Source organism: Coregonus clupeaformis, unplaced genomic scaffold (genome assembly GCF_020615455.1).
Source record: "Coregonus clupeaformis isolate EN_2021a unplaced genomic scaffold, ASM2061545v1 scaf0185, whole genome shotgun sequence".
NCBI lineage: Eukaryota > Metazoa > Chordata > Actinopteri > Salmoniformes > Salmonidae > Coregonus > Coregonus clupeaformis.
This window is the reverse complement of record NW_025533640.1, coordinates 196,090-267,877: the sequence shown is the minus strand read 5'-3', so window position 1 is coordinate 267,877 and position 71,788 is coordinate 196,090. Positions and strand designations below refer to the sequence as shown.

Below are 71,788 nucleotides of genomic sequence, written 5' to 3'. Positions count from 1 at the left end.
TCATCTCATCACCACCACTATATAGCCCTGGACTGTTAGTTCATTATTGTGTGTAATTGTTAGCGTTGTGTCGTTGACTCTCTCTTTGTTATTCTCTTTCTCATTATTAAGTAAACCTTTACCTTGTTAATTCCTGCGTCTGTGTCCTGCCTCTTCGTATACTCAGTACTCGTCACAGAATTACACACCAATCACGAAAATGGATGCAGCAGGAGTTTCCTAGTGCCTCGACCAGCAGCTTGCCCAGTTGAACACCACCATGCAGGAAGTGCTCCAAACGCTGCATAATCTGCCCAGCGCTCCGGTTCCACCTCAGGGAGCGGCGAGTGCACCCAATCCACCTGTTCCCATGCTATCACCCACTTCTGAGGGAACCCTCGCCCTACCGGAGCGCTATGACGGTAAAACTACTAAATGTAGCGGCTTCCTGCGACAGGTTTCACTTTATCTGGCGCGTCAGCCTGGGACATATCCATCTGACCAAGCCAGGATAGCGCTGGTGAGTTCGCTACTTAAAGGAAGGCGCTGGATTGGGCCACGGCAGTCTGGGAAGAAGGGGAGGCAGTGGCGCTTCCCTACACCACCTTCCTTGCTCGGTTCAGGGCGGTGTTTGATCATCCCACGGAGGGAAAGGACGGGGGTGAGCGTCTCCTCCAGTTACAACAGAGAGAGGGGCCCGCGTCCGAGTACGCTCGGAGCTTTCGCACGGTGGCGGCATCTTCCGGCTGGAATGAGCGTGCTCTGTGCACGACCTTCAGGAAAGGCTTACGGGAGGACATTAAGACGGAACTCGCATGTCGGGACGACGAGATGGACCTTGATACCCTCATCACCACGTCCATCCATCTTGATGACATGTTGAGAGAGAGATGGCATCCCAACACCTCCCGGAGCCTCAACGCTCACCCCATCTGAGCTATGGAAGCCGTCCTGCCTCCGAGTCCTCACCCATGGAGGTGGGCAGCACCCCCTACATCACCACGGACCACAGATCTCCTGGCAGCTCCCTATCTAGGCGGTATGACTCCCGTAGCCGCTCCGTAAGTGTTACGTCATCTCCTATCACAAAACCATTTTTTTTAGTTCCCATAACGGTGACTGGTTATTCCTTCTCTTCCATTTCTACTGCAATGATAGATTCCTTATAGATAGGGAGCTGGTCTCTGAATGGGGGTTGCCCACCGTGCCACTGCCATCTCCGCTACACGTCACCTCGCTGGACAATAAACCCCTCGGATCAGGCACCATTATGCATGTCACTCTCCCCATCACCATCACCATTCCCACACTACCGGAGCACCACGAGGAGCTGTCATTCCACATTGTCACGTCACCCCTTCACCGGATCGTCTTGGGATTGCCCTGGCTCAGACTACACAACCCCACCATCAATTGGATCACCAAGAGGATCACAACCTGGTCCACCTCATGCCGGAAGACCTGCCTGCCGGTGGTTTGTTGTTCCACATCAGTGAAGAGTCCGGAGTCCGCCCTCCAGCCCAACATTCCACGTGAGTACGCAGATCTCTCCGATGTCTTCTCTTCATGAAAGGCTACGTGTCTCCCTCCTCACAGGCCCTGGGACTGCGCCATTGACCTGCTGGCGGGACAACACCCCCCGAAGAGTCGCATTTACCCACTTTCCATGGCAGAGACTGAGGCCATGGAGAAGTATGTGGCGGAGACCCTGAAACAAGGGTTCATCAGACTCTCTACCTCTCCTGCCTATGCCAGCTTCTTCTTCGTGGCCAAAAAAGACAGAGGACTGAGACCATGCATTGACTACAGGGGGCTGAACGCAGTCACCACCAAGTACTGGTACCCTCTCCCTCTGATTCCGTCGGCCACCGAGCAGCTACGAGGGGCCTGGTACTTTACAAAGTTGGACCTGAGGAGTGCCTACAACCTGATCCGAATCCGGGAAGGAGACGAGTGGAAGACTGCATTCAGCACTACCTCAGGCCACTATGAATACTGCATCATGCCCTACGGCCTCGCCAACGCACCTTCTGTGTTCCAGTCCTTCGTCAATGACGTGTTCCGAGACATGCTGAGTAGACAGGTGGTGGTGTACATCGACGATATCCTGATCTACTCGGCTACATTCGAGGAGCACGTCAGCGACGTCTGAGCTGTCCTATTCCGCTTCCGGGAACACAGCCTGTTGGTGAAGGGGGAGAAATGCGAATTCCACCAACAGGCCATCTCCTTCCTGGGATACAGGATCAGTCCTCGGGGGGTGTTCATGGAACGAGTGAAGACGGACGCCGTCAGGTCATGGCCAGTCCCCACCACCAATTTCTACCGGCGTTTCATAAGGTCCTTCAGCTCCATAGCCGCCCCGCTCACCTCTCTCCTTAAGGGTGGGCCTCAGAAGCTGGCCTGGAACCCTGAGGCTGACGCTGCCTTCAAGAGGCTGAAGGAGAGGTTCACCACAGTGCCCAGCCTAAAACACCCAGATCCATCTTGTCCTTTCATCCTGGAGGTGGACGCATCGGAGGAGGGCGTGGGTGCGGTCCTCTATCAGCGGCACGGTAAGCCAGAGAAAATGTATCCCTGTGCCTTTTTCTCTAAAAAGCTTACCCCCGCAGAGAGGAACTATGGAGTTGGAGACAGGGAGTGTTGGCGGTAGTCCTCGCTCTGGAGGAATGGAGACACTGGCTGGAGGGCGCAGTGCATCCATTCCGAATTCTTACTGACCACCGGAATTTGGAGCACATATGGGCAGCGAAATGGATTAACTCTCGTCAAGCCAGGTTGGCCCAATTTCTTACTCGCTTTCAATTCATTCTGTCTTACCGCCCAGGATCCCAGAATGTGAAAGCCAACGCACTCTCCAGGATGCACTATACCGGAGAGAGGAAGGATCTGGGGGATCATTGCACCTGTCGTTTTGGATGTGGACGAAGACATCCGCCTGGCGGCTCAGTAGGACCCAGCGCCTGCCAACGCCCCTCTGGGGCGCGTGTATGTACCCACCAGTGTCTGTGACCACCTGCTGATCTGGGCACACACCACTCTTACGGCAGGGCACTCTGGGATTACGCACACCCTGCATACTCTAGAACAAAAACACTGGTGGCCCACCTTGGCTTTTGATGTCTCTCGCTATGTCAACTCCTGTTCCGTATGTGCCCAAACGAAGACACCTTGGAACGCCCCAGCAGGCAAACTAGTTCCTCTACCAGTGCCTCAGCGACCTTGGTCACACCTGTCCATAGACTTTGTCACCGACCTTCCATGTTCTGACGGCTTCACCACAGTCCTGGTGGTCGTAGATCGGTTCTCAAAATCATGCTGTTTTTGCCACTAACTGGTCTTCCTTCTGCTCTCCAGGTTGCTGAGGTCCTGTTCCAACAGGTCTTCCGGCACTATGGACTTCCGGAGGACATCGTCTCTGACCGTGGCCCCCAATTCACCTCCAGAGTGTGGAAAGCTTTCCTGGAGAAGATCGGGGCCATGGCCAGCCTCACTTCCGGGTATAGGCCTCAGTCAAATGGGCAGGTGGAGCGCATGAACCAGGAGCTGGGGAGGTTTCTTCGTTGCCACTGTCAGGATCAGCAGGGTGAGGTTTCTTCCCTGGGCAGAATATACCCAGAACTCCCTTGTTCACTCCTCCACGGGGCTCACCCTGCCAGACCGATGCACCCGCTGTTGACGAGTGGTTCCGCAGGGCCGGACTGGTCTGGGACGCCGCCCATGTCCGTCTCCAGAGGGCCATTCGTCGGCAGAAGGACCAAGCTGACCGCCACCGCAGTGAGGCTCCCGTATTCCAGCCTGGTGATCGCGTCTGGCTGTCCACTCAAAACCTCCCTCTCCGCCTTCCCCGCAAGAAACTGAGCCCCCGGTTTGTGGGGCCGTTTAAGGTCCTCGGGTGGATTAATGAGGTGTCATACCGGCTGCTCCTTCCCCCTCACTACCGTGTCTCACCTACTTTTCATGTGTCTCTCCTCAGGTCGGTGGTTCCTGGTCCTCTAGCGGATGCCATCCCCCGGGGTACGCCCCCTCTGCCCCTGGACATTGACGGGAGTCTGGCGTATGCTGTGAGGGATCTGCTGGACTCAAGGTTCCGTGGGGGACGGCTCCGTTACCTGGTGGACTGGGAGGGGTATAGCCCTGAGGAGAGGAGCTGGGTTCCGGCTGGGGACATTCTGGACCCCAACCTAAGTCGGGACTTCCACTGTCGCCGCCCTGACCGGCCCACTCCTTGTCCTCCTGGCTGGTGACGTCCTGCGGCGGGAGCCGTGCATCCGGGGGGGTGGGGGTGGGGGGGGGGTGGGAGGTACTGTCACGTCTCCTCCCGTTGCTCCCGTCTGGCGCTCTGATTCGCCGGTCTACTGAGCCACAGGTCTGAGCGCACCACCTCGGCAAACACAGGAATGGAAACCCAACGCACCCTAATCACCTCCAGCGCACCTGCACCTCATCATCTCATCACCACCACTATATAGCCCTGGACTGTTAGTTCATTTTTGTGTGTAATTGTTAGCGTTGTGTCGTTGACTCTCTCTTTGTTATTCTCTTTCTCATTATTAAGTAAACCTTTGCCTTGTTAATTGCTGCGTCTGCGTCCTGCCTCTTCGTATACTCAGTACTCGTCACAGTAAGAGAATTCAACATCTTTGCTGATCTACGGTTTGTGGTGGGGACATGAGATGATTTGTCCAGAGTTGAGTTGATGGTACAATTAAAATCTCCAGCCAGCACTCCAAAGGAAACACAATGCTAATTGAACAGGATTATAATTTGTTGCCTTGGCCATGTGTTTTGGGTCATTGTCATGCTGGAATACCCATCCACTACCCATTTTCAATGTCCTGGCTGAGGGAAGGAGGTTCTCACCCAAGATTTGACGGTACATGGCCCCATCCATCGTCCCTTTGATGCGGTGAAGTTGTCCCATCCCCTTAGCAGAAAAACACCCCCAAAGCATAATGTTTCCACCTCCATGTTTGACGGTGGGGATGGTGTTCTTGGGGTCATAGGCAGCATTCCTCCTCCTCCAAACACGGCGAGTTGAGTTGATGCCAAAGAGCTCGATTTTGGTCTCATCTGACCACAACACTTTCACCCAGTTCTCCTCTGAATCATTCAGATGTTCATTGGCAAACTTCAGACGGGCCTGTATATGTGCTTTCTTGAGCAGGGGGACCTTGCGGGCGCTGCAGGATTTCAGTCCTTCACGGCGTAGTGTGTTACCAATTGTTTTCTTGATGACTATGGTCCCAGCTGCCTTGAGATCATTGACAAGATCCTCCCGTGTAGTTCTGGGCTGATTCCTCACCATTCTCATGATCATTGCAACTCCACGAGGTGAGATCTTGCATGGAGCCCCAGGCCGAGGGAGATTGACAGTTATTTTGTGTTTCTTCCATTTGTGAATAATTGCACCAATTGTTGTCAACTTCTCACCAAGCTGCTTGGCGATGGTCTTGTAGCCCATTCCAGCCTTGTGTAGGTCTACAATCTTGTCCCTGACATCCTTGGAGAGCTCTTTGGTCTTGGCCATGGTGGAGAGTTTGGAATATGATTGATTGATTGCTTCTGTGGACAGGTGTCTTTTATACAGGTAACAAGCTGAGATTAGGAGCACTCCCTTTAAGAGTGTGCTCCTAATCTCAGCTTGTTACCTGTATAAAAGACACCTGGGAGCCAGAAATCTTTCTGATTGAGAGGGGGTCAAATACTTATTTCCCTCATTAAAATGCAAATCAATTTATAACATTTTTGACATGAGTTTTTCTCTGAGGCTATTCCGCGGCTATTGCTCGAGTCCAGGTAAAAATGTCACAGGTAATGTTGCCTTTTGTAGCTGCCATGGCTTTTTTGACTAAAGCTAATGGGGTTTAACTTGAAGTGTAGGTAAGATTAAGAATTGGAAATGTTACTTGTCATGGCTGCTGCTTCAGCAAAAGCTAATGGGGATCCGAAGAAAAAAATAAACAAATACATACACCAGTTAATACTTGGTATTGGTATTTTGGTATTTTATTAGGATCCCCATTAGCTGTTGCAAAAGCAGCAGCTACTCTGCCTGGGGTCCACACAAAACATGAAATATGACATAATACAGAACATTAATAGACAAGAACAGCTCAAGGACGGAACTACATCTTTTTTTAAAAGGCACACGTAGCCTACATACACACAAACTATCTAGGTCAAATAGGGGAGAGGTGTTGTGCAGTGAGGTGTTGCTTTATCTGTTTTTTGAAACCAGGTTTGCTGTTTATTTGAGCAATATGAGATGAAACGGAGTTCCATGCAATAATGGCTCTATATAATAACTTCATCCAGAATAGAGATGCACGCAAACATGCTCACTGTCCATCACCAAGCAACCAAGTGGAGTTGTCAACCATACCCTAAACACAAACATTTCCAATTGATTTACTGAGCTGACCTTTTATATAATCTGTACTCTCAGGTGTATTAAGTGCTAAATAACATTCATAAACAACTCCTTTCCAGTGTGTGTGTGTGGGTGTGTGTGTGTGTGTTTGCGTGCCTGCCTATGTGTTGCACCACACATGTGCCGTGTCTGCACGCTCACATAAAAGGCTAATTTGCAGAGCAGTGTTCGCTTTGTGCTGTAAAAGCGGAGGCCTCTTCTCTCTTGGCAAGTCCTTTTAGCCTCCCTCAGATCAATGGCTAGATATTCATGCCAGAGAGACACAGGAAGGCAGGGAGGTGTTTGAAGGTTGGGCAGACGGGAGAGTTCACAAAGGGGAATCACTTTGATTTGCTATGCTCCACCTCCACTGCTCCCCCTCAGTAGAAATGTAACAAGGGAGCTCCTGGCAAAACATATCACTCATCATAATGAGGTGTTTATATAAGATAATTATTATTTTGATTTAGATTGGTTATTGCTGCGGAATAAATCAATAGGTTGTTGTAGAATTGCACAACAGTTGTATATCCTGGAAATGCAAACTAAGATAGTGAATGCCAAGGATTGGACTGAAAACCTTAATATACAGGCATCCCTCATCTATTGACTTAGTGATTCCGCTGTGTTTGTTTGTCTGTGAAGGTGTATGGCTGGTCATGTCTGAGATACATCAGTGTTGTATTAGAGACCCCCAGTCTGGTTGTGTGGTGGTTAGGCTGATGATAGAGGACCTAACCCTCTCCTATGGTGGAGAATATCAGGCTGTGTTACTTCAGGCTGCATTACTTCTGCTCATTTAGAGGCTATAGGGGTTATAGTTAGTGATGGGGGAAAAAATTGATTCCATTACATATCGCAATGTTATTATGGACACTATTATATTGATACTTTGACACCATGTATCGATTTGTAAAATAAATATATATATATATATATATATATATATATACAGTGGGGAGAACAAGTATTTGATACACTGCCGATTTTGCAGGTTTTCCTACTTACAAAGCATGTAGAGGTCTGTCATTTTTATCATAGGTACACTTCAACTGTGAGAGACGGAATCTAAAACAAAAATCCAGAAAATCACATTGTAGGATTTTTAAGTAATTAATTTGCATTTTATTGCACAGCATTAGTATTTGATACATCAGAAAAGCAGAACTTAATATTTGGTACAGAAACCTTTGTTTGCAATTACAGAGATCATACGTTTCCTGTAGGTCTTGACCAGGTTTGCACACACTGCAGCAGGGATTTTGGCCCACTCCTCCATACAAACCTTCTCCAGATCCTTCAGGTTTTGGGGCTGTCGCTGGGCAATACGGACTTTCAGCTCCCTCCAAAGATGTTCTATTGGGTTCAGGTCTGGAGACTGGCTAGGCCACTCCAGGACCTTGAGATGCTTCTTACGGAGCCACTCCTTAGTTGCCCTGGTTGTGTGTTTCGGGTCGTTGTCATGCTGGAAGACCCAGCCATGACCCATCTTCAATGCTCTTACTGAGGGAAGGAAGTTGTTGGCCAAGATCTCGCGATACATGGCCCCATCCATCCTCCCCTCAATACGGTGCAGCCGTCCTGTCCCCTTTGCAGAAAAGCATCCCCAAAGAATGATGTTTTCACCTCCATGCTTCACGGTTGGGATGGTGTTCTTGGGGTTGTACTCATCCTTCTTCTTCCTCCAAACACGGCGAGTGGAGTTTAGACCAAAAAGCTATATTTTTGTCTCATCAGACCACATGACCTTCTCCCATTCCTCCTCTGGATCATCCAGATGGTCATTGGCAAACTTCAGACGGGCCTGGACATGCGCTGGCTTGAGTAGGGGGACCTTGCGTGCGCTGCAGGATTTTAATCCATGACGGCGTAGTGTGTTACTAATGGTTTTCTTTGAGACTGTGGTCCCAGCTCTCTTCAGGTCATTGACCAGGTGCTGCCGTGTAGTTCTGGGCTGATCCCTCACCTTCCTCATGATCATTGATGCCCCACAAGGTGAGATCTTGCATGGAGCCCCAGACCGAGGGTGATTGGCCGTCATCTTGAACTTCTTCCATTTTCTAATAATTGCGCCAACAGTTCTCACCAAGCTGCTTGCCTATTGTTCTGTAGCCCATCCCAGCCTTGTGCAGGTCTACAATTTTATCCCTGATGTCCTTACACAGCTCTCTGGTCTTGGCCATTGTGGAGAGGTTGGAGTCTGTTTGATTGAGTGTGTGGACAGGTGTCTTTTATACAGGTAACGAGTTCAAACAGGTGCAGTTAATACAGGTAATGAGTGGAGAACAGGAGGGCTTCTTAAAGAAAAACTAACAGGTCTGTGAGAGCCGGAATTCTTACTGGTTGGTAGTTGATCAAATACTTATGTCATGCAATAAAATGCAAATTAATTACTTAAAAATCCTACAATGTGATTTTCTGGATTTTTGTTTTAGATTCCGTCTCTCACAGTTGAAGTGTACCTATGATAAAAATTACAGACCTCTTCAAGCTTTATAAGTAGGAAAACCTGCAAAATCGGCAGTGTATCAAATACTTGTTCTCCACACTGTATATATATATATATATATATATATATATATATATATATATATATATATATATATATATATATATTGTTTGCTAAGCTTTGTTAGCTAGTGCTAATCGGATGTACCTGTGCCAAAACTCTGGTATTTTTCATCCTATAGCTTGTTCTCTATCTTCTTTTTAAATAGTGAGCCACCATGTTTTCAGCACTTTTATTTGCATGACTGATCAAAACTCATTTTCTCATGGCTCTCAAATTGCAATAAAATCGCAGTATCGAATCGTAATACATATAGAATCGTGAGAATCGCAACACATATCAAATAAAGTCCAATGTATTTTTCACATGCGCCAAATACAACAGGTGTATACTTTACCGTGGAATGCTTACCTACGAGCCCTTTCCCAACAATGCAGAGTTAAAAAGTAAGAAAAATAAGAACATTGAAATAGCAATAACTTGGCTATGTACAAGCAGTACCGGTACCGAGTCAATGTGCAGGGGTCCAAGGCAGTTGAAGTAATTGAGGGAATATTTACATGTAGCACAGGAGGTTGGTGGCACCTTAATTGGGGAGGACGGGCTCGTGGTAATGGCTGGAGCGAATGAGTAGAATGGTATCAAATATATCCAACACATGGTTTCCATGTCCTTGATGCCATTCCATTTGCTCCGTTCCAGCCATTATTATGAGCCGTCATCCCCTCAGCAGCCTCTACTGACATATAGGTAGGGGTAAAAGTGACTAGGCAATCAGGATAGACAATAAACGGAGTAGCAGCAGCGTATGTGAAGAGTGTAAAAGAGTGTGAAAGTGTTTCTTTGTGTGTGTTTGTTTATGTGTGTGTGTGTGTGGCATTAATATACGTGTGTGTTTGGTGTGTGTGACTGTGAGCGTATGTAGTGTGTGTACAGTCGTGGTCAAAAGTTTTGAGAATGACACAAATATTACTTTTCACAAAGTCTATACTGCATATACTCCAGAATGTTATGAAGAGTGATCAGATGAATTGCAATTAATTGCAAAGTCCCTCTTTGCCATGAAAATGAACTTAATCCCCCAAAAACATTCCACTGCATTTCAGCCCTGCCACAAAAGGACCAGCTGACATCATGTCAGTGATTCTCTCGTTAACACAGGTGAGAGTGTGTAACGAGTGTCAGTGTAATGCGGTGGATCGAAGTCAGGCGCAGGACACAGAACTCAAAGAAACGTACTTTACTGAAAATGAGTAAAGAAAACAACACAGAAATACCTCCACACAGGAAGGAACTAACCCGCTCACCAACGACACACGAAACGAAAAAACAACCACGCACAAAACACATTGGGAGCCACTGGGTTAAATAGGGAAGGCGTGATTACCATAATGGGCAACAGGTGTGTGACATTAGACAACAGGTGCAACATAGAAACATAGAACATAGATCGGCAGTAGCTAGTATTCCGGTGACGACGAACGCCGCAGCCTGCACGAGCAAGGAGGAGGAGCAGCCTCGGCAGAATCCGTGACAGTGTGTTGACGAGGACAAGGCTGAAGATCACTCTCTCATGCTGATTGAGTTAGAATAACAGACTGGAAGCTTTAAAAGGAGGGTGGTGCTTGAAATCATTGTTCTTCCTCTGTTAACCATGGTTACCTGCAAGGAAACACGTGCCGTCATCATTGCTTTGCACAAAAAGGGCTTCACAGGCAAGGATATTGCTGCTAGTAAGATTGCACCTAAATCAACCATTTATTGGATCATCAAGGAGAGAGGTTCAATTGTTGTGAAGAAGGCTTCAGGCCGCCCAAGAAAGTCCAGCAAGCGCGAGGACAGTCTTCTAAAGTTGATTCAGCTGCTGGATCGGGGCACCACCAGTGCAGAGCTTGCTCAGGAATGGCAGCAGGCAGGTGTGAGTGCATCTGCACGCACAGTGAGGCGAAGACTTTTGGAGGATGGCCTGGTGTCAAGAAGGGCAGCGAGGAAGCCACTTCTCTCAAGGAAAAACAACAGGGACAGACTGATATTCTGCAAAAGGTACAGGGATTGGACTGCTGAGGACTGGGGTAAAGTCATTTTCTCTGATGAATCCCCTTTCCGATTGTTTGGGCCATCCGGAAAAAAGCTTGTCCGGAGAAGACAAGGTGAGCGCTACCATCAGTCCTGTGTCATGCCAACAGTAAAGCATCCTGAGACCATTCATGTGTGGGGTTGCTTCTCAGCCAAGGGAGTGGGCTCACTCACAATTTTGCCTAAGAACACAGCCATGAATAAAGAATAGTACCAACACATCCTCCAAGAGCAATTTCTCCCAACCATCCAAGAACAGTTTGGTGACAAACAATGCCTTTTCCAGCATGATGGAGCACCTTGCCATAAGGCAAAAGTGATAACTAAGTGGCTCGGGGAACAAAACATCGACATTTTGGGTCCATGGCCAGGAAACTCCCCAGACCTTAATCCCATTGAGAACTTGTGGTCAATCCTCAAGAGGCAGGTGGACAAACAAAACCCCACAAATTCTGACAAACTCCAAGCATTGATTATGCAAGAATGGGCTGCCATCAGTCAGGATGTGGCCCAGAAGTTAATTGACAGCATGCCAGGGCGGATTGCAGAGGTCTTGAAAAAGAAGGATCAACACTGCAAATATTGACTCGTTGCATGAACTTAATGTAGGACGCTGCCTTTGATACTGTGAACCATCAGATCCTCCTCTCCACCCTCTCCGAGTTGGCGCTGCTCACTCTTGGATTGCGTCCTACCTGACAGGTCGCTCCTACCAGGTGGCGTGGCGAGAATCTGTCTCCGCACCACGTGCTCTCAGCACTGGTGTCCACCAGGGCTCAGTTCTAGGCCCTCTCCTATTCTCGCTATACACCAAGTCACTTGGCTCTGTCATATCCTCACATGGTCTCTCCTATCATTGCTACGCAGACGACACACAATTCATTTTCTCCTTTCCCCCTTCTGATAACCAGGTGGCGAATCGCATCTCTGCATGTCTGGCAGACATATCAGTGTGGATGTCGGATCACCACCTCAAGCTGAACCTCGGCAAGACGGAGCTGCTCTTCCTCCTGGGGAAGGACTGCCCGCTCCATGATCTCGCCATCACGGTTGACAACTCCATTGTGTCCTCCTCCCAGAGTGCAAAGAACCTTGGCGTGACCCTGGACAACACCCTGTCGTTCTCCGCTAACATCAAAGCGGTGACCCGATCCTGCAGGTTCATGCTCTACAACATTCGCAGAGTACGACCCTACCTTACACAGAAAGCGGCACAGGTCCTAATCCAGGCACTTGTCATCTCCCGTCTGGATTACTGCAACTCGCTGTTGGCTGGGCTCCCTGCCTGTGCCATTAAACCCCTACAACTTATCCAGAACGCTGCAGCCCGTCTGGTGTTCAACCTTCCCAAGTTCTCTCATGTCACCCCGCTCCTCCGCACACTCCACTGGCTTCCAGTTGAGGCTCGCATCTACTACAAGACCATGGTGCTTGCCTACGGAGTTGTGAGGGGAACGGCACCTCCTTACCTTCAGACTCTGATCAGACCCTACACCCAAACGAGGGCACTACGTTCATCCACCTCTGGCCTGCTAGCTCCCCTACCTCTACGGAAGCACAGTTCCCGCTCAGCCCAGTCAAAGCTATTCGCTGCTCTGGCACCCCAGTGGTGGAACAAGCTCCCCCACGACGCCAGGACAACGGAGTCACTAACCACATTCCGGAGACACTTGAAACTCCACCTCTTTAAGGAATACCTGGAATAGTATAAAGTAATCCTTCTTCCTCCACCCCCCATTAAACGAAAAAAAAAAAAAAGTGGTTGTCCCACTGGCTATCATAAGTTGAATGCACCAATTTGTAAGTCGCTCTGGATAAGAGCGTCTGCTAAATGATGTAAATGTAAATGTAATTGTCAATAAAAGCCTTTGACACTTATGGAATGCTTGTAATTATACTTCAGTATACCATAGTAACATCTGACAAAAATATCTAAAAACACTGAAGCAGCAAACTTTGTGAAGACCAATACTTGTCATTCTCAAAACTTTTGACCACGACTGTACAGTACCGGTCAAAAGTTTGGACACACCTACTCGTTCAAGGGTTTTTCTTTATTTTTACTATTTTCTACATTGTAGAATAATAGTGAAGACATCAAAACTATGAAATAACACATATGGAATCATGTAGTAACCAAAAAAGTGTTAAACAAAATCAAAACATATGTTACATTTGAGATTCTTGAAAGTAGCCACCCTTTGCCTTGATGACAGCTTTGCACACTCTTGGCATTCTCTCAACCAGCTTCATGAGGTAGTCACCTGGAATGCTTTTCCAACAGTCTTGAAGGAGTTCCCACATATGCTGAGCACTTGTTGGCTGCTTTTCATTCACGCTGCGGTCCAACTCATCCCAAACCATCTCAACTGGGTTGAGGTCGGGTGATTGTGGAAGCCAGGTCATCTGATGCAGCACTTCATCACTCTCCTTCTTGGTCAAATAGCCCTTACACATCCTGGAGGTGTGTTGGGTCATTGTCCTGTTGAAAAACAAATGATAGTCCCACCAAGCGCAAACCAGATGGGATGGCGTATTGCTGCAGAATGCTGTGGTAGCCATGCTGGTTAAGTGTGCCTTGAATTCTAAATAAATCACCGACAGTGTCACCAGCAAAGCACCCCCACACCATCACACCTCCTCCTCCATGCTTCACGGTGGGAATGAGTAGGTGTACAAACCTTTGACTGGTACTATATAAAAAAATAAAAGAAGACTTGCTAATGTGCCAAAATCCATCATTTTGACATATCCCTCCGTGCACCCTCTGTGACATCTAGAAAGATGTTGACCCCCTCACAGTACAGGTGCATCAAAGCTGGGACCGAGAGACTGAAAAGCAGCTTCTATATCCAGGCCATCAGACTGTTAAATAGTCACCACCTGCCCAGTATCCTGCCCTGAATTTAGTCACTGTTACTAGCCGGCTACCACCTGGTACTGTGCCCTGCACCTTAGCAACTACTGCCCTATGTACATAGTCATTGGACAAACAATAATATTTACATTCTGTTTTACCCACTTCATATGTATATACTGTATTCTAGTCAAGGCTCATCCTATATAACTACTGCTGTACACACCTTTTCTATTCATACACTGTCCATAATGTCTGTACACACCATCATATACATATACTGTACATGTATATTTATATTCTGGACTCTGACATTCCTCGTTCTGATATTTCTTAATTCCTTTATTTTATTTTTGGGATTTCTGTGTATTGTTTTGTATTATTAGGTATTACTGCACTGTTGGAGCTAGAAACATAAGCATTTCGCTAAACCTGCGATAACGTCTGCAAAATAAGTGTATTCGACCAAATATATTTACAGCCCTCTAACCAATTGTACTATTATGTGTGTTTTTCCGCGTTATTTGTAATTTATTCTGTACATAATGTTTCTGCCATCGTCTCTTATAACCAAAAAGAGCTTCTGGATATCAGGACAGCGATTACTCACCTCGTATTGGACGAAGACTATTATTTTTTCAACAAATCGGACGCAAAGGATATCCTACAGACACCCGATAAAGCCCAAATCCCTGTCATTCGCATGAGAAAGAGACAGAGATATCGTGGACATAAGTCGGGGTGCCTTGTAAGGATCCGACAGCGAGCGAGTAAACTGCCTCTTCCATCAATCCTATTAGCCAATGTTCAATCATTTGAGAATAAATTGGATGACCTAAGATTACGGTTATCCTACCAACGGGACATTAAAAACTGTAATATCTTATGTTTCACCGAGTCGTGGCTGAACGACGACATGGACAACATACAGCTAGCAGGCAAGACGCTACATCGGCAGGATAGAACGGCTGACTCCGGTAAGACAAGGGGTGGCGGTCTGTGTATATTTGTAAACAACAGCTGGTGCACAAAATCAAATACTAAGGAAGTCTCAAGGTTTTGCTCGCCTGAGCTAGAGTATCTTATGATAAGCTGTAGACCACAATATTTACCAAGAGAGTTTTCATCTATATTTTTCATAGCTGTCTATTTACCACCACAAACCAATGCTGGCATTAAGATTGGACTGAATTAGCTGTATAAGGCCATAAGTGAACAGGAAAACGCTCATCCAGAGGCAGCGCTCCTAGTGGCCGGGGACTTTAATGCAGGGAAACTTAAATCCGTTCTACCTGATTTCTACCAGCATGTTAAATGTGCAACCAGAGGAAAAAAAACTCTAGACCACCTTTACTCCACACACAGAGACGCATACAAAGCTCTCCCTCGCCCTCCATTTGGCAAATCTGACCATAACTCTATCCTCCTGATTCCTGCTTATAAGCAAAAACTAAAGCAGGAAGCACCAGTGACTCGGTTAATAAAAAAGTGGTCAGATGACGCAGATGCTACGCTACAGGACTGTTTTGCTAGCACAGACTGGAACATTTTCCGGGATTCTTCAGATAGCATTGAGGAGTACACCACATCAGTCACTGGCTTCATCAATAAGTGCATAGATGATGTCGTCCCCACAGTGACCACTTCTATGCTCGCTTCGAGGCAAGCAACACTGAAGCATGCATGAGCGCACCAGCTGTTCCGGATGACTATGTGATCACGCTCATTCACTATGTGAAGACTTTTAAGCAGGTCAACATTCACAAGGCTGCAGGGCCAGACAGATTACCAGGACGTGTACTCCGAGCATGTGCTGACCAACTGGCAAGTGTCTTCACTGACATTTTCAACATGTCCCTGACTGAGTCTGTAATACCAATATGTTTCAAGCAGACCACCATAGTCCCCCGTGCCCAAGGACACTAAGATAACCTGCCTAAATGACTACCGACCCATAGCACTGACGTCTGTAGCCATGAAGTGCTTTGAAAGGCTGGTCATGGCTCACATCAACATCATTATCCCAGAAACCCTGGACCCACTCCAATTTGCATACCGCCCCAACAGATCCACAGATGATGCAATCTCTATTGCACTCCACACTGCCCTTTCCCACCTGGACAAGAGGAACACCTACGTGAGAATGCTATTCATTGACTACAGCTCAGCATTCAACACCATAGTGCCCTCAAAGCTCATCACAAAGCTAAGGATCCTGGGACTAAACACCTCCCTCTGCAACTGGATCCTGGACTTCCTGACGGGCCGCCCCCAGGTGGTAAGGGTAGGTAACAACACATCTGCCACACTGATCCTCAACACGGGGGCCCCTCAGGGGTGCGTGCTCAGTCCCCTCCTGTACTCCCTGTTCACCCATGACTGCATGGCCAGGCACGACTCCAACACCATCGATAAGTTTGCCGACGACACAACAGTGGTAGGCCTGATCACCGACAACGATAAGACAGCCTATAGGGAGGAGGTCAGAGACCTGGCCGTGTGGTGCCAGGATAACAACCTCTCTCTCAACGTGACCAAGACAAAGGAGATGTCACGGTTTCGGCCGAGGCTGCCTCTCTTCCTTGCTCGGGCAGGCTTCGGCGTTCGTCGTCTCCGGAATACTAGCTGCCACCGTTGTATGTTTCTATGTTCGTTTGTTCTGGTCTGGTATTGTACACCTGTTATCGTTTAGTGTCATTAGTGTCCTATAAGTTCTCGTTGTGTTTGTCAGGTGTTGTGTGTGATTGTTTTTCCTGTCTGTTGATGTTCGACTGTTTGGGACAGACGCTAGTTTACCATCGCACTGTTGTTCGTGCGTAGTCGGGTTTTGTATTTTACGCACTGTTGCGTATTGTTTACCTCCGGGTTAGTTTACCCGTGTATTTTTGTGCTTTGCCAGTAAAGTCAAGTTTGACTGAGCTCCTGTGTCCTGCACTTGATTCCACCACACCGTCGCATCAGAACCCTTGACAGAATCACACACCTATTCGAATGGAATCAGCAGGAGCCGCAGCAGCACAGGAGACGTTGGAAGACAGGGTCCGGGAGCAGAATGACCAGATCCTGCGGATGGGGTCCGCCCTGCAGGAGGTGATCACCACCCTCCAACGCTGGGAGACCCGAGGGACACCCCCAACGCCATCTTCCCTGCCCTCACCATCGGCAAGTCAGCCCATTCCCGCTCCGGAACCCAGAGGAGTTCGACTCTCGCTCCCGAGGGCCTACGATGGGACCGCTGCCGGGTGTCAGGGCTTCCTTCTCCAGGTGGAGCTTTACCTGGCCACCGTGCACCCGGCGCCCTCGGGACTCGAGAGCGTGTCCGCCCTGATCTCCTGCCTTTCCGGCAAGGCGTTAGAATGGGCCAACGCCGAGTGGAGGAGAATAGACGCTACCACCATCACGTATGCTGAGTTCTCCCGCCGCTTCAGGGCGGTGTTTGACCATCCCCGAGGGGAAAGCGGCGGGGAGCGTCTGTTCTGCCTCCGGCAGGGGAAGAGGAGTGCCCAGGAGTTCGCTTTGGAATTCCGTACTCTAGCGGCGGATGCAGGGTGGAATGAGCGGGCCCTCATCGATCACTACTGCTGTAGTCTACGTGAGGACGTCCGTAGGGAGCTGGCCTGTCGGGACACCAGCCTCTCGTTCGACCAGTTAGTCGACATGTCCATCAGGCTGGATACCCTGCTAGCTACCCGCGGACGTCCCGAGGGGGGTCCGTCCATTTCACCCTCCAGCGCCTCCGAGCCGTGCCCCATGGAGCTCGGGGGCGCTGGCGCTAGATAGAGGAGGGGTCGGAGTACGAGGGGGTCCTTCTCCTGCACCAACTGTGGTCGGGGAGGACACACCGCGGCTAGGTGCTGGGGATGGCCTCCTAGGGGAGAAGACGACAGGCCTCGCACTGGGGAGTCCTTCCAGGTGATTAGGCGCCCCACTCACCCAGAGCTCTCTGTTGCACACTTCTGTATACCTGTGCGTTTTCCACAGGTAGCACCTCATTCCCAGCATAAGGCGCTGGTAGATTCAGGCGCGGCTGGGAATTTTGTTAAAAAGAAATTTTGTTTAGCCTTAGGGATTCCCCTTCTCCCTGTTGACGTCCCCTTCCCCGTTCATGCCCTAGATAGCCGTCCGTTGGGTGCGGGCTTGATCAGGGAGGTCACGGCGCCACTTAGGATGTGTGCGCAGGGGGGTCATCAGGAGATGATCCAGCTATTTCTGATCGACTCGCCTGCGTATCCGGTGGTGCTGGGCATGCCCTGGTTGAGTACCCATAACCCGTCTATTTCGTGGCAGGAGAGGGCTCTGATGGAGTGGTCTGCCCAGTGTGTGGGTCGATGTTTAGGCGTTTCCGTAGGGGGCTACCTCGGTGGAGAGTCCAAACCAGGTGCCCGCATTGCACGTTCCCCCTGAGTATGGGGATTTGGCTATTGTGTTCAGTAAGTCGAGGGCGACGCAGTTGCCTCCCCCATAGGCAGGGAGATTGTGCGATAGACCTCCCAGGCAGGAGCTGCGCTCCCACAGAGCCATGTGTATCCTCTGTCTCAGGAGGAGAAGAGAGCTATGGAGACTTACATAGACGAATCTCTGAGACAAGGATACATACGGCCCTCCACTTCCCCTGCGTCCTCGAGTTTCTTTTTTGTGAAGAAAAAGGATGGTGGGTTACGTCCGTGCATTGATTACCGTGGTCTCAATCAGATCACGGTGAAGTACAGTTATCCACTCCCCGCTGATTGCGACCATGACGGAGTCATTGCACGGGGCGCGTTTCTTCACTAAATTAGATCTCAGGAGCGCGTACAACTTGGTGCGCATTAGGGGGGCGATGAATGGAAGACAGCCTTTAGTACCACCTCGGGCCATTACGAGTATCTTGTCATGCCATACGGGTTGATGAACGCTCCTTCAGTTTTCCAATCATTCGTGGATGAGATCTTCAGGGACATGCAGGGGCAGGGGGTGGTCGTGGTACATAGATGACATTCTCGTGTACTCGTCTACCCGAGTCGAGCATGTGGCCCTGGTGCGCCGAGTGTTGCGGAGGCTGTTGGAGCACGACCTGTATGTCAAGGCAGAGAAGTGTCTGTTTTTCCAGGAGTCGGTCTCCTTTTTGGGTTATCAGTTGTCTGCGTCAGGGGTGAAGATGGAGGTAGACCGGGTGTCAGCCGTGCGTAATTGGCAAACGCCAACCACTGTGAAGGAGGTGCAGCAGTTTTTGGGGTTTGCGAATTACTACCGGAGGTTTATCCGGGGGTTTTGGACAGGTGGCAGCTCCCATAACGTCTCTTTTGAAGGGGGGTCCGGTGCGTCTGCAGTGGTCAGCCGAGGCGGACAGGGCGTTTGGGAGGCTGAAGGACCTGTTTACCTCGGCTCCGGTGCTGGCGCATCCGGATCCCTCTTTACCATTTCAGGTAGAGGTGGACGCGTCAGAGGCCGGGTATAGGAGCCGTGCTTTCGCAACGGTCCGGCACGCCACCTAAACTCCGCCCCTGTGCTTTTTATTCCAAGAAGCTCAGTCCGGCGGAGCGAAATTATGACGTAGGGGACAGGGAGCTGTTAGCCGTGGTACAGGCCCTAAAGGTGTGGAGGCACTGGCTTGAGGGGGCTCAACACCCTTTCCTCATTTTGACGGACCACCGTAACCTGGAGTACATCCGGGCAGCGAGGGAGACTGAACCCTCGCCAGGCGCGGTGGAATATGTTTTTGACCCGGTTCACATTTAAAATCACGTACATCCCTGGGTCACAGAACGGTAAGGCAGACGCACTGTCTCGGCGGTATGACACGGAGGAGAGGTCCGTGGAGCCCACTCCCATACTGCCGGAGTCTTGTCTGGTGGCACCGGTAGTGTGGGAGGTCGATGCTGAACTCGAGCGGGCGTTACGCACCGACCCTAGTCCACCTCAATGCCCGGAGGGTCGGAGGTACGTTCCGCTCGAGGTTCGGGATCGATTGATCTATTGGGCTCACACGTCACCCTCCTCTGGACACCCTGGTATCGGCCGGACAGTGCACTGCCTTAGTACTAAGTACTGGTGGCCCACGTTGGCGAGGGATGTGAGGGTTTATGTTTCCTCCTGCTCGGTGTGCGCCCAGTGTAAGGCGCCTAGACATCTGCCTAGGGGTAAGTTACTACCCCTGCCCGTTCCACAACGACCATGGTCTCACCTCTCGGTGGATTTCATCACTGACCTTCCTCCTTCACAGGGGAATACCACTATACTGGTCGTTGTGGACCGGTTTTCTAAGGCCTGTCGTTTGCTCCCTATGCCGGCCTTCCTACTGCCCTGCAGACCGCCGAAGCGCTATTCACCCATGTGTTCCGGCACTACGGGGTACCCGAGGATATTGTGTCTGATCGAGGTCCCCAATTTACCTCCAGAGTCTGGAGAGCTTTTATGGAGCGGTTGGGGGTCTCGGTGAGCCTCACCTCGGGTTACCACCCGGAGAGTAATGGGCAGGTGGAACGTGTGAACCAGGATGTGGGTAGGTTTCTTAGAACATACTGCCAGGACCGGCCGGAGGAGTGGGCAAGGTACGTTCCCTGGGCCGAAATGGCCCAGAATTCCCTACGCCATTCCTCCACTAACCTAACCCCTTTCCAATGTGTGTTAGGTTACCAGCCGGTTCTGGCACCTTGGCAGCAGAGCCATATCGAGGCTCCTGCGGTGGATGAGTGGGTGCGGCGCTCGGAGGAGACATGGAACGCTGCACACGTCCACCTGCAGCGGGCCCTCCGTCGTCAAAAGGCGAGCGCCGATCTCCACCGCAGTGAGGGACCGGTGTACGCACCTGGTGATCGAGTCTGGCTCTCTACCAGAAACCTGCCCCTCCGCCTGCCCTGTCGGAAACTGGGTCGGCGGTTTGTAGGGCCATTTAAAGTCCTGAGAAGATTGAACGAGGTGTGTTACAGATTACAACTACCTGTTGAGTATAAAAGTATTAACCCCTCGTTCCATGTGTCTCTTCTCAGGCCGGTGGTAGCTGGCCCACTCCAAGAAAATGAGATCAGGGAGACTCCTCCGCCCCCATTGGACATCGAGGGGGCACCGGCGTACTCCGTGCGGTCCATCTTGGATTCGAGACATCGGATGGGGGGTCTCCAATATCTAGTGGAGTGGGAGGGGTACGGCTCGGAGGAACGGTGCTGGGTGCCGAGGAGAGACATTTTGGACCCGTCTCTCCTGACGGAATTCCATCGTGGTCACCCGACGCACCCTGCTCCGCGTCCTCCTGGTCGTCCCCGAGGCCGGAGTCGGTGCACGTCTGGAGCCACGCGTCAAGGGGGGGGTACTGTCACGGTTTCGGCCGAGGCTGCCTCTTTTCCTTGCTCGGGCAGGCTTCGGCGTTCGTCGTCTCCGGAATACTAGCTGCCACCGTTGTATGTTTCTATGTTCGTTTGGTCTGGTCTGGTATTGTACACCTGTTATCGTTTAGTGTCATTAGTGTCCTATAAGTTCTCGTTGTGTTTGTCAGGTGTTGTGTGTGATTGTTTTCCTGTCTGTTGATGTTCGACTGTTTGGGACAGACGCTAGTTTACCGTCGCACTGTTGTTCGTGCGTAGTCGGGTTTTGTATTTTACGCACTGTTGCGTATTGTTTACCTCCGGGTTAGTTTACCCGTGTATTTTTGTGCTTTGCCAGTAAAGTCAAGTTTGACTGAGCTTCTGTGTCCTGCACTTGATTCCACCACACCGTCGCATCAGAACCCTTGACAGGAGATGATTGTGGACTACAGGAAAAAAAAGAGGACTGAGCACGCCCCCATTCTCATCGACGGGGCTGTAGTGGAACAGGTTGAGAGCCTCAAGTTCCTTGGTGTCCACATCACCTACGAACTATCATGGTTCAAACACACCAAGACAGTCGTGAAGAGGGCACGACAAAGCCTATTCCCCCTCAGGAGACTGAAAAGATTTGGCATGGGTCCTCAGATCCTCAAAAAAGTATACAGCTGCACCATCGAGAGCATCCTGACTGGTTGCATCACCGCCTGGTATGGCAACTGCTCTGCCTCTGACCGCAAGGCACTACAGAGGGTAGTGCGTACGGCCCAGTACATTACTGGGGCCAAGCTTCCTGCCATCCAGGACCTCTATACCAGGCGGTGTCAGAGGAAGGCCCTCAAAATTGTCAAAGACTCCAGCCACCCTAGTCATAGACTGTTCTCTCTGCTACCGCACGGCAAGCGGTACCGGAGTGCCAAGTCTAGGTCCAAAAGACTTCTCAACAGCTTCTACCCCCAAGCCATAAGACTCCTGAACAGCTAATCATGGCTACCCAGACTATTTGCACTGCCCCCCCACCCCCACCCCCACCCCCCACCCCATTTTTTTACGTTGCTGCTACTCTGTTAATTATTTATGCATAGTCACTTTAACTCTACCCACATGTACATATTACTTCAACTACCTCAACTAGCCGGTGCCCCCGCACATTGACTCTGCACCAGTACCCCCCCTGTATATATAGCCTCCCTACTGTTATTTTATTTTACTTCTGCTCTTTTTTTCTCAACACTTTTTTGTTGTTGTTTTATTTAACTTTTTTATAGAAAAATAAATGCACTGTTGGTTAAGGGCTGTAAGTAAGCATTTCACTGTAATGTCTGCACCTGTTGTATTCGGCGCATGTGGCCAATAAAATTGTATTTTATTTGATTTAAAATTTTATTTGATCTAGTTAAATCATAGTGTAAAAGCAGGTAAGCTGGTTCTAATCTTTTTGGCCATTTTCTGATGTTTTGTGGTGAAAAAGTGAGCGGGTCGAGCATAACATGTCAACCATGTTACCCATAGACAGGCTAGAAATGTTTTAACAATTTCAAAAACAAATTGAAGCTTCCATTCAATTGCCCCTCCCAGTTGCACACAACAAGATTTCATTCTCCGTGTCACAAGGCCTGTTTGTCAGCCTGCAAATATTGTCTCTCTGACAGTGTTGTTCCTCTAGGACAGAGACAGGTGAATAGGATAGGACAGGATAGTTTATGTGGATGGGAGTTACCTTTCTTTTTGTCTGATCTTTTGTTTTGTCCCTCAGGTGAAAGGGTCAATGTCTTACGGGTCGTCAGCTGGGATTTAAGGAGCACTAAATAAGGCAAGGAGAACACACATTAAACACACTTGCAAGCAGGCATACATTGATACTTGCCCACAAGTGTGTACACATGGTCTGTATACAACCCCCCACACATACACAGTTACAAACTGGACAGTGGAGGCTGCTGAGGGGAGGACGGCTCATAATAATGGCTGGAACGGAGCAAATGGAATGGCATCAAACACATCAAGAAACCATGTGTTTGGGGTATTTGATACCATTTCACCTATTCCGCTCCAGCCATTACCACGAGCCCGTCCTCCCCAATTTAGGTGCCACCAACCTCCTGTGATACTGGATATACATATATCTACATACACCTAAACAAACTAATTCTGCACATGCACACATACAGTTTTTTTTGCTCAACCACCCCACATGCTCACACACGATGAATAAAGCCGGGATTTAAAGATGTAGTAACTGTCTTCATTAATCTCTACAGTAAGCGTGTCAGAGAGAAGAGAGGAGAGAGTGGGAGAAAAGTTCATTATTCGACTGGCTTCATCTTTCAATAGAGGGACAACCTCGTGGGGCGTTTAAGGGAGTACCCCATGGCAGTACCTTAACGTCAGCCATATCCACTTCCTCCATCATCCCTCCCCCGCTCCTTCTCCCCCTCCACCCCCTCCCTCCACCCTCCTCCCCCAACTGTGGGCTATTTATAGAATCAAAGAGCCAATTAAAACACAGCAGCACTGATGAGAGGGCCAGCAGACTGAGATAAACTGTTGCTCGCTCTCGAACAACCAACAGTCTTTATTAAGCCATCCTCTGTTTCAAAAAACGATCAAGAGGAACAAGCTGTGCTTACAAAAGGTCTGGAGTTACCTTCCTTGAACACTCTTGAGCTACGGATCAAAAACCGACATCACTTGCCTTGGTCAAGGCAGTGTTTTCAAACTGCAGTCCATCGAAGGTCTGGAGAAATAGACTAGTAGCCTCTGTTCTGGGTTGGACCCTGGCCGTGACCCCACTCTCCCTAGGTGTCTCATTTCCGATTCACACATGCGTGAAATAGGACAAATATAAGCACCCACCAAATTATTATTCATGATTTATTATCTGTCGTTGTCTGGACACTCGGGGAAGCAGCAAAGCTCTCTACATGGACCCTATGTATAAAGGTGAGATTCACACATTTAACATGTTTTTGGTGCGATCATGAATACAATACAAGAAATGTGCATTTTTGCAGCGCAGATAATGGGTTTGATAGGGCTCTAGGTATTTCCCTCATCAACACAACAAGTTATTCTCTGTGTTTTCAGCCACAGGTGGTGCCTTGCACCAGAACCCCCTCCAGCCATGAGCTAAGCCCTCCCTATCGTAGGCATCCTGGGTAGGATGACGGCCGTGTGCCCCGCTGGGGTGGGCCCTGGTGTGGCTACGGTGAGTGGCTCCAGGGGGTCTGGGGCTGGGTTTACGACTGGGAGTACAGGGAGTCAGGACAAGAGATACGCACGCTGGAGCCGCCTGGACAGCTCGGACATCAATACAGATGACGAGGGGGTCCCTGGCCACCGCCTCACCCCCCTGGAAAGGCTCAACCTGGACATGTGCCAGGACGACAGGTAGGGCCAGGATGACAGGTAGGAGCAGGATGACAGGTAGGAGCAGGATGACAGGTAGGGCCAGGATGACAGGTAGGACCAGGATGACAGGTAGGGCCAGGATGACAGGTAGGGCCAGGATGACAGGTAGGGCCAGGACAACAGGTAGGACCAGGATGACAGGTAGGATCAGGATGACAGGTAGGAGCAGGATGACAGGAAGGACCAGGATGACAGGTAGGGCCAGGACGACAGGTAGGGCCAGGACGACAGGTAGGGCCAGGATGACAGGTAGGGCCAGGACAACAGGTAGGACCAGGATGACAGGTAGGATCAGGATGACAGGTAGGAGCAGGATGACAGGAAGGACCAGGATGACAGGTAGGGCCAGGACGACAGGTAGGGCCAGGACGACAGGTAGGGCCAGGATGACAGGTAGGGCCAGGATGGCAGGTAGGGCCAGGACGACAGGTAGGGCCAGGATGACAGGTAGGGCCAGGACGACAGGTAGGGCCAGGATGACAGGTAGGGCCAGGATGACAGGTAGGGCCAGGATGACAGGTAGGGCTAGGATGACAGGTAGGACCAGGACGCTCATGAAAGAAGATTCATTTTCACATGTATTGTTTTTCTGGATCATTTGATAGTGCTGTTTATTATATTACCAGGGTGGTCCGTGAGCTCACATTGGGCCGGCGTATCGGCTTCTACAAGGTCCGTGGGGAGATCGGCTGTGGAAATTTTTCCCATGTCAAACTGGGGATCCACGCCCTCACAAAAGGTAAGGAAGCCACCTGCCAGGCAGCAAACACATGAACTGATATTTAACATTACACACAGCCCTGCTGTACTGCAGATGCTCACCAAAACTTTGAATCTTTGAATTATGCATTCATAGACCAGAAGAAAGTGAAAAGATATGTAGGCCTGGCCAATCTTCACTAAATATGCTAGCTTGAGTTTAATATTTCTTGGAAAACCACAGATCCTCTGCTCCAGCAAAATCTCAAAGCGCAATGATGACTGACAAGCTGTTTTCATCAATGAACTAATAATACATTTCCTTAGATAGCTGTTTGCTATTGAGCCAGTGGTTTGCCACTGGGCACAGATGTCATTTCAACATCTACTTTTGATTTAATTTTGGTTGAGTTGTCAACTAACGTGTATTCATTGTGAAATCAACAAAAAAAATCACCTGATATACAGTGGGGAAAAAAAGTATTTAGTCAGCCACCAATTGTGCAAGTTCTCCCACTTAAAAAGATGAGAGAGGCCTGTAATTTTCATCATAGGTACACGTCAACTATGACAGACAAATTGAGAAAAAAAATCTCAATTTGTAGGATTTTTTATGAATTTATTTGCAAATTATGGTGGAAAATAAGTATTTGGTCACCTACAAACAAGCAAGATTTCTGGCTCTCACAGACCTGTAACTTCTTCTTTAAGAGGCTCCTCTGTCCTCCACTCGTTACCTGTATTAATGGCACCTGTTTGAACTTGTTATCAGTATAAAAGACACCTGTCCACAACCTCAAACAGTCACACTCCAAACTCCACTATGGCCAAGACCAAAGAGCTGTCAAAGGACACCAGAAACAAAATTGTAGACCTGCACCAGGCTGGGAAGACTGAATCTGCAATAGGTAAGCAGCTTGGTTTGAAGAAATCAACTGTGGGAGCAATTATTAGGAAATGGAAGACATACAAGACCACTGATAATCTCCCTCGATCTGGGGCTCCACGCAAGATCTCACCCCGTGGGGTCAAAATGAACACAAGAACGGTGAGCAAAAATCCCAGAGGGGGACCTAGTGAATGACCTGCAGAGAGCTGGGACCAAAGTAACAAAGCCTACCATCAGTAACACACTACGCCGCCAGGGACTCAAATGCTGCAGTGCCAGACGTGTCCACCTGCTTAAGCCAGTACATGTCCAGGCCCATCTGAAGTTTGCTAGAGTGCATTTGGATGATCCAGAAGAGGATTGGGAGAATGTCATATGGTCAGCTGAAACCGAAATATAACTTTTTGGTAAAAACTCAACTCGTCGTGTTTGGAGGACAAAGAATGGTGAGTTGCATCCAAAGAACACCATACCTACTGTGAAGCATGGGGGTGGAAACATCATGCTTTGGGGCTGTTTTTCTGCAAAGGGACCAGGACGACTGATCCGTGTAAAGGAAAGAATGAATGGGGCCATGTATCGTGAGATTTTGAGTGAAAACCTCCTTCCATCAGCAAAGGCATTGAAGATGAAACGTGGCTGGGTCTTTCAGCATGACAATGATCCCAAACACACCACCCGGGCAACGAAGGAGTGGCTTCGTAAGAAGCATTTCAAGGTCCTAGAGTGGCCTAGCCAGTCTCCAGATCTCAACCCCATAGAAAATCTTTGGAGGGAGTTGAAAGTCTGTGTTGCCCAGCGACAGCCCCAAAACATCACTGCTCTAGAGGAGATCTGCATGGAGGAATGGGCCAAAATACCAGCAACAGTGTGTGAAAACCTTGTGAAGACTTACAGAAAACGTTTGACCTGTGTCATTGCCAACAAAGGGTATACAACAAAGTATTGAGAAACTTTTGTTATTGACCAAATACTTATTTTCCACCATAATTTGCAAATAAATTCATTAAAAATCCTACAATGTAATTTTCTGGATTTTTATTTCTCATTTTGTCTATCATAGTTGACGTGTACCTATGATGAAAATTACAGGCCTCTCTCATCTTTTTAAGTGGGCGAACTTGCACAATTGGTGGCTGACTAAATACTTTTTTCACCCACCGTAGGTTAAAAGGTAAAAAATACTAAATTCCCTTACGTTGACGACTTTTTGGAAATACAATCAGTTTTCCTCATTGATTCTATGCCATAACATTGTTTTTTTTTCTTATGACGTGGAAACAATGTTGATTCAACCAGTTTTTGACCCAGTGGGTTGGGCATGTAGTCTGAATCAGCCACAGAAAGACAGCCTGTCTGACTGATGCCCTTGAAAAGATGGATTGATTAGAGATCTCGTGTTTCCCTAGCGACGGATGGAATTTCTGCATGCTTCATCAAAGACTGAAGTGTGTGTGTGTGTGTGTGTGGTATCACTTGCTTAGTCCTACAAAGCAAAAGGAGCCCCGGGGCATTAAAGGCTGTCACTGAAAGCTGTGTCAGAGCAGAAAGAGAGACTAATACCAGTCTTAATGAATAATGTATGTGAAAATACAATGACATATCTCAGCACCATCTCACCACTTAAGGACTTTTCCATACTCTATTATGGGGTCTTTGTTTATTAGTTCTATGAATATTAAGCATATGGGTGCTATGGGTAGAGGTTGCCCTTAAGAACAGATCTAGGCTCAGCTTATCCTTCCCAAAGCCAAACCATAACCAACTTCACCCATCTCCTAAATGGGTTGAATTTGAGGTTTTCATGTTACTTTTCTTGCGTTGAAGATCTATCTACAACCTACACAGTATTGTGTAGCTAGGTTATGTCTGGTCATAATTTCAGTTTGGTCATTTCTGCTCTCATCATCAATAGAATAAGACTTTCCAAGAATGTTCTTGTTGAAATGGGAGTTATACTTAGAATTGACTGTTTTAGAATAGGCTATAATCGAGAAGATGGGTTTCCATGAAAAAAGCAAGTCCTCTAACAAATTAGAATGTCGCCTCAGTCAGAGAAAATGTGAAAATGAATTGCCTCAGAGAAAGTGTTCATTGTTCCCCTCTGATCAGGGACTGATTTAGACCTGGGACACCAGGTGTGTGCCATTAAATATCAGGTAGAACAAAAAACTGTCAGGCTCTGGACCTCGTAGGGTAGGAGTTGAATACCACTGGGATACACAATCACTTACAATACAGCACTCTACATCTAACAGTTTGCAGATTTGTGTAAGCTACATTCTGGGATTTGGTCTAGTCATAGGCTTTGGCTGCTGCTCTGGTGTGCCCCCAGAGGATGGGTGGAGAACACAGGAGGTTGGTGGCACCTTAATTGGGGAGGACGGGCTCATTGTAATGGGTGGAGCGGAATAGTATCAAAATGGAATGGTATCAAATACATCAAACACATGGACTATGGAATGAGCTGAACCCCAGACATCAGATAGATGTCTTTGAGGTTTTCAATGGTCAGCCGTTCCACATAGTTAAAGTCAGCGTTATTCAGCTCCTCCAGTGGTCTCCATATAAACATGTTCCTCATCTCAGGACTCACATCAACAACGTTGACTGGCTCATAACTCCTCCTCCTCCTCTAGCTCCTCCTGCTGGTTCTCCTGATTCCTTCAGTAAAGGAAGCCAGTACCAAGAGCAATGCTGATGGCAAATTCAACAGGGACAACCAGGCTACTTCGACCAGAGAAAAGTCTGCAGATACTCGCCATTGGATAGGCTTGCTGCTAGCTATGTTATTAATCAGGATCTGAACGTTTCCCAGGATATTGAACAACATTCCACAACAACTGATGTTGAATATAAACATGCCATTACCATAGTGACAGAATGAAACAGAAGTTTGGAAAGTTTCAGTCACTTATTATGACATCATAATTGAGCAAGCCACCTAGCGCTGTGTTTATTCATGTTTGACTTGGAATGTTATAGAATTAGAATGGACATGTTTCATTGGCCACATAGAATATGAAGTGTGTGTTAACATCCACAAAATATTGCACCGTTCTTTCTATAGAGAATAAAACACCAAAAGCTAAAAAAGGAATATCTCTTTATTTTAGCCTAACTCCTTCTCTCAACGCCTGCCTTTTGTTTATACATTCTATGTTGACCTCAGGTATATTACAAAGACTTAACGCTGACCCCGGCGAGAGTAGCTGCTGCATCAGCAACAGATCATGGGAATAAACAAATGAACATGTCCCTCTGTCCTCCCTCAGAGAAGGTGGCCATTAAGATCCTGGATAAGACCAAGCTGGACCAGAAGACCCAGAGGTTACTGTCCAGAGAGATATCCAGCATGGAGAGACTGCAACACCCCAACATCATACGCCTTTATGAGGTGGGTGACACACACACACACACACACACACACACACACACACACACACACACACACAGCCTCCCAGGCCTTGTTAAACACCTATTAATGATAAGGAATGAGTTACACAAAGCGTGGTCAGAAACTAAGCTAAGGTCATCAGTGCAGTGCACTTAAACAGAGTAGTGCAATTTAACAAGTAGTGTAATTAAACAGAGTAGTGCACTTAAACAAGTAGTGTAATTAAACAGAGTAGTGTAATTAAACAGAGTAGTGCACTTAAACAGAGTAGTGTAATTAAACAGAGTAGTGCACTTAAACAGAGTAGTGTAATTAAACAAGTAGTGTAATTAAACAGAGTAGTGTAATTAAACAGATTAGTGTATTTAAACAGAGTAGTGTAATTAAACAGAGTAGTGCAATTAAACAAGTAGTGTAATTAAACAGAGTAGTGTAATTAAACAGAGTAGTGTAATTTAACAGAGTAGTGTAATTAAACAGAGTAGTGCAGTTAAAAAAGTAGTGTAATTAAACAGAGTAGTGTAATTAAACAGAGTAGTGCACTTAAACAGAGTAGTCAATTAAACAGAGTAGTGTAATTAAACAGAGTAGTGCACTTAAACAGAGTAGTGTAATTAAACAGAGTAGTGTAATTAAACAGAGTAGTGTAATTAAACAGAGTAGTGCAGTTAAACAAGTAGTGTAATTAAACAGAGTAGTGTAATTAAACAGAGTAGTGCACTTAAACAGAGTAGTGTAATTAAACAGAGTAGTGCAATTAAACAGAGTAGTGCACTTAAACAGAGTAGTGCAATTAAACAAGTAGTGTAATTAAACAGAGTAGTGTAATTAAACAGAGTAGTGCACTTAAACAGAGTAGTGTAATTAAACAGAGTAGTGCACTTAAACAGAGTAGTGAAATTAAACAGTGTAGTGCACTTAAACAAGTAGTGTAATTAAACAGAGTAGTGTAATTAAACAGAGTAGTGCACTTAAACAGAGTAGTGTAATTAAACAGAGTAGTGCAATTAAACAAGTAGTGTAATTAAACAGAGTAGTGTAATTAAACAGAGTAGTGTAATTAAACAGAGTAGTGTAATTAAACAGAGTAGTGCAATTAAACAAGTAGTGTAATTAAACAGAGTAGTGCAATTAAACAGAGTAGTGTAATTAAACAGAGTAGTGTAATTAAACAGAGTAGTGTAATTAAACAAGTAGTGCAATTAAACAAGTAGTGTAATTAAACAGAGTAGTGTAATTAAACAGAGTAGTGTAATTAAACAGAGTAGTGTAATTAATCAGAGTAGTGCAATTAAACAAGTAGTGTAATTAAACAGAGTAGTGCAATTAAACAGAGTAGTGTAATTAAACAGAGTAGTGTAATTAAACAGAGTAGTGCACTTAAACAGAGTAGTGTAATTAAACAGAGTAGTGTAATTAAACAGAGTAGTGCACTTAAACAGAGTAGTGTAATTAAACAGAGTAGTGTAATTAAACAGAATAGTGTAATTAAACCGAGTAGTGCACTTAAACAGAGTAGTGTAATTAAACAGATTAGTGTAATTAAACAGAGTAGTGCACTTAAACAGAGTAGTGTAATTAAACAGAGTAGTGTAATTATCAGTAGATGACTTGACCATCCTCTCTGTTTCTTCCTGGTGGGTTACAGGTGGTGGAGACATTGTCACGGTTACACCTGGTGATGGAATATGCAGGCGGAGGAGAGCTCTACACAAAGATCAGCACGGAGGGGAAACTGTCCGACATCGACAGCAAGATCGTCTTCTCTCAGATCCTCTCGGCTGTCAAACACATGGTATTGTCCTGGCCAGGGCTGCAGTCCTGCTCGCATACACTTTAATAAGCTTATTGTGTGTCCATACTGTTTGTGTTTGAGTCAGTACTCTCACAAGGCTTGCTGACCTCATTTGCTTTCTTTGAGACTTTTGTAATTGTTTCCAAAATAAATATTATACTGGGGGCATAGGCTCAATTCAGACTCCACATCCGCAAAAGAAACATTGTATTTTTTATGTGGTGCAACATTTAATGCAGTGGAGGCTGCTGAGGGGATAATGGCTCATGATAACGGCTGGAACGGCGCAAATAGAATGGCATCAAACAGCAAGAAACCATGTGTTTGACGTATTTGATACCATTCCACTGATTCCGCTCCAGTCATTGCCACGAGCCCGTTCTCCCCAATTAAGGTGCCACCAACCTCCTGTGATTGAATGTCATTTAAAGAGTCTGCGATGTCTTTACAGTATATACCGGTGTATTAACCAGATACATCTTGACCTTCCCCACAGCATGACAACAGCATCATCCACCGTGACCTGAAGGCAGAGAATGTCTTCTACACCTGCAGCACCTGCGTCAAGGTGGGAGACTTCGGCTTCAGCACGCTGAGCCGCCGCGACGAGACCCTCAACACCTTCTGCGGCTCCCCACCCTACGCCGCGCCAGAGCTCTTCCGGGACGAACACTACCTGGGCGTCTTCGTAGACATCTGGGCCCTGGGCGTCATGCTATTCTTCATGGTGACAGGAACCATGCCCTTCAGGGCGGACACTGTGGCCAAGTTGAAGCGCTGCATCCTGGAGGGGGCCTATGTGCTGCCCTCCTGGGTACTGGAGCCCTGCCAGAGGCTGATCAGAGGCATCCTCCAGCCCCAGCCCTCAGATCGCTGCAGTGTAGAGCAGATGATGGGCTGTGAGTGGCTGTTGCCTGTAGACTTCCCCCGGGCCATGGAGCCCTTTAAACTGGACCCGTCCTATCTGGCCGAGAGCACGCCTTCAGAGTTGGAGGAGGACGAGGCGGAGGTGAGGGGGGCACTGGAGACACTAGGGATCACCACAGAGCATATCTTGAATAATCAGGGGAAGGACTGTAGGAGTTCTATAACAGGTGTTTATAGGATTCTGTTGCACCGTGCACACAAGAGGAGGGCAGTGGATAGCATGCCTGTCGTTACACATGTGGTCGGGGCCAGCCTGAGTAAAAAGGACCGGCTAAAGGCATACCGCAGCTTACGGCACACCTCCAAGCTCTGTGTGATTCTGTGACGAAAAGCCTTATCTCCTATAGTGGAACTTTATTGTATTTTTTTTCAATCCATGAGAATGTTTGTGACTGTGAATGAGGAATGAGATGGTGAATTTTAAATCAGCTTGATTTCTGTCTTGAATGTTGATCGGAAAAATGTTCATTGCAGATACACTAAGAAAGACAAAGAAATTCCTAAAGTTGGGATTCAAGTGAGTATTTGTCTCTGTGAGAATATACTTTAGCCTGGGTGCCAGTCTTTCTCTAATTTATCTTACCAGAAAAGGCAAACATGTAACATATGGTTATCCAGCAGACACTTTTCTCCAAAGGAACGTGGGCGATTCCAGCATTATGGTCTTAACATTTGCACACAAAATCACAGTTTAATGTCTCACAGAATGGACAAACAAAATATAAATACAACTTTTGATGCGTGTGTCTATAGCACCCACCAGGGTGAGTGTATTCCTAAAAAAGTGGACTTCTAAATATTAGCATGTTGGAGAAATAAGAAGCGGCGAAATTGTAGTTTATGCAGAGCCAAATGTGGCCGGATGTAATGGCTGAAAACCCTACATATGGAGATGGATTTTCGAGAGCTAAGTCTTATTGTGATTTGATTGACGAACAGCAAGCTTGTCTAGTTTATAAATGGTGTCGAACTGACTGAATAAAGTCGATCTCATATATCCTTGCCATTCATAAATCATACAACGTAGTTTATTGTCCATGGTATGGATGTGACAACGACGTCAATTCAACATTTATTCCATGTTAGTTCAACAACATCTCATTGAAATTATGTGGAAATAACATTGATTATTTTTACCCCCTTTTTCGATCTTGTCTCATCGCTGCAACTCCCCAACGGGCTCAGGAGGCAAAGGTTGAGTCATGCATCCTCCGAAACACGACCCGCCTAACCGCGCTTCTTAACACCCATTGTGCTCCGCCCTATGGGACTGCCAATCACAGCCGGTTGTGATACAGCCCGGGATCGAACACAGGTCTGTAGTGACGCCTCTAGCACTGCGATGCAGTGCCATAGACCTCTGCGCCACTCGGGAGGCCCGAAACAACGTTGATTCAACCAGTATGTGCCCAGTGGTAAGTGTCTTGGGGAGATTAAACACATTAGCAACAGTCTGTGAGTTTGTAAATCTTAGGTCAAAACATGGATAGCCATTTCGAAGGAAAGGCTTGGCTGAGCATAAAAATGATAATTTTGAAAAGATTGTCATTTCCATTATTACTTCAGAGAGGAAAAATGACCGTTATGGATGTTACAGAGTCTGAAGTAGACATTCAAATCTTAATGATTTCTTGATCAAAATCTATCATAACACATTTTTTATCATTTGGAATGTTTTTAAAATGTCAGCAGAAGGCATAGTACCTTAGGATTGCATAATTACAGGTAGCCTGAATAGTATAGGCAGCACCACACCCAAAAATGAATTTTAAACAAATATATACACTACCATTCAAAAGTTTGGGGTCACTTAGAAATGTCCTTGTTTTCCATGAAAACATACATGAAATGAGTTAGAATAGGAAATATAGCAAAATGCATAGGAAATGTAGTCAATGACAAGGTTAGAAATAATTATTTTTAATATAAATCATAATTGTGTCTTTCAAACTTTGCTTTCGTCAAAGAATCCTCCATTTGCAGCAATTACAGCCTTGCAGACCTTTGGCATTCTAGTTGTCAATTTGTTTAGGTAATCTGAAGAGATTTTACCCCATGCTTCCTGAAGCACCTCCCACAAGTTGGATTGGCTTGATGGGCGCTTCTTACGTACCATACGGTCAAGCTGCTCCCAGCAGCTCAATAGTGTTGAGATCCGGTGACTGTGCTGGCCACTCCATTATAGACAGAATGCCAGCTGAATGCTTCTTCCCTAAATAGTTATTGCATAGTTTGGAGCTGTGCTTTGGGTCGTTGTCCTGTTGTAGGAGGAAATTGGCTCCAATCAAGCGCCGTCCACAGGGTATGGCATAGCATTGCAAAATGGAGTGATAGCCTTCCCTCTTCAAGATCCCTTTTACCCTGTACAAATCTCCCACTTTACCACCACCAAAGCACCCCCAGACCATCACATTGCCTCCACCATGCTTGACAGATTGCTTCAAGCACTCCTCCATTATCTTTTCATTTGGTCTGCGTCTCACAAGTGTTATTCTTTGTGATCTGAACACCTCAAACTTCGATTTGTCTGTCCATAACACTTTTTTTCCAATCTGTCCATAACACTTTTTCTTTTCTTTTAATTGGCCAGTCTGAGATATGGCTTTTTCTTTGCAACTCTGCCTAGAAGGTCAGCATCCCGGAGTCGCGTCTTCACTGTTGACGTTGAGACTGGTGTTTTGCGGGTACTATTTAATGAAGCTGCCAGTTGAGGACCTGTGAGGCGTCTGTTTCTCAAACTAGACACTCTAATGTATTTGTCCTCTTGCTCAGTTGTGCACTGGGGCCTCCCACTCCTCTTTCTATTCTGGTTAGAGCCAGTTTGCGCTGTTCTGTGAAGGAAGTAGTACACAGCGTTGTACAAGATCTTCAGTTTCTTGGCAATTTCTAATTTCTCAGAACAAGAATAGACTGCCGAGTTTCAGAAGAAAGTTATTTGTTTCTGGCCATTTTGAGCCTGTAATCAAACCCACAATTGCTGATGCTCCAGATACTCAACTAGTCTCAAGAAGGCCAGTTTTATTGCTTCTTTAATCAGCACAACAGTTTTCAGCTGTGCTAACATAATTGCAAAAGGGTTTTCTAATGATCAATTAGCCTTTTAAAATTATAAACTTGGATTAGCAAACACAACGTGCCATTGGAACACAGGACTGATGGTTGCTGATAATGGGCCTCTGTACGCCTACGTAGATATTCCATTAAAAACCAGCTACAATAGCCATTTACAACATTAACAATGTCTACACTGTATTTCTGATCAATTTGATGTTATTTTAATGGACAAAAACATGGCTTTTCTTTAGAAAACAAGGACATTTCTAAGTGACCCTAAACTTTTGAATGGTAGTGTATATAATATATATATATATATATATATATATATATATACAGTGGGGGAAAAAAGTATTTAGTCAGCCACCAATTGTGCAAGTTCTCCCACTTAAAAAGATGAGAGAGGCCTGTAATTTTCATCATAGGTACACGTCAACTATGACATACAAGTTGAGAAAAAAAAATCCAGAAAATCACATTGTAGGATTTTTTATGAATTTATTTGCAAATTATGGTGGAAAATAAGTATTTGGTCACCTACAAACAAGCAAGATGTCTGGCTCTCACAGACCTGTAACTTCTTCTTTAAGAGGCTCCTCTGTCCTCCACTCGTTACCTGTATTAATGGCACCTGTTTGAACTTGTTATCAGTATAAAAGACACCTGTCCACAACCTCAAACAGTCACACTCCAAACTTCACTATGGCCAAGACCAAAGAGCTGTCAAAGGACACCAGAAACAAAATTGTAGACCTGCACCAGGCTGGGAAGACTGAATCTGCAATAGGTAAGCAGCTTGGTTTGAAGAAATCAACTGTGGGAGCAATTATTAGGAAATGGAAGACATATAAGACCACTGATAATCTCCCTCGATCTGGGGCTCCACGCAAGATCTCACCCCGTGGGGTCAAAATGATCACAAGAACGGTGAGCAAAAATCCCAGAACCACACGGGGGGACCTAGTGAATGACCTGCAGAGAGCTGGGACCAAAGTAACAAAGCCTACTATCAGTAACACACTACGCTGCCAGGGACTCAAATCCTGCAGAACCAGACGTGTCCCCCTGCTTAAGCCAGTACATGTCCAGGCCCGTCTGAAGTTTGCTAGAGTGCATTTGGATGATCCAGAAGAGGATTGGGAGAATGTCATATGGTCAGATGAAAAAACTCAACTTGTCGTGTTTGGAGGACAAAGAATGCTGAGTTGCATCCAAAGAACACCATACCTACTGTGAAGCATGGGGGTGGAAACATCATGCTTTGGGGCTGTTTTTCTGCAAAGGGACCAGGACGACTGATCCGTGTAAAGGAAAGAATGAATGGGGCCATGTATCGTGAGATTTTGAGTGAAAACCTCCTTCCATCAGCAAGGGCATTGAAGATGAAACGTGGCTGGGTCTTTCAGCATGACAATGATCCCAAACACGCCGCCCGGGCAACGAAGGAGGGGCTTCGTAAGAAGCATTTCAAGGTCCTGGAGTGGCCTAGCCAGTCTCCAGATCTCAACCCCATAGAAAATCTTTGGAGGGAGTTGAAAGTCCGTGTTGCCCAGCAACAGCCCCAAAACATCACTGATCTAGAGGAGATCTGCATGGAGGAATGGGCCAAAATACCAGCAACAGTGTGTGAAAACCTTGTGAAGACTTACAGAAAACGTTTGACCTGTGTCATTGCCAACAAAGGGTATATAACAAAGTATTGAGAAACTTTTGTTATTGACCAAATACTTATTTTCCACCATAATTTGCAAATAAATTCATTAAAAATCCTACAATGTGATTTTCTGGATTTTTTTTTCTCATTTTGTCTGTCATAGTTGACGTGTACCTATGATGAAAATTACAGGCCTCTCTCATCATTTTAAGTGGGAGAACTTGCACAATTGGTGGCTGACTAAATACTTTTTTTCCCCACTGTATATATATATATATATATATATATGTGTGTGTGTGTGTGTGTGTGTGTGTGTGTGTGTGTGTGTGTATATATCAAAAGTAACCTTTACCAGTTGAATGTAGAACATTTTTGTGTAATATTGTAACACAATATGCAAATGAGACAATATACATGTGCCAATCCACTTTTCTGAACACTTGATGAAGTCAGTATATTTTGGGGGGCTTTCATTTGAAAAAGACACTTCAAGACTATTCACAGATTGTTAATAAACACAGTACTGCCATGTATAAGAAATGCACTTCAGAATATATTTTCCATGAGAATCTTAGCTAAAACATCATTTTAAAGATCATTTTCAACAACAATTGCTTCAGTCAAAATTTGAACAATACATCTCAGAACAAGTTCACAAAATGTGGTGAATGCACAAGCTTCTGAAGCTAAGAAATGGATACATCAATATTCATCACATCCACAACCATTGTGGATGTTACGGATATCATATAATGCTAAAAAAGGATACTGACAATGATGCAGCAATCCCATGCAGCAATCAACCCCATAAATCGTGTGCTGCAATGAAGCGACTGCAATGAAGCGACTGAGCCTTGGTAACCCCAGATGTAGCATTGCTGAATGCAGAAAGAGTCAAGCTAATGAGAATAAAGAATGTGATGATTTCTGTCTTGAATTTTCCAGGAATTATGATATAGCCTGAGTGCCAGTCTGTTTGCGCTATGATGCCAAACGTGTTTGGCTTGACAATGAGCAATGGAGTTGGCAAGAGCAGGGCTAGATATCTTCAGGTCAATAGTTGAAATGAACACATTGGCCTATTGGCCTGGTTGTTTTGAAAGTTACTTTGTACACCTTACCTGTCAACTCCAAGGATTAGATTTGTTATTGTAATGATGCCATATAATTGCCATATATGTCTTGTTAAAATATTAAATAAAATGCTGAAATACTACATTTGTTCTCTTGCAATGTTTAGATAAACTTCACGTATTTTTTTTACTAAACTTATTTTTCTCCTTTGGGGTTAATGGGTTTATATTCTGGAAAATAAAGATGCTGAAGGTACTGTGATAAGAAACGACCCTTGACTTATTTTCACTTTAGTAACACTTAACTACACAACAGGCCTTTATCGATTTATGTCGGCTATAACCTGTGAATGAAACTGAGGGGGACATGAAGCTTATGACTAATTTATATGCCCCTCTTCACACATCTCAATATTTTCTGAAGAAACAAAAATATAAAAGATGAGAATGCCATTGTGTCAAATCAATATACACTTAATCAGCAGCACACTTCATCCCTCTGTGATGGCTTTAATTCATAATTTATGCACACACCATACCCATACGTAAAAATGTATGCACACATGACTGTAAGTCGCTTTGGATAAAAGCGTCTGCTAAATGGCATATTATATTATATTATTACTACATTTCCCATAAGGACAAGGGCGAAATCTTACGCATGCTAACTTGTCTTTACTGATGACGCAATTTCTGTCTTGTTGGAAGGTGATTTCATCGGGAAGAGTGTACGCGATAGAAACAACAAGAAAAACAACTGCACAGACTCACACGAATGCTATCCTACCTTATCAGGCTGTATACTGAGAAAGGTAAGAATCTTTTAGGCATAATAAATTCATGCTTTTTATTTGATTCATAAACGTAAACATATAACAACGACCACGCCCTCTCAGCTCATGGGAATCTATCGTGTTGGCTATAGCTAGCTAAATGAACACGTTAGCTGCTGTCAGATGTTTTTTTCAAACTAACCCTCTCTTTGTTTTGTGGCCGAGGTGTGCAGTTTATTATGATTTATTATGAATCGATTTTTTTATATTTAATTGAGATGTTATTTGTCAAATTGGTTGGCCATGGAGCATGCATTGCATTGGTTGGTCAGCTATACAGAAAAGCATATTGTTCAAGCAAACTCTTGATTAGCTAGCTACGTTAGCTATCTTACTAGCTAATCTGATTGCCATGTGCCTACCTACTAACTAGTTACTCATCCTTGTGCAATGCTCTTGTAGCTAGCTAGCTAGGTAACGTTAGCAAAATAAACTACTAGGTCAATGTAGCTGGCTACCCAGATAGCTATCTTGCTAACCCCGGACCCCAGCCTACTGAGCACAGAAACTGGGTTAAATTAGTTTACTATTTCGATTGTCAGCATTATGGTATGTAGCTAATTAACTTAAAATGTGAATAATTTATCCATATTTGAAGTGCAATGTTATTGTCTTCTATACCAACATTTGTAGGCTCACTCGGGCTTGTTTTGTTGATTCTCGTGTGACAAAAGGGAGAAGTGGGCGGGGCAAGGTATAGGAATGAACTCGTTCATGGAGTTTTGTCTAGAAGGGATACAGCTTTTGTCAAAATTGACTTTTCGTAGCAGGTTTAGGAGAATTTACGCAGCAGGTTAGGTTAGGAAAAGGGTAAAGGGTTTGCGAAACTGCATAAAACAACAACTTTTGACGTCAAATTTTACAAACTGTGTCCCATCTAGACATTACCCATTCATGGGATTGAGCCGATGATGCAACATGCATCTGTTAGTTTACTGGGTGGTAGCTGCCAAACGGACTCGTATTACTTTCATATTAGGACGTGGCAACTCACTGCCGTCTCTCTTAAGAATACCTCCTGTCCAGAAATGACATGTAACGACACAGTTATAATTCATTGATATGGGGTTGGATATTCCTATCTATTTACCTATTACTTTAAGAAAGAAATTAGTTCTGTCACACATCATTGTTTTTCCACATTTTATTTATTTATTGCTGATTGTGTTTGCCAGATGTCAGTCACTGAGGATGTTCCTGATATGGATGGGCCGGATATTCTGGGGATCCTGTTCCAGGAAGGAGAGACAGGAGCTAACGACCCCTTCTTCCCATATGGGAATGGGCTAGAAAACTGGCTTTCTGAGCAAGATGTATGTCTCTCACTCAGGAATAATACTGTTTTATGTTTACTAACCGATAATAGTTTGATAATTGGCAGGAAACAAACAAACCTTTAATTTAATGGCATGTCGTACTAGTAAAGCAGAAGTCGTTTTTTATCGTATTACATCAACAATGTGACACTTCCTTATTTTAAAGCAGAAGAAGAACTCTATTTCAGAATTGCTCTTTGTGGGATAAACAAAGACATGTTGAATAGAATGGACACTAACTTCCTGCTGTATTGTAGATGCTGACAGGCATGGACACGGAGGACTTCCTGTCCAGCTTGCTTGAGGGAGAAAACAACATGGCCACCTCCTGTCTCTCCCACTCTCCACTGGGCAGCGATAGCGGCATCTCTGACGACAGCAGCACTGGCGGCGTAGTCGGCCAGAACTTCCTGGCCTGCCCCAGCTCCCAGGGGAGTGACAGTGACCCTGCGCCCAGCCCAGGGTACTCCAACAATCCCCTGATTGCTCCGGACCTCCAGGCTGAGAACCCTGAGGCCCTGACCGTGCAGACAGACCACAGCTACTCTCTGCTCCAGGGAGAGGACATGGATGCTCTCCAGAGCGTGAGGGCAGAGAAGCCTGACATGGATGTCTTTATTGATCTGGGTAAGTGTTGATCTAGACCTTTTATACTTGGCTAACAGGTTCATAGCTTTGGGTGTTATGAAGGAATAGTTGCATGACAACAAAATGGCCGTTGACAGTTAAATTAATTGAATAGTTTGTTGGTAGTTTGAGCAGCTGCAGACTAACTGTAGGGGGCTATACAAATGAAGGGCTTCCCAGGTTTGTGGCCATACTCTGCCCAGATGTAGCACGCCAGCCAATCAACAATCAGTTGATTAGTTAGATGGAATTAGGTGGTGTCGGTCTTTCTCTTTCCCATGCTTTTGGGATTAAGTTCAGCCGATTTGAGTCCAGAGTCACTTGACTCATACTTGGGTTAGAACATTTCACAGAAATATCCTTGTAAGGTTTGATAACATTAGTGTTCATGTGAGACAATAAAGAGTTGGTGTTGTTGTGCTCTTGTGTTCCTCAGATGACCTGGACAGTGAGGGGATGGAAATGGAACAGGATTATTCCAGTGAAGAACTACCCTGCACTCTCTCCATAGAGGACTCTACACAGGACAACAAAGCGGATCTGGTGAGCTTCACTTAGTTTCACATCATCAAATGGGTGTTTATATACGAGAAAAGCAGAAGCACTTTTATCAAACCCAAAGATCAAACAAGTATTTAATACGCTTGTCAAACTTATTTTCATTGTTTTAATAAGAATGGCACGAACTGTACATGAACAACATACATCTCACAAGACATAATCTTACAGTTTTGTCGCCACCCAGTGGCAAAGTTCTGTAAGTGTGCTGAAGATCTGTTGAAGGCCCCATCTCTTAAAAATTGATGTTTTCTTCCCTTTAGTTCCAGTTCAAGGAGATCGTCCTGACTGATGAGGAAAAGAGACTTCTTGCTAAAGAAGGAGCAACCATACCGTCTTGCATGCCACTTACTAAGGTAATTTCCTCCATTCAGTTATTACAAGTAGTGTTTGACAATGTGGAGACGTTGGTCCAAAGGGCATACACTCCTTAAGAATGACAAAGCCAGATTATGGTGTTATCTAAGGACAGGGCAGACAATTGCTAATGAGGTTCGCTAGGGAGATATGACACACTAGCTAATCTGTAGCTGCCTTAGAGTGTTGAGGTTGCTAATATCAAGGGATAGCCAATGTGTCATCTTTGACTAGTGAACAGAAAATGTCTATTAAATTATTCAAATTACTCCTGTCTCCTGCACACACATTTGACTTCAGCATTATTTGTTGACATTTCGGTCATGTTGTCCTATTACAAAATGAGAGAAAACAAAACCCCTGCAGAATGAATTCCAATCGCACTAAATGAGAAACCTTCCCAGACAGCTTGTTTGTCTCTAGCAGTAAGACAGCAGACTGCTCCTCAGCACTGTGTATCATCAGCTCAATCATGTCAAGTGTGTAATGAAAAGTGTGTAATGAATAGTCTGTCTCTCTGTCTGTCTCTCTGTCTGTCTCTCTGTCTGTCTCTCTGTCTGTCTCTCTATCTGTCTGTCTCCCTCCCTCTCTGTCTGTCTGTCTGTCTGTCTCTCTCTGTTTGTGTCTCTGTCTGTCTGTCTCCCTCTCTGTCTGTCTCTCTGTCTGTCTGTCTGTCTGTCTGTCTGTCTGTCTGTCTGTCTGTCTGTCTGTCTGTCTGTCTCTCTATCTGTCTCTCTATCTGTCTCTCTATCTGTCTCTCTATCTGTCTCTCTGTCTCCCTCTCTGTCTGTCTGTCTCCCTCTCTGTCTGTCTGTCTCTCTGTCTGTCTCTGTCTCAGTCTGAGGAGAGGACACTGAAGAGGGTGAGGAGGAAGATCCGCAACAAGCAGTCGGCCCAGGAGAGTAGGAAGAAGAAGAAGGTGTATGTGGACGGCCTGGAGAACAGGTGAGAGAGAGAACAGATGGAGAGATCTCTGAAAATGAAATCAAAGTCACACACACAGTACACTGCATTAGTCATTGTTAAATGTAGGCTATTTCACTTCACCAATGTTTAGCCTGCTGTGTCTTCATTGGGTCAAAAGGTGTTTGTGTTAAGTAAAGTTTGGTTGGTTGGTTGATTGAGTGTATTGCTGATTGGTCCCTAGGGTTTCCATCTGCACTGCTCACAACCAGGATCTGCAGAAGAAGGTCCAACTGCTGCAGAAACAAAACATGTAAGACACCACTACTGCCGTTATCATGGTTATGGAGCCAATGTTCTTATGTATGATAAGCATCAGAGAATGAATGAATTACGTTTGTAGACTAGTATTGTTCATTGAGACAATGTTTCTGATGGTTATTATTTCCCCCCTGTCTAGGTCTCTGATAGAGCAGCTGAGGAAACTACAGTCCATGATGAAGATGTCTACCATGAAGACAACCACCACCAGCACCTGTGTCATGGTAAGAGGACTAGGACAGAGTAGAACTTTACCCTCACACCACTACTTGGCCTCTGTTTGGCATGCTGGGAATTAGAGCTGGTAGTCATTTTCTAATACTGGTACTGAAGGACTCCCACACACAAGTTTACGTCTGCAGATATATTTGGTTGACAGTTTGGTTGTCAACCTTTTCCAAATTGAAGTTAAACTTTGTTAACACGGAGCGTGCTGAGGTGGCTTGCTACATCCTGTTCTTTCAGGGTGCCAGCTCAGCCTGTATTTTGACATTTTTAGAACTGATTTGGACATTATAGTAACCTCAACCCTGATTGAGGCTTGATTATGGTTTCATATGGTGCTCCAGATTTTGCTCAATGGTTTTAAGTGTCCAGGAGTGCCTGTACTGTACTATTGAGGCTAAAGCCATTGTATTGTCCCACTGCCAAACAATGGTATGTTGGAAACATAAACCAACAAGTACTTCCGCTTCGGTTAATAAAAGACGGGAGCCCTGCTTGGGTCCGTAATGCAAATAATTATATTCTTATACAAGACAAGGTTATTTTAGCATAGAAAAACAAATGGAAGATTTTGTTTTTTTCCCACATTATTCTTTGTAGACGGATGTACCTCATGTATTGGGTTTGTAAGCCTAGGTTTCACACACCACATTTCTGTCATGTTTCTTACAGTTTTCTCTCTCTGCTCAGGTGTTCCTGCTGTCTTTCTGCCTGATCATCTTCCCCTCTGTCAACCCATTTGGCCGCAGCCCTGGACAGAAGGAGATATACACCCCCTCCTCCGGTAAGTCACAAGACAAGTATGGTCTGAAATGCTAAAGCTATGTTTAAAAATAAATATGAATAACATGTTCTTCTGTTCAAAATAACATTACTTTAAAGAATAAAGAGCTATGTATACAATACAATTCTTCACAAATATTTCCTGTCTCTTCCCGTTATTAAGACGAGTGTTGTATGTAACATTGTGTAAGATTTAAGCAGATGTTAACAAACCTTTCCTCTCTGCTGTAGTTGTCTCCAGGACCCTGCGCTCTGTTGCTGTTGATGACACCCCAGACCCTCTACCCCTGGCTTACTCTGAGCCTGGGGAGGAAGTGGATGACGCTGAGACTCCCCCTCTCAGTCTCCTCCTAGTGGCCAAGGTAGAGAACACCAAGGCCATGTTCACTGGCGGCCAGAACCACACACCAGACTACCAGAAGGTGGAGCAGTCTGATTCTGAGAGTGGGTACAACAGCAACTCGTCTGCAGACTTCCCCAATCCTGGACAGGCCGAGCTGAAGCCGGGGGCCGAACCCGGGGCTGGGGGCCTGCAGGAGGGATCCAGGGATCCAGTGGGAACGCCTGTGGCCTATGAGGTTCCAGGGACCAAGGAGAACTGGATCGACAGGAAGCCAACATCCATCATTATACAGCAACACCGCTCGGACGAGATGTAAACAGAAGAGCCGGTGGTGAATGAACTAACTAATGGAGGGAGAGGGTTAATCAAAGGTTTCAGTCATTATTGATAGTGTTAATTGAAACTTGGTGGATGTAGAGAAAAGGGTATTGAGACGTTTTGTTATTCCAGTATCCTCTGTCTCTACCTGTTCCTTCTCCTTGTGATACTACTGTTCCTCTTGGAGCACTTTGTTCTAATGCCTTGTTCAAGTGCTAGAATGGACTACTGAGATTTCCGTTGTTATGCATTATCATCGAGGGGGGGGGAAAGCGCTATGAAAGTGAGTAGTAATGTGTTGACCTCACATGATTGCTGAAGACTTTTTAAAACCTGAATTCTCTATTGAAAAACAAAACTGACAACAGTCACTTCTGTCCACCTGTGTGGCGCATCTCCAGTAGGTGTTGCTATGTACCTTGCTAGCGAATTACCAGTTCCTTTCATAGTGTATAGTTAACTTCTCTGGTAGTTTGCACAGTCAGCATCCATAGTGTAAATGTATTCTCATGATGCTGGATCAAAACTGTTGATCTTTATACACTGCTTTAGCCATTGCAGGACATTTGGCCATTTTAGATTTTGTGTAAAGAAATAAATAATGTATTTCCCTTGTAACAAGGGTATTCGTGCTTTCTTTTTGTTTTGGGACAAATTTAAATATGACAAATAGTGCTCTGTAATTAATCCCCATTTTCAGGAGACAGTGGCTGAACCATTTTTCACTTGTTTAGACCTTTTTAGTGGTTCACACTCCAGACCTGTTTTTACCCCTGTAAACCTCTGGACACCTTTCAAGTCTGTCATGTGGAGAGGTGAACATTTAACATATTGTTCCCTATGTTAATTCAGTGTTGCAGTTTAACTATACTCAAGTGTAAAGACGTGTCAGTCCATTCAGTGAGGCCTTTTTGTTAGTGTTACTGTATGTTGTGTATTTTTGGGGTTATCAGTGATTTATGAAATCTAAATGGTATTGGAACATTTGGTTATTTTTGTACTTGTCAAAGAGATTTGAGGTAGCTTAATCATGTTAAAAAAGATCACTGATAGTCCAAGTTTGGAATGTAAATAGGATGGAATGATTGTAATGTATGTTTTCAACTCTTAATGTATGACACTGAACGTCATTAAAAGTCATTTTTTTATTCAAATTATCTCCAGTTTCATGCTGAGTTGGGTGCGGTGCGCGGAGGGGCGCTGTTCATTGGCAGTCATGCTGAAATCGCCGATCAGGTAGGCCTACTGTCCATGGTGATGAAACATTGTTTAGCCTACGGGTGTGCTATTTTGTAGGGGAGAAATTGTTTTTTTTCCCCCCTGAGGTAAGAGTGTTGTTAATGTCGGCTGCAATAATTGCATAATGTACATGTTATGACGTCACGCCCACCAATAGCTATAAAAGCTGAGCGTACCACTTGTTTGGTATCATCTATCAAAATGCCCAAACGGAGATGCTACTCAGCCCGTGCTGTCCACAGAAGGCGCAGGTCTGTAGTGATGCATGGAATGGGCCTGGACCGGCTCTTGCCTTTTGTGCCCAGGACCGGCTCTTGCCTTTTGGGGCCCACCCACCCCACCTCTGGTAAAACATTTTAGTTGCCCCTGTCTTGACGGTGGAAAGAAATGTACATTTTAAAGTTCATTTCTTGCAATTCTACACATTTTGCTATGGGGCGTAGAGAAATATTTTCAGTTTTAAAGCACATTTCCTGCATTTCTACACATTTTGTAATTACTTATGCGATGTTAATATATGTGTGAGAATGTCTAATACATTCAATGGGGGGCCCCTGGAGGTCAGGGCCCCTTGGCACGTACCGGGTTGGTATTCGGCCATGATTACTACAAGTTTACATGGCTGACTAGACTAACTACCAATCCAAAAAAATGGTTAGCTGAAATGGCTAATTGAGTGACCATCAGTCACTGACATAAGATAACTGCTGATGCCCATCCAAATTCCGAAATTGCACCTGGTGTATACTCTTCTTACTCTCAATAGTAAGTTCAGTGGTGTAAAGTACTTAAGTAAAAATACTTTAGGAAAATTGTGAAATTTACGCACTTATCAAGAGAACACGTGGTCGTTCCTACTGCCTCTGGCCTGGCGGACTCACTAAACACAAATGCATCTTTTGTAAATAATGTCTGAGTGTTGGCGTGTGCCCCTGGCTATCCGTAAATTTAAAAAACAAGAAAATGGTGCCGTCTGCTTTGCTTACTATAAGGAATTTGAAATGATTTATACTTTTAAATGTTAAATTTTAGTCATTTAGCAGACGCTCTTATCCAGAGCGACTTACAGTTAGTGAATACATATATATATATTTTTTTTATACTGGCCCCCGTGGGAATCGAACCCACAACCCTGTCGTTGCAAACGCCATGCTCTATCAACTGAGCTACATCCCTGCCGGCCATTCCCTCCCCTACCCTGGACGACGCTGGGCCAATTGTGCGCCGCCCATGAGTCTCCCGGTCGCGGCCGGCTGCGACAGAGCCTGGATTCGAACCAGGATCTCTAGTGGCACAGCGCCACTCAGGAGTACAGGTATATTTTAGCAATTACATTTACTTTTGATACATAAGTATATTTACTCAAGTAGTATTTTACTGGGTGACTTTCACGTTTACTTGAGTAACTTTCTACTAAGGTATCTATACTTTTACTCAAGTATGATAATTGGGTACTTTTTCCACCACTGAGTAAGTTGTGACCCAGATTGAGCTCCATAAGCGACCGCTTATGCCTAGAACCGGCCCTGGAAGGCTTGGAGGCAGAAGGAGACGTTAGGTTTAACCTTTAGGCTACCTATCACCGCCTCCTGGCTTCTAATTGCTTTTGGGGCTGCTAAGCTCAATGGCAAAAGTCTTACAAAATACTTTTTTTAATATGAGGGCTTTGAATTTACATTGACAAATTGTTATTATTAGATGATTACATTTTTATTTTAGTAAATTGGGTAATAAGAGCTATTTGGCCAACTATTTAGGCTACACATTCAATTACATTTTTTAAACAAAGGATACATGTATTCAGACATCTACAAATTGTTAGCCTCAATACCAGTCTATTTGTTCTATCATGTCAACGCCTGCCACTCATTATCATGACAAACATTTTCAAGTTTGGTTAGACAATGTCAGCAAGGGAGTGCAAGAGCACAAACAGATCTGGGACCACTACATTTGTCCCAATTTTAGACATTTGTAGGCTACTTAACTTGAAAAGTGATGGATTAAGGGATGGAGTGATGAAAGGATGTATGATCCTCTGTGGTCCTCTGTAGCTCAATTGGTAGAGCATGGTGCTGGTAATGCCAGGGTAGTGGGTTCGATCCCCGGGACCACCCATACGTAAAAATGTATGCACACATGACTGTAAGTCGCTTTGGATAAAAGCGTCTGCTAAATGGCATATTATTATTATATTTTTATGATGGTGGATGGAGGGATGGATGGAAGTAAGGATAGTGTGTGATAGCATCATTGATTCAACACTCATAACAGAAGAGAGAATAACAGCACATGATTACCACTTTTATAAGGAATATGACTCACAATGGAGTGTCATCAAGAGTCTGTTATTCAACAAGCTTTGACTGGTTATATAGGGGGGAAATCATTCTCATGTACCAACACCAGGGGGCAACTTCTGCACAGTTTTAACCTTATGCATCCTTTGACGAATACCCAACACTGTTTAGAAGGTGGCCTGCCCCTGTAGGCTTATATTGTATATCAGATATAATAATAGTCACTGTGTTATAATAACACTGTATTATAATAACAACCATATCATAATCCTATGTATTATCTAACTTTCGATTGGTGTGCCGTTGAGAACCCTAATCAGACAAAATGTGCGTAGGCCTGTAGCCTATAGACTATGCGTTTGGAGGCAATCGCAGACAGAGACAACTGTCGATGCACTTTATGAATAGTTAGGCTATATTAATATTTATAAAGAAACCATAAACATAGTCCTAGTAGAGTCCTTATAGGATTAGCCATAAATGTCATTTCAATTTTAGTGTGCAGTAGGCCAGAGCTAATAGTTAGGGGTCGATTCAATCCGTAGTGCTGAAGATCAGCTTTGTAGCGCGATTGACATTTAAAGGCAATTTTCCCGCGTTAGCGGTGACTGCATTCACGGTAAATGCTGCATATGTCGGAAACTACCTTTAAATTTCAAGCACGCTATAGTGCTGAACTTTGGCGTTATGGATTGAATCGAGTCAATGAGATTGGCCTATCTAGTCTTTATTAATGCTCTGACCGATTACTGAAACGGGAGTGTGGATAGCAAATAAACAGTTGGTATCTGTGTTAATTAGCCGGTAATGCTATCAGAAGTATCAATCAAACAATCAATCAGAATGATATAAAAAGTGAAGGGCCGGCCAGAGTCACTCTTTATGAGCACATGCATCTTTCCGCATCAGTTGCCTTCCACCACACACACACGCGCACACACACACACACACACAGCCAGCCTCCACCCAGCCCTTGTCCTCATACTGAAAGAACAGGAGGCAGGTGGGGCACGCGCCTATTATTCTGACAGAGCCGCTGTTGTCTTGGCGATAAATCGCCACGCGTCAGGACGGGCAATTATGTGCTTGCTCCCTCAGACGCGAAACAAAACGCTGGCGTGTGCCTGGCGCAAGCTGTTCTCCTCCGCTTGTCATTGTCCCGTGAAAAAAAATACGTTTATCTTTCAGTAAGCTACGCTGCTAAAATAAGTATTGGAGCCAAGAACAACACGCCTCCACTTTGTTTTATAAGAGGCACTAAAATGCACACATGTCCAGGGAGTGCATAACAAGTATATAATTAAACAAAAGAGAACAGGTTAGGAGCTTGATTCAGTTACAGCTCTGCATCAAGTTGCATTCGCATCAAGCCTGGGTCCATAGGCTCTTTGCTGTGATATGTTTTCAAATCGATAGAAAAGGTGGACTTTTCGTTTTTCACAGTGCTGATGTTGACAACAAGCCAAGAGTGAGGTGGGGGGATTTCTTGTAAGGTTGTAATCCTGACACCACGTGGGGTTGTCAAGAAGCACTACCGTAACACATTGGAGTCGTCACATACCCAAAGCCAATCACGACAGTCAGGAGGGGAAAACCACGCCTCTTGCCGAGAAACTCCGCTGACCCGCTATATAAGCATTGAAGCACTGCCAGACCTCAGAATAACGCAAGAACTACTGGTGAATAGCAATTCTGTATCTATCACACTTGGATTACAATCATGACTCTAGAACTGGAAGAGATCTTTGAACAGGAGAGCGCACTCGATACCACTGATAGGTAAATACACATTTTAACATTTCACAAACGAATGCAAACCTAGGCTACTGTAGTCTGAACAGTTTGATAACGTGTTACTATGCAATGACTGTATAATAATACCGGTGTCTTTTTTTTCTTCAGAGTGCAAAGTGCAGGCACAGCCCTGGAGGAGTTGTTGGTGTCTGCAAAGAAGCAGGACAACCTTACGGTGGGAGTCTACGAGTCTGCCAAAGTTATGAATGTGTAAGTACACTCCTAATGTTTTATATGTCATGCAAAATAATTATTCATACACAGATAGGCTACATAGCCTAGTCTACAATTGCATAGGACCGGCTTCTAAACTGCTACATTTGGTTATTTCAACAGTGATCCAGACAATGTGGCATTCTGCGTTCTGGCGACAGACGAGGAGTACGAATGCGACATCGCTCTCCAGATCCACTTCACCCTCATCCAGGCTTTCTGCTTCGATAACGACATCAACGTGGTGCGCGTTAACGACATCGAGCGCCTGGCTGACCTCGTGGGCACAGACGAGACCGGCGAACCCAAGGACGCGCATTGCATTCTTGTCACGGTACGTCCTGATCTACCGGTTTGATCACGAGTCATCCAGTCAGCATATTTTCCCCATGCCCATAGTTATTGCTTATAACGGTCGCCCTGTGCGCTGTCAACGCAATCAGCATGTCAATCATTCAATCTAATTCGATATTATATTGTTTAGCTGTCTATCTGATGTCATTATCATGATTCTAATCATCTCTCTTCCTCACAGAGCCCTGGTGCTGAGTCATGGAAAGACCCTGCACTGGACAAACTGCATCAGTTTTGCAAGGAGAGCCGCAGTGTGTATGACTGGGTTCCCACCATCACCCTCCCCGAACGCTGAACAACTTAACCCTCTGCATGCTTCATTTGATGATGATGAAGATGACGAAGAGAGCATAAAATGTCCGGAACCTCAGGGTTTGAAGCCTGCCTGTTGGAATACAAGGCTGTGGCTGTAACCCAGGACAGTGTGCAGTCTGGTTTGGCAGAGCAGGTTCTGGATTATCCTATGGAAGGGTAACGGCTCACATGTGGACTGGCTCAGGTGTATGTGGACTGGGCCCATGTCATTAAAGCCCAGAACAGGATGAGGAGTTGAACTGGACTGGACTCTGCAGTACATAGATCATGACCCTATAGCTGCCCTGACAAGGGCCAATGGTAAGGGGTGAACTGAGGAGATGGTCAGAGAAAGCGAGAGAAGGGAGGAGAAGAAATGGATGTGTAAAAATGTGTAACATGGCTGGATGTAAGGTTGTGGTAGAAAGAGACGTGAAAGAAGGTGGCTCTCAGAAGAGAAAGGAAAATATTGGACTTTTCCAAAGCCAATGGGAAATTCTCAGATTGAAACTCAGAGACATTCACTTCCTTAACATTATTATTTTATTGATTATTTTACTGTCAAATTATGCAAAAACACATGCAATGTCATTCTGTTTGTTATGAAACTGTAAAAGCATTTTACACCATTTCTTAATAAATGCTTTAAACTTTACTCAAGTTCTGTGCAAAAGTTATTGTTCTGTGCAGTCATCTCCAGGGATTTGGAGTTTGCACTCATTGGACCCAGTCTCTGATAGAGTGGAATCTGATAGGATGAACCTGCTGCAGAGTGACTTCTGATTGGACAGAGATAGCTGAGGCAGGAAATGTGGCACAAAGAACCCCAGGCTGCAGCAGAGAGAGCAAGAAAGAGAGAGGGGGGGGGGGGTTGACAGAGAGCGAGAGAGAGAGGGTAAGAATAGCTGGGTGTCTGGTAGAGGGAGAGAGAGGGAGGGAATAAGGGAGGACGGTTGCAACACAATAGCAGTTCAGACACATGCTTTTTCAGACAGGCAGTGACCTTTCCTATCCCATATACCGGCTGCTTACTGCGACAGCTTGCACAACCGCCGGAGCCAGGAACCAGGGCTGGGGGGTTAGAGGGCTGGGGGAAAGGGGCTTGGGCCCGTGCCTGAGTGGCCTCTCTTTTGTCTCCAGAGAATGGCTTCTGCACTGTCAGCGGGGGGCTGGTGGTGTGTGTGTGTGTGGCTGGTGAGGATTGCGTGTCCAGAAAAGTGTGCAAACTGGATTTTGTTAAGAAATCAGGAAGTTCACTTGCAAACGCTATCTATAACTGACAGGGATTGTATGCTTTTAGGAAATAGCAATGCACACTTGCACATCCTGAGTGGCAGTTTTCACTGATGCTGTAGCTATTGTAAAACATTACTGAAATCAAGGAAATATTCAAACTCTTTCAAGAGGGAAAGTGAGCGTAGCTCAGAGTAATCAGCACGTGTATGCATGTGGTCTTTCCAGTAAAACACACACCTTGACATGATAGGAAATGGTCTTTAGAGTCTGGGTTGGGGCCTGTTGGTTGGAAAGAGGGCCAGGTGGTCACAGGAAAGGTAGTTGATGTGTGGGCTTGAGCTGACGCTAAACAATGCTCAACATCAAAGAGTCTGGCTATTTCTCATTATATGCTAGGTAAACAGAATTGCCTTGGCTAGTAGCATTTAATTGATTATTGTTGGAAAGCTCCTTGACCCAGTTTACATGGGGCCCTATACGATTGCCTTTAATGAAACGTTAGATCCTAGGACAATAAGCTACCTTCCTTGGAAATTAGATCGTATCTTAACAAGACCTATCAAGATTAAATGAAATAGAGGATCACTGCTACTGTTGTTGGCTGCGTGGAGAAATGGCTCCTGTCTATGCTGAGATCTGTGCTAGATTGAGAGGGAAAATGAAGAGTGAGTAAACCAGAGATGGAGAGTTTATCAGCCAGCCGGTTAGTCCAGACACTGTTCTCTCTCCCTGTGTGAAAGCTTATAGGTCTCTATACAATGACTATCTAAAGATGTATTGTCATCTATCTACAGTGGGGAAAAAAAGTATTTAGTCAGCCACCAATTGTGCAAGTTCTCCCACTTAAAAAGATGAGAGAGGCCTGTAATTTTCATCATAGGTACACGTCAACTATGACAGACAAATTGAGGAAAAAAAATCCAGAAAATCACATTGTAGGATTTTTAATGAATTTATTTGCAAATTATGGTGGAAAATAAGTATTTGGTCACCTACAAACAAGCAAGATTTCTGGCTCTCACAGACCTGTAACTTCTTCTTTAAGAGGCTCCTCTGTCCTCCACTCGTTACCTGTATTAATGGCACCTGTTTGTACTTGTTATCAGTATAAAAGACACCTGTCCACAACCTCAAACAGTCACACTCCAAACTCCACTATGGCCAAGACCAAAGAGCTGTCAAAGGACACCAGAAACAAAATTGTAGACCTGCACCAGGCTGGGAAGACTGAATCTGCAATAGGTAAGCAGCTTGGTTTGAAGAAATCAACTGTGGGAGCAATTATTAGGTAATGGAAGACATACAAGACCACTGATAATATCCCTCGATCTGGGGCTCCATGCAAGATCTCACCCCTTGGGGTCAAAATGATCACAAGAACGGTGAGCAAAAATCCCAGAACCACACGGGGGACCTAGTGAATGACCTGCAGAGAGCTGGGACCAAAGTAACAAAGCCTACCATCAGTAACACACTACGCCGCTAGGGACTCAAATCCTGCAGTACCAGACGTGTCCCCCTGCTTAAGCCAGTACATGTCCAGGCCCGTCTGAAGTTTGCTAGAGTGCATTTGGATGATCCAGAAGAGGATTGGGAGAATGTCATATGGTCAAATGAAACCAAAATAGAACTTTTTGGTAAAAACTCAACTCGTCGTGTTTGGAGGACAAAGAATGCTGAGTTGCATCTAAAGAACACCATACCTACTGTGAAGCATGGGGGTGGAAACATCATGCTTTGGGGCTGTTTTTCTGCAAAGGGACCAGGACGACTGATCCGTGTAAAGGAAAGAATGAATGGGGCCATGTATCGTGAGATTTTGAGTGAAAACCGTCTTCCATCAGCAAGGGCATTGAAGATGAAACGTGGCTGGGTCTTTCAGCATGACAATGATCCCAAACACACCGCCCGGGCAACGAAGGAGTGGCTTCGTAAGAAGCATTTCAAGGTCCTGGAGTGGCCTAGCCAGTCTCCAGATCTCAACACCATAGAAAATCGTTGGAGGGAGTTGAAAGTCCGTGTTGCCCAGCGACAGCCCCAAAACATCACTGCTCTAGAGGAGATCTGCATGGAGGAATGGGCCAAAATACCAGCAACAGTGTGTGAAAACCTTGTGAAGACTTACAGAAAACGTTTGACCTGTGTCATTGCCAACAAAGGGTATATAACAAAGTATTGAGAAACTTTTGTTATTGACCAAATACTTATTTTCCACCATAATTTGCAAATAAATTCATTAAAAATCCTACAATGTGATTTTCTGGATTTCTTTTTCTCATTTTGTCTGTCATAGTTGACGTGTACCTATGATGAAAATTACAGGCCTCTCTCATCTTTTTAAGTGGGAGAACTTGCACAATTGGTGGCTGACTAAATACTTTTTTTCCCCACTGTATCTATCTTCATTCTGCATGCTCTGGATATACAACATGCTCCAGTTTAGAATTCAAACCCCAAACCATTGTACATATCAGGGGTCAACTGTAATACTGGTATGTATTTTTGGCTAGGTAGAGCACCCTTGTTCTTCCCATATGTGCTTTAGCCAACTTCGCTAACTGTTGTTGTCATGCCATTCATGTGAGATCAGTTAGGCTAAAGTACATAGACATCTGGGAGCAGGTAGGCAGACAGGTTAGAGGAGGCTTCCCACTCCCTGCTCCTCCCCGACATTAAACACTGAGCCAGTGGCACTCCAACTGTCCCCTAGTTTAATGCCATGAGGCTGAGCTCATCTAAGCAGGTGTCAATTACTGGACAGAAGGTGCTGTACTCTGACACTGCTTACTGACAGATCACTGATACACAGGGCCTGGTTCACTACTCTGCTCCTTGTTTTGGATAGGGAATAATGACTTCACTGTTAACATGGTAGGGACTGGGGAGTCTACTTTACTTTCAATGTCTGGCTCTGGGTTAGAGGTATAGTTTTTTATTTATTTACCAGGTAAGTTGACTGAGAACACATTCTCATTTACAGCAACAACCTGGGGAATAGTTATGGGGAGATGAACGAGCTGGGGATGATTAGGTAGCCATGATGGTATGAGGGCCAGATTGGGAATTTAGCCAGGACATTGGGGTTAACACCCATACTCTTATGATAAGTGTCATTGGCTCTTTAGTGACCACAGAGAGTCAGGACACCCGTTTAACATCCTATCTGAAAGATGACACTTTACACAGGGCAATGTCCCCAATCACTACCCTGGGGCATTCATATATTTTTTGGGACCAGAGGAAAGAGTGCCTCCTACTGACCCTCCAACACCACTTCCAGCAGCATCTGGTCTCCCATCCAGGGACTAACCCTGCTTAGCTTCAGAGGCAAGCCAGCAGTGGGATGCAGGGTGGTATGCTGCTGGTCAGATGTATAGGTATAGTTAGAGGTATACTTAGAGGTAGAGTTATAGGTAGAGGTAGAGGTATAGTTAGGGGTATAGATAGAGGTAGAGATAGAGGTAGTATAGATAGAGGTAGAGGTATAGTTAGAGGTATAGATAGAGGTAGAGGTATAGTTAGGGGTATAGATAGAGGTAGAGGTATAGTTAGAGGTATAGATAGAGGTAGAGGTATAAGAGGTATAGATAGAAGTAGGGGTAGCGGTAGAGGAAGGGGTGGATAGAAACAGCACACCTGGGCTAGGTGGGGTGGAGGACAGGTAGGGATGAGTTCACCTCCACGGAAACTATTTGTAGAGTGACTGGCTGTAGTTATCTCAGTACCCTGTAATCAGCCACAGGAAAACAGCTGTCTTTGACCTAAAGGGAGGATGACCAAGAGCAACAGTCACTCATACACCTGACCGTCAGTCAAAGGCCTCACTATGGTCCCTGGGTAGGATGACACCAGTGGGGGTTGGTGGGAGGAGTTATAGGAGGACGGGCTCATTGTAATGGCTGAAATGGAATTAATGGAATGTAGTCAAACATGTGGTTTCCATGTTTGATGTGTTTGATACTGTTCCATTTATTCCATTCCAGCCATTACAATGAGCCTGTCCTCCTATACAGTGGCTTGCGAAAGTATTCACCCACCTTTTTTCCAATTTTGTTGCCTTACAACCTGGAATTAAAATAGATTTTGAGGGGTTTGTATCATTTCATTTACATAACATGCCTACCACTTTGAAGATGCAAAATGTTATTTATTGTGAAACAAACAAGAAATAAGACAAAAAAACAGAAAACATGAGCGTGCATAACTATTCAACCCCCCCCCCCCCAAAGTAAATACTTTGTAGAGCCAACTTTTGCAGCAATTACAGCTGCAAGTCTCTCGGGGTATGTCTCTATAAGCTTGGCACATCTAGCCACTGGGATTTTTGCCCATTCTTCATGGCAAAACTGCTCCAGCTCCTTCAAGTTGGATGGGTTCCGCTGGTGTACAGCAATCTTTAAGTCATACCACAGATTCTCAATTGAATTGAGGTCTGGGCTTTGACTAGGCCATTCCAAGTCATTTAAATGTTTCCCCTTAAACCATCGAGTGTTGCTTTAGCAGTATGCTTAGGGTCATTGTCCTGCTGGAAGGTGAACCTCCGTCCCAGTCTCAAGTCTCTGGAAGACTGAAACAGGTTTCCCTCAAGAATTTCCCTGTATTTAGCGCCATCCATCATTCCTTCAATTCTGACCAGTTTCCCAGTCCCTGCCAATGAAAAACATCCCCACAGCATGATGCTGCCACCACCATGCTTCACTGTGGGGATGGTGTTCTCGGGGTGATGAAAAGTGTTGGGTTTGCGCCAGATATAGCGTTTTCCTTGATGGCCAAAAAGCTAAATTTTTGTCTCATCTGACCAGAGTACCTTCTTCCATATGTTCGGGGAGTGTCCCAAATGCCTTTTGGCGAACACCAAACATGTTAGCTTATTTTTTTCTTTATGCAATGGCTTTTTTCTGGCCATCCCTCGATAACCCAATCCTGATCTGTACTTCTCCACAACTTTGTCCCTGACCTGTTTGGAGAGCTCCTTGGTCTTCATGGTGCCACTTGCTTGGTGGTGCCCCTTGCTTAGTGGTGTTGCAGACTCTGGGGCCTTTCAGAACAGGTGTATATATACTGAGATCATGTGACACTTAGATTGCACACAGGTGGACTTTATTTAACTATTTATGTGACTTCTGAAGGTAATTGGTTGCAACAGATCTTATGTATGGGCTTCATAGCAAAGGGGGTGAATACATATGCACGCACCACTTTTCCATTATTTATTTTTTAGAATTTTTTGAAACAAGTAATTTTTTTCATTTCACTTCACCAATTTGGACAATGTTGTGTATGTCCATTACATGACATCCAAATACAAATCATTTTAAATTACAGGCTGTATGCAACAAAATAGGAAAAATGCCAAGGGGGATGAATACTTTTGCAAGGTACTGTAGCTCCTCCCACCAGCCTCCTCTGGATGACACATACTGTAGGTCTTGTATGAGATCATGGTCTTTGGTCTAGTCTTCATTAGTGGTCACCAACTGCGGTCCAGCAAACAGCAAATTGCATAAAGACTGCACACAGCAAAACACAACCTCAAACAACCTCACAAGCAACTAAACAGCACACGTTCACATTTTAAGTTTGTTTTCATTCGTAGTGCATTTTATACATGGTCCCAACCCACTTAACAATTGTACAAATATAAAACATTTAAAACAACAAAAACGTAATGGTATGAAATACAATAAAATGTGAAGCATTGAGATAGACATGTCCTACTGTGAACCCAACACAGTGTAGGCCAGGTCCTAGTACCGTGAGGTGCTGTCAGGCCATACACATTCCCCTCCTGTTGATCACATTAGGCTGGGGGTCCAGGCCTGTCCCCTTACGTAAGCTGACATGAGATTAGTGTAAATGAGAGAGTGCTCCTTAAATAGCCTAGGGAGGCCACACAGCCAAGCCACAGCCTGGTTTAGCCTGCCCCTCCTGATATGGGCACACAGCTTGGCAGTGGAAGCATGGAGAGGGGAGGGAAAACGGAGACATAACTGAGATATACAGTATAGTTCTGCAAACTCTGAGTTTTATAATGTCCATGGGTGCTAATGGAGTTGAGTGGTGCAAACACGTAGTCGGGGGCAAGCAGTTCTTGTTGTGTAGGAGAAAGTGCCAGCCACAATGCAGAAAACAACAGCCCTTTCCTTACCCCCACCCTCCACCTCTCCCCACATGCCACCAATATTTGCCAGTTTATCGTGGATGCCAGTCTTGCCTTGGCGGGGATATGCTAAGCGTTCGTCCAGATATGAGATGCAGTGCAGCCTCTACACTTAGCATAAATCCTCACACATTACTGACATAGTTGAGCCTAGCCCATCAGGACCACAAGTCTCTAGGACATGCCAGGAATCCCCAGTCCCCAGCCATTCATGACCATAGGTGTAGGTCCTGGGGAGTAATGCCATAGACTGCTGTTGTAACGGTTGACCCTGAAATGGGTTCAAACACATACTGTAGGAGACAGCTGCCCTGCAGTTGCAGTCTGTTGCTGCATTTGCATATTAATTTGATGACAGGTTCTGGTGTCTGGGTATTCAGACTTACAGGCAGATTGGCTTGTTTATAAACTGGTGGGATGGATGGCTGGATGGATGGATGGATGGAAGGAAGGAAGGAGGGAAGGATACATAGCACAGGAGGTTGGTGGCACCTTCATTGGGGAGAACGGGCTCGTGTTAATGACTGGAGCGGAATTAGTGGAATGGTATCAAATACATCAAACACATGGTTTCCAGGTGTTTGATGCCATTCCATTTGCTCCGTTCTGGCCATTATTAAGAGCCGTTCTCCCCTCAGCAACCTCCTGTGATAGATAGATATATGGAGAGAGAAAGAGAGAGAGGGGCAAGTAGAGGAGAGAGAGAGATGGAGTGAGTTTGAGAGAGAGATGAGAGATGCCTGTTTAGAAGGTGCAAATACCAGTGCTCTGATGGGAAAGGCTGCATTAGGCAAAATGATCTATTTGGAGACGATCCGAACAGGCTCTTGTACACGCCCCTCCCCCAAACACACACACACACACAAACACACACACATTAAGAAGGATTAGGCAGCTGCCTATGGCGGCAGACTGACGAGGGCGGCATTTTCTGAGCTAAACTGACCAAGACGCACCTCCAACAACACATAAAACCTCACATAATTCTGCACAAAAACAATGACAATTTCTCTCAACCAGTGGCATGTGAGCTTTTTAGGTGAACGCTTATGCTGTCCTATTATAAGCAGTGCCCACTTTGTCAAAGGCAGGGACGCAATATATTTATCTTGTCCATTTCCAGCGCGCCTCTACAGGGTGCTGTTGGAGAGACGCATCACTGCGGAGCTCCACCAACATTCCGTCAAAAATGTTTACATAAATCATGTAGCAGATATAGCATATGGTAGAAAGAGTATGTGGCCTTTTCTGTAGCCTACAAGCTGGAGATAAAACGTTACGGCCTTATTCTAAAATTGATTAAATTGTCCCCCCCCCCCCTCGACAATCTACACACAATACCCCAGAATGAAAAAGCAAAAACAGGTTTTTTGAAATTTTAGCAAATTTATTAAAAATAAAAATTTGAAATATCACATTTACCTAAGTATTCAGACCCTTTACTCAGTACTCTGTTGAAGCACCTTTGGCAGCGATTACAGCCTTGAGTCTTCTTGTGTATGACGCTACAAGCTTGGCACACCTGTATTTGGGGAGTTTCTCCCATTCTTCCCTGCAGATCCTCTCAAGCTCTGTCAGGTTGGATGGGGAGCGTCGCTGCCCAGCTATTTTCAGGTCTCTCCAGAGATGTCCGATCGGGTTCAAGTCCGGGCTCTGGCTGGGCCACTCAAGGACATTCAGAGACTTGTCCGGAAGCCACTCCTGTGTTGTCTTGGCTATATGCTTAGGGTCGTTGTCCTGTTGGAAGCTGAACCTTCGCCCCAGTCTGAGGTCCTGAGCGTTCTGGAGCAGGTTTTCATCAAGGATCTCTCTGGACTTCGCTCCGTTCATCTTTCCCTCGATCGCCCAGTCCCTGCCGCTGAAAAACATCCCCAGAGCATGATGCTGCCACCACCATGCTTCACTGTAGGGATGGTGTCAGGTTTCCTCCAAACGTGTTGTTCGGCATTCAGGCCAAAGAGTTCAATCTTGGTTTCATCAGACCAGAAAATCTTGTTTCTCATGGTCTGAGTGTCTTTATGTGCCTTTTGGCAAACTCCAAGCGGGCTGTCATGTGCCTTTTACTGAGGAGGGGCTTCTGTCTGGCCATTCTAGCATAAAGGCCTGATTGGTGGAGTGCTGCAGAGATGGTTGTCCTTCTGGGAGGTTCTCCCATCTCCACAGAGGAACTCTGGAGCTCTGCCAGAGTGACCATCGGGTTCTTGGTCACCTCCCTGACCAAGGCCCTTCTCCCCTGATTGCTCAGTTTGGCTAGGCGGCCAGCTCTAGGAAGAGTCTTGGTGGTTCCAAACTTCTTCCATTTAAGAATGATGGAGGCCACTGTGTTCTTGGGGACCATCAATGCTGCAGAATTTCTTTGGTACCCTTCCCCAAATCTGTGGCTCGACACAATCCTGTCTCGGAGCTCTATGGACAATTCCTTCGACGTCATGGTTTGGTTTTTGCTCTGACATGCACTGTCAACTGTGGGACGTTATATAAACTGGATTGTGTGCCTTTCCAAATCATTTCCAATAGATTGAATTTACCACAGGTGGAATCCAATCAAGTTGTTGAAACATCTCAAGGATGATCAATGGAAACAGGATGCACCTGAGCTCAATTTCGAGTCTCATAGCAAAGGGTCTGAATACTTATGTAAATAAGGTATTTCTGTATTTTTTTGATTTTTATAAATGTGCCAAAATTTCTACAAAATTGTTTTTGCTTTGTCATTATGGAGTATTGTGTGTAGATTGATGAGGATTATTTAAAAATATATTTTTTTAGAATAAGGCTGTAACGTAACAAAATGTGGGAAAAGTCAAGGGGTCTGAATACTTTCCGAATGCACTGTAAATGGCGCCCAATGAAATAAAAAATACATTGACATGTTAACAAACAACACATCCTAAAAACAGGACAGGTCAAAGTAAAATGGACAATATGGAATGGACAATCAGGCTACTCACAACTGCTGTCCAGGAGTTTCATCCCGTGGACTAAATGTTCATGATCAGTGGTTTCAAGTTTGTATCCGTAAATGTAATAGCGAAAAAGAAAATACTTCTGCATTTCCCGCTGTGTAAACACATTGCAAATAGGCTCAGGATAACTCCTCCTGATAAAGTTGGGTAGCTGACATTCAGAGCTTAAATAGCCAAATTGATTAGTCACAGAAATCAGGACTAATTAAATCAACACAATGGCCTGTTTTACACACAGTGGACCTACCACATAGACAGGCATTCATGAAATTCCATTGCGGGCCAACATGGTAGGCTACACCCCAGTAAGGACAGATCGATGCCAACGTCTTTTGGATGTCTTTTTTTTGGTCCTGTCCGGACCGGCCATCTTTAGTTTTTGCTGTTTTACTAACGGTAGGACTACCACATGGATGGGCATTCCTAAATTAAATTTTAGGTGACACTGTAGGCTAGGGATGGGCAACTCCAGTCCTCTAGGGCCTGATTGGTGTCACACTTTCGCCCCAGCCCCAGCTAACACATCTGAAACAAATAATCAACTAATCATGATGTTCAGTTTAGCATGCAATTAGTTTCATCAGCTGTGTTGACTAGGGATCGGGAAAAAGTGGGCAAGTGACGAAAAAAACAACGTAATACGGAAGTGGCCAGATGACGCAGATGCTACACAGACTGGAATATGTTCCGGGATTCATCCAATGTCATTCAGGAGTATACCACATCAGTCATAGGCTTCATCAATAAGTGCATTGACGTCGTCATCCCCACAGTGACCGTACGTACATATCCCAACCAGAAGCCATGGATTACAGGCAACATCTGCATCGAGCTAAGGCTAGAGCTGCTGCTTTCAAGGAGCGGGACACTAATCCGGACTCTTACAAGAAATCCCGCTACGCACTCAGATGAACCAACAAACAGGCAAAGCGTCAATACAGGATTAAGATTGAATCCTACTACACCGTCTGTGACGCTCGTCAGATGTGGCAGGGCTTGAAAACTATTACGGACTACAAAGGAAAATCCAGCCGCGAGCTGCCCAGTGACGCGAGCCTTCCAGATGAGCTAAATGCCTTTTATGTTAGCTTTGAGGCAAGCAACACTGAAGCATGCATGAGAGCACCAGCTGTTCAGGACGACTGTGTGATAACGCTATTGGTAGCCGATGTGAGCAAGACCTTTAAACAGATCAACATTCACAAAGCCGCGGGGCCAGACGGATTACCAGGACGTTGACTCAAAGCATGTGCGGACCACCTGGCAAGTGTCTTCACTGACATTTTCAACCTTTTCCTTACCAAGTCTGTAATACCTACATGTTTCAAGCAGACCACCATAGTCCCTGTGTCCAAGGAAGTGAAGGTAACCTGCCTAAATAATTACCGCCCCGTAGTACTCACATCGGTAGCCATGAAGTGCTTTGAAAGGCTGGTCATGGCTCACATCAACAGCATCATCCCGGATACCCTAGACCCACTCCAATTCGCATACCGCCCCAACAGATCCACAGATGACGCAATCTCAATCGCACTCCACACTGCCCTTTCCCACCTGGATCCTGGACTTCCTGATGGGACACCCCCAGGTGGTAAGGGTAGGCAACAACACGTCTGCCACGCTGATCCTCAACACTGGCGCTCCTCAGGGGTGCTTGCTTAGTCCCCTCCTGTACTCCCTGTTCACCTATGACTGCGGGGCCAAACACGACTCCAACACCATCATTAAGTTTGCTGATGACACAACAGTGGTAGGCCTGATCACCGACAACGATAAGACAGGCTATAGGGAGGAGGTCAGAGACCTGGTAGTGTGGTGCCAGGACAACAACCTCTCCCTCAATGTGAGCAAGACAAAGGAGCTGATCGTGGACTACAGGAAAAGGCGGGCCGAACAGGCCCCCATTAACATCGGGCTGTAGTGGAGCAGGTCGAGAGTTTCAAGTTCCTTGGTGTCCACATCACCAACGAACTATCATGGTCCAAACACACCAAGACAGTCGTGAAGAAGGCACGACAACACCTTTTCCTCCTCAGGAGGCTGAAAAGGTTTGGCATGGGTCCCTAGATACTCAGAAAGTTCTACAGCTGCACCATCGAGAGCATCCTGACTGGTTGCATCACCGCCTGGTATGGCAACTGCTCGGCATCTGACCGTAAGGCGCTACAGAGGGTAGTGCATACGGCCCAGTACAACACTGGAGCCAAGCTTCCTGCCATCCAGGACCTGGTCAGAGGAAATCCCAAAAAATTGTCAAAGACTCCAGTCACCCAAGTCATAGACTGTTCTCTCTGCTACCGCACGGCAAGCGGTACCGGAGTGCCAAGTCTAGGAACAAAAGGCTCCTTAACAGCTTCTACCCCCAAGCCATGAGAATGCTGAACAATTATTGAAATGGCCACCCGGACTATTTACATTGACGACCCCCCCATTTGTTTGTACAAATTACCTCGACTAACCTGTACCCCCGCACATTGACTCGGTACCGGTACCCCCTGTATATATAGCCTCGTTATTGTTATTTTATTGTGTTACTTTTTTACAATCATTTTTTACTTCAGTTTATTTGGGAAATATATCCTTAACTCTTTCTTGAACTGCATTGTCGGTTAAGAGCTTGTAAGTAAGCATTTCACAGTAAGATCTACACCTGTTGTATTCGGAGCATGTGACAGATAAAGTTTGATTTGATTTGAAGTGTGACATCACTGAGGACTGGAGTTGCCCATCCCTGCTGTAGGCTATACATCAGTAAGCATGGACTGACGCCTTTTGGACCTCTTTTTTTGGTGCGGTCTGGACCGGCCATGATTTCCACGTTCACAGACGTTTTTTTTTGGTCCGGTCTGGACCAAATCTGAACCAATCATAGACGTCTGTGTTAGGTTCAGATTTGGTCCATTCTGGATCAGCCTTGATTTGGCCCAAACATAGATGTCTATAAACTGCATATTTTCAACTTTAATTCAGAACCCAAAATGACCCTGAATTCAATGTCGGGAAAATACATATTTTCACCTTTTATTCACAACCTAAATTGAACCTAACTTCAACGTCTGAAAAAATATGTATTTTAAACCTCTTTTCAACATTATTTTGCTTACTGGGACTATTCTTATAGGGGCTGCAATTTTTTTCAGAACGGCCAGGACAAGCCCTGGGGGTAAGAGTTCAGTGAGAGTAAGGTAATCAGTTTAAAGGTGACCAGAGAGTGGGGCATGTTGTTTTGGCTGGTGAGTAACTTTAAAACAGCATGGCCAGCACACTTAAGCGAGTAAACAGAGTGACTAGAGAGTACTCTCTCTTTCTCCACTTCGCTCCCCCTCCCTCCCTCCATGCCTCCATCCCTCCCTCCTTCCCTCCCTCTCCCTTCTTCAGTGCCCACTCTGATCATGTTAATGAGGAACCCAGAAGGCCGTTGAACGAATAGAGCGAGAAGAGAGAGAGAGAGAGAGAGAGAGAGAGAGAGAGAGAGAGAGAGAGAGAGAGAGAGAGAGAGAGAGAGAGAGAGAGAGAGAGAGAGAGAGAGAGAGAGAGAGAGAGAGAGAGAGAGAGAGAGAGAGAGAGAGAGAGAGAGAGAGAGAGAGAGAGAGAGAGAGAGGCCAAGGTCAGAGGTATTAGGGGAGCGATGATGCACTGGCTCCTCACACAAACAGCTTACTTTTCATCTAGAGTGTGATAAGAGAGGAATGTAAAAGCATGCAAAATAGATTGATGTAACACTGGGTAATAACATGTTGTGTAACGAAGTGTGGAAGGGTGTATGATCTTTAGAAGATAACCAAAGAGGTGAAAACATTCCCACTCAACCATGATTACATGATTACATTAATGTTGTTAGGCCCCACTGGCCACGTGCACAACATCTTCTCTACAGGTCTATCAACTTTCAGAACAGTCCGTGGACTAACACACAATACTGTGAGAGAACAAGCAAACAGCAGCTGTGTTCAGACTCACACACTCCTTCCCTAGAGAGAACAATGGACTACAGTTATCACCACGAGCATGTGCACAGTGACCGTTAACAATAACAATTAACTAGTGTTCGCGACAAAGAAAATATCAAGAGACACAGAATAAGTGTTTTAATTTATCATTTTCTCCCATGCATGACTGTATAACAAAGTATTTTAGCATCTGCATGAAGACGTGTGAAACATTCAGAATTCCATTATCCCCCAAAGGAAAAACTGAGGATAACATTTGCATTTTGCTTATAGGGTAAAGTATGGGAGAACATGTTTTTCATGTTTTTGGAGGAACTGATGCAATTGCCCCCTCTTGGTTGCACATGTGCTTTTTCCATAGCAACACATCACATTTGCCCTAGTAACACACCAAGGGGTCCCTAGCAACAGTGCTTCATCTTATTCTCTCTCTCTCTCTCTCTCTCTCTCTCTCTCTCCGCTCTCTCTCTCTCTCTCTCTCTCTCTCTCTCTCTCTCTCTCTCTCGCTCTCTCTCTCTCTCTCTCAATTCAATTCAATTTCAATTTAAGGGCTTTATTGCCATGGGAAACGTGTGTTAACATTGCCAAAGCAAGTGAAGTAGATAGTAAACAAAAGTGAAATAAACAATAAATATTAACAGTAAACATCTCTCTCTCTCTCTCTCTCCCATGCCTTCAGATAGCACATCCATTTCAAGCAAAACAAGCCCGGTGTTTATGGGTGCTCTGCTGTTAATGAAAAACAAAATAAGCTCTTTTTGTTTTGGTGGTGTAACTTAATCTGTAGGGAAGGGTAGAGGGGGGAGGGGCTGGGGTGACAGCGGCCAATCAGATCACAGAATCAGGCTCTGATATGCTCAAACACGGGTTGTTGCTGTTGGTAACAGAGATGTGATTGGCTCAAGCTGGTCTTGCACAATTGGATAGGTGTCCCAGAGTGTGTGGGTATTTTGAGCACTGTTATGATTGTGTTTATCTAATACATTGGTGTTTAATAACCTTAATAACCTAACTTTGTCTCTCTCAGTTTTTTCTCTCTCACAGAGGAGGATCTGATAAAGTGTAGTTAAGTTAAGTCCTAAGCCTCCTAACTGTATTTACCCTGCAGCTCTTAGTTACCTATGTATACTTCCTGAGAGAGAGAGAGAGAGAGAGAGAGAGAGAGAGAACAATCTTTAGTAAAAAAATGTTCTCTCCACATTTTATAAACATAATAGATCAATTCATATAAACACAAATCCGTTTTCACATCAATACATGGGTTCATTATTAGCCTACTTAACATGATATATACTGAACAAAAATATAAACGCAACATTTATAGTGTTGGTCCCATGATTCATGAGCTGAAATAAAAGATCCCAGAAATGTTCCATATCCACAAAAAGCTTATTTATCTCAAATTTGGTGCACAAATTTGTTTACATCCCTGTTAGTGAGCATTTCTCCTTTGCCAAGATAATCCATCCACCTGACAGGTGTGGCATATCAAGAAGGTGATTAAATGACATTATCATTACACAGGTGCACCTTGTGCTGGGGACAATAAAATGGCACTCTAAAATGTGCAGTTTTGTCACACAGCACAATGCCACAGATCTCTCAAGTTTAGAGGGAGCGTGTAATTGGCATGCTGACTGCAGGAATTTGGCAGTACGTCCAACCGGCCTCACAACCGCAGACCACGTGTAACCACGCCAGCCCAGGACCTCCACATCCGGCTTCTTCACCTGCTGGATGGTCTGAGACGAGCAACCCGGGAAGCTGAGGAAACTGTGGGTTTGCACAACCGAAGAATTTCTGCACAAACTGAGAAACCGCCTCACGGAAGCTCATCTGCATGCTTGTTGTCCTCACCAGAGTCTTGACCTGACTGCAGTTCGGTGTCTTAACCGACTTCATTGGGCAAATTCTCACCTTCGATGGCCATTGGCACTCTGAAGAAGTGTGTTTTCACGGTTGAATCCTGGTTTCAAATGTCCCGGGCAGATGGCAGACAGCATGTATGGCGTCATGTGGGCAAGCGGTTTGCTGATGTCAACGTTGTGAACAGATTGCCCCATGGTGGCCATGGGGTTATGTTATGGGCAGGCATAAGCTACGGACAACGAACACAATTGCATTTTATCAATGGCAATTTGAATGCACCGAGATACCGTGATGAGATCCTGAGGCCCATTGTCATGCCATTCATCCGCCGCCATCACCTCATGTTTCAGCAAGATAATGCACGACCCCATGTTGCAAGAATCTGTACACAATTCCTAGAAGCTGAAAATGTCCCAGTTCTTCCATGGCCTGCATACTCACCAGACATGTCACCCATTGAGCATGTTTGGGATGCCTTGGATCGACGTGTACGACAGCGTTTTCCAGTTCTTGTCAATATCCAGCAACTTCGCACAGCCATTGAACAGGAGTGGGACAACATTCCACAGACCACAATCAACAGCCTGATTAACTCTATGAGAAGGAGATGTGTCAAATGGTGGTCACACCAGATACTGACTGGTTTTCTGATCTACGCCCCTACCTTTAAAAAAAAAAAGGTATCTGTAACCAACAGATGCATATCTGTATTCCCAGTCATGTGAAATCTATAGATTAGGGCATAATGAATTTATTTCAATTGACTGATTTCCTTATATATGAACTGTAACTCAGTAAAATCTTTGAAATTGTCACATGTTGTGTTTATATTTTTACTCAGTGTATGTATGTGACTCGTTTCAGGAGACTAGGCGTATGTTGCACGTCACTACATCACAGGAGAGGCATTTTAACGTAAATATATTTTTTGTATCAAAATGCGTTTTTTGCCAGAAATGCCTTCTGGAACATGTGAACTTTCATGTGCCTTAATAACAAACTTGTATGCCATCTGTAAATACGAATGAATACAACAAATTACGAGCCTAGTTGGTTTAGCCACGGAAAAAGACAGGAACCTTCACGCTAGCCATGATTGGCTGAGATAATGGATGGGCTGGAGATGCCGAGAGATGAGTTTGGATTGGTCTGCTATGTAGCACGCTTCTGTCTATAACATAAGCTGCTCAGTATGTGTAGGTAATCCTTTCTATCACGTTTCAGGAGAAGACCCAGATGCAGACAGTGTCGAAGTAACAAAAGTTTATTACAAAAACAGGGGGCAGGCAAACAACAGGTCAAGGGCAGGCAGAGGTCAGTAATCCTAGCTACATGTCTAAACAAAAGACTCCACTATGCAAGTAACCATTTCACTGTACCGTTTACACCTTCTGTATCCTCTGCATGTGACAAATAAACTTTGATTTTATATTATATAGTGTGTGTTTACCAGAGACTGTAATGTGAAGAACAACATGACTTGCACCAAAGTCAAATTAGGATATAATCTTAGGCCAAGGAGACAGTGTCCAAGTTCTAAAATTCTCCAGTAGAATGCCCTGCTTTTATTTCATCACACTCAAAACCGTAAGCTATTTTCTGTAATTAGCTCGCTTTTAACTTGTAAATAATGATCTTGTTGATATGATCATTATTTGAACTGGGTAGCCAGCTAACTTAATGTTAGCTAGCTAACTAATAAGCTAGAAATGAAACAAAACTTTGTTTAGAAAGTTGCTTTCAGTTGCCTGGTTTGCTAGATTGACATATACTAAATTAATTTTTAAACGGATGGGTTTATTGGTGTTAAACTACACCGGTTATGCGGTTTTGGACCACCAGGCTGCGGACCACCAGGCTGTCATTTTTGTGTTTATACTTTTTCATAACGACAATGACAAGATTGATGTCGGACGACAATAGAATGTTCATGATGTCACTGCGACAACTGTATACAGACATCTCGATAAACATAGTATAAACCAGCCTTTAGTCTTGAAATCGCTGCTTGTTTAGTACATTTACATTTGAGCCATTTGGCAGACACTCTTATCCAGAGCGACTTACAGTTAGTGAGTGCATACATTTTCAGTACACTGCCATACTCACTCTGTTTAGCACATGGCCTCACATCCTTAAAGAGATGGGTGGGGCTAAGGCTTAAGAGGGTGTGAATGATGCTGAATGTGTGTAGACAAAGAAGAGCTCTCCAGTAGGTGTACCAAATAATTCAAGGGCATTTTCTCAAAAGTGGGGTACAAGTTTATAAACTTTCAAGCAGAATTACTCTCCCATCATTTGTAGTGTATGATATAAATCGAATCGAACCAGTCGGTTACATATTTAATACTTTCCATGGACGTTTTTGTAGATCAATTTGTTTTTTGGAGTCCAGCTTTCTTCTTCTTTTTAATTCCTTTTTGATTTGTTTAAAAATAATGTTTGAGGGGACAAAAATGTGTTTTATAGTCATAATACATCTTGTCCTTCAAATCTTATTGTTCACAATGCATATTATTGTCCACCATAGATGTTTAGTATTGTCATCCATGTGAGTATCAAAAACACAGTGAAAGACTGTCTTGGGATTTATACATACCTCAAAATCAATACTTCTCCTCAGGTCTCATATTTCTTTACTTCTTTAGCAGTTAAATAAAAGGTGTTCTAAACTCTCTTCATCACTACAATTCGGCACAGGACAACATTTACTTTTAACAAAACAGCTCTACTTTACTACAGAATGCACTGGTAAACTTCATACAGAAATCAACCATGCAGAATCTCTGGCATTTTCGGACAATCGTGTACTTATTACATTTTTTATACATTCTTTAGTTTCTGCTGGGGTCAGCTGCACACATGCACTGTATGCGACTTTACCACCGTACATTTAATCAGATATCAATTTATAAATAGTTTTGTTCGAATCACTATTTCAGTTAATATTTAAATGTTGAAAGTCGTCAGTGAAGTTGCCATAGCACAACCTGTGACGAGGTACATTTTTTCTATATATTTTTGCCCCCTCAAAGACAACGCTGACACACACTGTGATTGACACATGCACTGTTTGTTTACATATTTACACAACGTTCCTTCCTCAAAGGGGCGTAGCCTAACCCTGCATTCCGATGTTGCTTTGGAGACAGGGCTCTGACAGCGGCCAATTGGCAGAGAGGATTATAATGAGTGTGTGAATGGGTGGAGAGAGCATGTGTGAATCAAACAGCGCTATCAAACAGCATGTTGACAGAAGGTGATTTTTTTATCTGCTCACTCAAGGAAGAAAACACAGCGGGGAATAAGAGCCAGGATCAAACAAACGCTGCTAAAGCAATTAAATACCATGGTCATAATCTGGACATCAGGGGCTAGCTAGTGTGTGTGTATGTGTTTACTTTTTAATACAGTTGTTATTGTTATGACAGTAATACATTACTGAATGTGGCAACTCAGCTGTCCCTGGTTCTGATCTGGATCTGTACATCAGGGGTCAGCCAGAGGTGTGTGTGCGTGTGGTTCTTTGTGTGTGTTTGTGTGTGTGTGTGTGTGTCTCAAAAAAGTGTGAGTCACTTTCTCATTAAAATGTTTTAGCTTTTTTTATTATTAATCTGACACATGGTAATCAAACAGAATGTTATCTGCTCTGTTGTGATTACACTATTAAGATTAAAAGACTTGGAATCACCCAGACAAAGAATGATCTGCAACTGAGGCTTGTCATGCATGGGGATTTGCTTTGACATCTTCTGAGCTAATTCATTATTACCTGTCAATGAAATGGGAGTTGTCTTGGTCGTGTTTTTCAGGTTTCTTTCCTCTTTGAGTGGTAAGGGTTATGGTTAGGGTGTAAACATGCAGTGTGTGCATAGATCTGTTTGTTTGTGTGTGTGTGTGTGTGTGTGTGTGTTTGTGTGTGTGTGTGTGACAGGATTGCCCTGTGGTTTCAGCCACACAGGATGCAGCTGCAAATCGTTTGAGTGTATGTGCACTTACAGCATTCTCCAAATGTTGCTGTCAACATCAATGGCAATTGTTTGTCTTCTCTCTCTATGCCGCATGTACTAACTCTCTCTCGCTCTCTCTCTCTCGTAATTCGGCCCTAATGTTCTTTGAAGTGTGCCTGACAGAGAGAGAGACAGAGAGAGAGATAAAACTGCAGAAGGAGGAGAGGAAAAGAAGAGAGGCAGCTCGGCTTGGCTCTCTGTCCTCTGACAGTTCTTGAAACGAAGAAGTAAACACAGCCAACCACTGGCTGAGTGACTCCTGGGCTACTTAGTCTACCCAGCAACCACACTCCACTCCTCTCCATCTGCTGAACCACACAAACGAACAGAGAAAATAACTGTGTGTGTGCGTATGTGTGTGTGCGTGTGTAGATGGTCTAACAGGAAAGAACAAAGACTCCCTCTCTCTCTCTCTCTCTCTCTCTCTCTCTCTCTCTCTCTCTCTCTCTCTCTCTCTCTCTCTCTCTCTCTCTCTCTCTCTCTCTCTCTCTCTCTCTCTCTCTCTCTCTCTCTCTCTCTCTCTCTCTCTCTGTGTTTGCTAAGTGAAGTGGTCAGGGCAGATTGGCTGCAAGCCACATATTGATTTAAGAGGATGTAGATCCCTGACCTTCTGACCTTCTGACCTGCCCCTGACCTATCTCCCTCTCCCTCTCCCTCTTACTCTCCCTCTCCCTCTCCCTCTCCCTCTCTTTCTTGCTTTCTTTTGTTTTTCTCTTGCTCCGTCTCATTCTCACTCCCTCTTGCTTTCTTACCATATTTCTCTCTCTCTTTACCCCTCTCTAAATCTCTCCATCCATCCATGCACCA

General features: G+C 45.1%; 3 protein-coding genes across 3 annotated transcripts; all 3 read left to right on the top strand.

Annotated features, from left to right (window-relative positions):
* The first annotated feature begins 23,181 nt into the window (after positions 1-23,181).
* LOC121581881 (serine/threonine-protein kinase NIM1-like) lies at positions 23,182-33,341 on the top strand. Its single transcript, XM_041897269.2, has 6 exons — positions 23,182-24,056; positions 24,201-24,503; positions 25,151-25,263; positions 29,388-29,509; positions 31,158-31,304; positions 31,801-33,341. Exons 2-6 carry the CDS (start codon positions 24,277-24,279, stop codon positions 32,554-32,556), a joined length of 1,365 nt encoding a protein of 454 aa, XP_041753203.1. The 5' UTR covers positions 23,182-24,056; positions 24,201-24,276; the 3' UTR covers positions 32,557-33,341.
* A 5,360-nt stretch (positions 33,342-38,701) lies between these two features.
* LOC121581882 (cyclic AMP-responsive element-binding protein 3-like protein 3) lies at positions 38,702-45,750 on the top strand. The gene is made up of 10 exons (XM_041897270.1): positions 38,702-38,824; positions 40,021-40,158; positions 40,419-40,788; positions 41,225-41,331; positions 41,610-41,702; positions 42,542-42,648; positions 42,851-42,919; positions 43,067-43,151; positions 43,843-43,936; positions 44,167-45,750. Exons 2-10 carry the CDS (start codon positions 40,021-40,023, stop codon positions 44,592-44,594), a joined length of 1,491 nt encoding a protein of 496 aa, XP_041753204.1. The 5' UTR covers positions 38,702-38,824; the 3' UTR covers positions 44,595-45,750.
* Positions 45,751-49,779: 4,029 nt separating this feature from the next.
* LOC121583165 (growth arrest and DNA damage-inducible protein GADD45 gamma) lies at positions 49,780-51,445 on the top strand. The gene is made up of 4 exons (XM_041899369.2): positions 49,780-49,914; positions 50,038-50,139; positions 50,266-50,476; positions 50,678-51,445. Exons 1-4 carry the CDS (start codon positions 49,856-49,858, stop codon positions 50,789-50,791), a joined length of 486 nt encoding a protein of 161 aa, XP_041755303.1. The 5' UTR covers positions 49,780-49,855; the 3' UTR covers positions 50,792-51,445.
* The last annotated feature ends 20,343 nt before the right edge of the window (positions 51,446-71,788 follow it).

What these genes read in the sequence shown, in the direction of transcription:
- LOC121583165 (XM_041899369.2), top strand. Translation starts at nt 49,856, where the DNA reads ATGACTCTAGAACTGGAAGAGATCTTTGAACAGGAGAGCGCACTCGAT. An exon ending in GCACTCGATACCACTGATAG is followed by an intron (nt 49,915 to 50,037) that starts GTAAATACACAT and finishes TTTTTTCTTCAG; the next exon opens with AGTGCAAAGTGCAGGCACAG. An exon ending in TCTGCCAAAGTTATGAATGT is followed by an intron (nt 50,140 to 50,265) that starts GTAAGTACACTC and finishes TTATTTCAACAG; the next exon opens with TGATCCAGACAATGTGGCAT.
- LOC121581881 (XM_041897269.2), top strand. Translation starts at nt 24,277, where the DNA reads ATGACGGCCGTGTGCCCCGCTGGGGTGGGCCCTGGTGTGGCTACGGTG. An exon ending in ACATCATACGCCTTTATGAG is followed by an intron (nt 29,510 to 31,157) that starts GTGGGTGACACA and finishes GGTGGGTTACAG; the next exon opens with GTGGTGGAGACATTGTCACG. An exon ending in TCTCGGCTGTCAAACACATG is followed by an intron (nt 31,305 to 31,800) that starts GTATTGTCCTGG and finishes CCTTCCCCACAG; the next exon opens with CATGACAACAGCATCATCCA.
- LOC121581882 (XM_041897270.1), top strand. Translation starts at nt 40,021, where the DNA reads ATGTCAGTCACTGAGGATGTTCCTGATATGGATGGGCCGGATATTCTG. An exon ending in CTTGCATGCCACTTACTAAG is followed by an intron (nt 41,703 to 42,541) that starts GTAATTTCCTCC and finishes TCTCTGTCTCAG; the next exon opens with TCTGAGGAGAGGACACTGAA. An exon ending in GATATACACCCCCTCCTCCG is followed by an intron (nt 43,937 to 44,166) that starts GTAAGTCACAAG and finishes TCTCTGCTGTAG; the next exon opens with TTGTCTCCAGGACCCTGCGC.